This window comes from Monodelphis domestica, chromosome 2 (assembly GCF_027887165.1).
Source record: "Monodelphis domestica isolate mMonDom1 chromosome 2, mMonDom1.pri, whole genome shotgun sequence".
Lineage (NCBI taxonomy): Eukaryota > Metazoa > Chordata > Mammalia > Didelphimorphia > Didelphidae > Monodelphis > Monodelphis domestica.
Genome location: NC_077228.1, coordinates 368,179,695 through 368,251,783, shown reverse-complemented (window position 1 = coordinate 368,251,783; position 72,089 = coordinate 368,179,695). Strand labels below are relative to the sequence as shown.

General features: G+C 34.6%; 1 long non-coding RNA gene across 1 annotated transcript; it reads left to right on the top strand.

The window, feature by feature from the left end:
- Positions 1 to 17,400: 17,400 nt before the first annotated feature.
- LOC130457423 (uncharacterized) lies at positions 17,401 to 57,769 on the top strand. The gene is made up of 3 exons (XR_008916631.1): positions 17,401 to 17,789; positions 28,302 to 28,450; positions 56,481 to 57,769. It is a non-coding gene; the product is annotated as an uncharacterized LOC130457423 (long non-coding RNA).
- The last annotated feature ends 14,320 nt before the right edge of the window (positions 57,770 to 72,089 follow it).

Here is a 72,089-nt window from a genome sequence, read left to right as displayed (position 1 = left end):
CTAGTTCTAAAATTTTCCTTAATAATTCCTTGGAGTATAATGTCTAAATTATTTTTTTGATCATGACTTTCCAGTAGTTCAACAATTCTTATATTGTCTCTACTTGAATTGCTTTCTAGGTCAGTTGTTTTTGTGATAAAATATTTCATATTATCTTTTACTTTTTCATTCTTTTGATTTTGTTTTATTATTTCTTTTTTTAACATTATTTTATTTGGTCATTTCCAAACATTATTCATTGGAAACAAAGAACATTTACTTCGCCCCTCCCCTCCCATAACGCATAATTCCACTGGGTATCACATGTGTTCTTGATTCGAACCCATTTCTGTGTTGTTGGTATTTGCATTAGAGTGTTCATTTAGAGTCTCTCCTCAGTCATATCCCCTCCACCCCTGTAGTCAAGCAGTTGCTTTTCCTCGGTGTTTTTACTCCCACAGTTTATCCTCTGCTTGTGGATAGTGTTTTTTAGATCCCTGCAGATTGTTCAGGGACATTGCATTGACCCTAATGGAGAAGTCCATCACCTTCGATTGTACCACAGTGTATCAGTCTCTGTGTATAATGACTTCCTGGTTCTGCTCCTTTTGCTCTGCAATAATTCCTGGGGGTTGTTCCAGACGCCATGGAATTCCTCCACTTTATTATTCCTTTTAGCACAATAATATTCCATCACCAACACATACCACAATTTGTTCAGCCATTCCCCAATTGAATGGCATCCCCTCATTTTCCAATTTTTTGTCACCACAAAGAGTGCAGCTATGAATATTCTTGTACAAGTCTTTTTCCTTATTATCTCTTTGGGGTACAAACCCAGCAATGCTATGGCTGGATCAAAGGGCAAACAGTCTTTTATCGCCCTTTGGGCATAGTTCCAAATTGCCCTCCAGAATGCTTGGATCAATTCACAACTCCACCAGCAATGAATTAGTGTCCCTACTTTGCCACATCCCCTCCAGCATTCATTACTTTCCTTTGCTGTCATGTTAGCCAATCTGCTAGGTGTGAGGTGATACCTCAGAGTTGTTTTGATTTGCATCTCTCTGATTATAAGAGATGTAGAGCACTTTTTCATGTGCTTATTAATAGTTTTGATTTCTTTGGCTGAGAACTGCCTGTTCATGTCCCTTGCCCATTTATGAATTGGAGAATGGCTTGTTTTTTTTTTTGTACAATTGCTGTAGCTCTTTGTAAATTTGAGTAATTAAACCTTTGTCAGAGGTTTTTATAAAGATTGCTTCCCAATTTGTTGCTTTCCTTCTGATTTTAGTTACATTGGTTTTGTTTGTACAAAAACTTTTTAATTTGATGTATTCCAAATTATTTATTTTGCATTTTGTGACTCTTTCTAAGTCTTGCTTGGTTTTAAAATCTTTCTCTTCCCAAAGGTCTGACATGTATACTATTCTGTGTTCGCCTAATTTTCTTATAGTTTCCTTCTTTATGTTCAAGTCATTCACCCATTCTGAGTTTATCTTGGTGTAGGGTGTGAGGTGTTGATCTAAACCTAATCTTTCCCACACTGTCCTCCAATTTTCCCAGCAGTTTTTATGAAATAGTGGATTTTTGTCCCAAAAGCTGGGTTCTCTGGGTTTGTCGTATACTGTCCTGCTGAGGTCACTTACCCCAAGTATATTCCACTGATCTTCCTTTCTGTCTCTTAGCCAGTACCAAATTGTTTTGATGACTGCTACTTTATAATGTAGTCTGAGATTTGGGACTGCAAGGCCCCCTTCCTTTGAATTTTTTTTCATTATTTTCCTGGATATCCTTGATCCTTTGTTCTTCCAAATAAACTTTGTTATGGTTTTTTCTAATTCAGTAAAAAAAAAATTTTTTTTTGAAAATCAATGGGTATGGCACTAAATAGATAAATGAGTTTGGGTAGGATGGTCATTTTTATTATATTGGCTCATCCTACCCACGAGCAGTTAATGTTTTCCCAATTGCTCAAGTCTAGTTTTAGTTGTGTGGAGAGTTTTTTGTAGTTGTGTTCATATAGTTCCTGTGTTTGTCTCGGGAGATAGAGTCCTAAGTATTTTATTTTGTCTAAGGTGATTTTGAATGGGATTTCTCTTTCTAGTTCTTGCTGCTGAGCTGTGTTGGAAATATATAGAAATGCTGATGACTTAATGTGGGTTTATTTTGTATCCTGCAACTTTGCTAAAGTTGTTGATTATTTCGATTAGCTTTTTGGTTGAATCTCTAGGATGCTTTAAGTAGACCATTATGTCATCCTCAAAGAGTGATAACTTGGTCTCCTCCTTGCCTATTTTAATGCCTTCAATTTCTTTTTCTTCTCTAATTGTTACTGCTAGTGTTTCTAGAACAATGTCAAATAGTAGAGGTGATAATGGGCATCCTTGTTTCACTCCTGATCTTATTGGGAATGCATCTAGTTTATCCCCATTGCAGATGATATTAGTTGATGGTTTTAGATATATACTATTTATTATTTTTAGGAAAGGCCCTTCTATTCCTATGCTTTCTAGTGTTTTTAATAGGAATAGGTGTTGTATTTTATCAAAGGCTTTTTCTGCGTCTATTGAAATAATCATGTGATTTTTGTTGGTTTGCTTGTTGATGTGGTCAATTATGTGGATGGTTTTCCTAATATTGAACTAGCCCTGCATCCCTGGTATAAATCCTACTTGATCATGGTGAATGACTCTTCTGATCATTTGCAGGGGTCTTTTTGCTAGTATCCTATTTAAGATTTTTGCATCTATATTCATTAGGGAGATTGGTCTATAATTTTCTTCCTCTGTTTTTGGCCTGCCTGGCTTTGGAATCAGTACCATGTTTGTGTCATAAAAGGAATTTGATAGAACTCCCTCTTTGCTTATTATGCCAAATAGTTTGTATAGTATTGGGATTAACTGTTCTCTCAATGTTTGATAGAATTCCCTGGTGAATCCATCAGGCCCTGGGGATTTTTTCTTAGGAAGTTCTTTGATGGCCTGTTGGATTTCTTTTTCTGCTATGGGATTATTTGAGAAATCTATTCCTTCTTCTGTTAGTCTAGGCAATTTATAGTTTTGTAAATATTCATCCATATCACCTAGGTTGGTATATTTATTGCCATATAATTGGGCAAAGTAGTTTTTATTGATTGCCTTAATTTCTTCTTCAATGGAGGTGAGGTCCCCCTTTTCAACCTTGATTTTGTTAATTTGCCTTTCTTCTTTCCTTTTTTTTAATTAGATTGACCAGTACTTTGTCTATTTTGTCTGTTTTTTCAAAGTACCAGTTTCTAGTCTTGTTTATTAGCTCAATAGTTCTATCACTTTTGATTTTATTAATTTCTCCCTTAATTTTTAGGATCTCTAGTTTGGTTTTCTTCTGGGGATTTTTAATTTATTTGTTCACAAGTTTTTTGATTTGCATGTCCAATTCATTGATCTCTGCCCTCCCTAATTTGTTAATATATGCACCAAGGATAAGAATTTTCCTCTAAGTACTTCTTTGGCTGTATCCCATAAGGTTTGAAAGGATGTCTCACCATTGTTATTTTCCTCAATGAAATTATTAATTGTTTCTATGATTTCTTCTCTAACTAACCGATTTTGGAGTATCATATTATTTAATTTCCAATTAATTTTTGATTTGGCTCTCCATGTACCCTTACTGATCAATATTTTTATTGCCTTATGATCTGAAAAGGTTGCATTTATTACTTCTGCTTTTCTGCATTTGAATGCCATGTTTCTGTGACCTAGTGTATGATCTAGTTTTGTGAATGTGCCATGTGGTGCTGAGAAGACTGTGTATTCCTTTTTGTCCGTATTTATTTTTCTCCACGTGCCTATTAACTCTAATTTTTCTAAGATTTCATTCACCTCTCTTACCTCTTTCTTATTTATTTTTTGGTTTGATTTATCTAAATTTGGTAGTGGTTGGTTCAAGTCTCCCACATAATATGGTTTTACTGTCTATTTCCTCCTTCAATTCTCCTAGTTTCTCCATTAGAAATTTGGATGTTGTACCATTTGGTGCATACATGTTGATTAGTGATATTTCCTCATTGTCTATATTCCCTTTTAATAGAATATATTTACCTTCCCTATCCCATTTGATCAGGTCTATTTTTGCTTTGGCTTTGTCAGATATCATCATTGCAACTCCTGCTTTCTTTCTATCAGTTGAGGCCCCAAAGGTCTTACTCCATCCTTTAATTCTAACCTTGTGGGTATCAACCCACCTCATATGTGTTTCTTGAAGACAATATATGGTAGGGTTTTGGGTTCTAATCCAATCTGCTATTTGTCTACATTTTATGAGTGAGTTCATTCCATTCATATTCAAAGTTATGATTGTCACTTGTGGATTCCCAGTGATTTACTTTAGGTCAGTTCCCCTAGTCCCCTCCCTTGATATGCTTCCCTTTCTATCCCCTCCATTTTTATGCTCCCTTCCCCTCCCCCCTCTCCTTCCCTCCCTTTTAATACTCCCTCCCCCTCCCCCTCCTTAATTTTCCTTTCTTTCTTACCCTGTTGGATAAGATAGAATTTAGGATCCCACTGGATCTAGATGTTCTTCCCTCTCAGATTTGATTTCACTGAGAGTAAGGTTTAAGTAATACCACTTCACGCTCTCTTCCTCTCCTTCTCATATGAGAGTTCTTCCCCTCCCCTTTCCATGTGTATCTTTGTATGGGAAAGATTATTCTATTTAGTCCCCCCCCCCTATTTCTTGAAGTAAATTTTAGTATTATTGATGATTCCCCTCCTCCCTTTTTCTTACTTTGCCCCCATTTCACCAAATCTTAATGCCCAATCTTTCCCTATTTATGATTCTTCTAACTACTCTTATGATGCATACAATTTTTGAGCGTTACACAATACATTTTCCCTACATATTAATATATATAATTTGCTATACATGTAGTCCTTATAGAAGAGAGTTTGACTTAAAGAAAAAGATAAAATATATCTCCTTTTCCCTTTCTTTCATATTTGCCTTTTCATGTTTATCTTGCTTTCTGTGCTTGGATGTCAAATTTTCCACTAAGTTCTGGTCTTTTCTTAGCAAATGCTTGGAAATCTTCTATTTTGTTGAATGCCCATACTTTCCCCTGGAAGTATATAGTCAGTTTTGCTGGGTAGGTGATTCTTGGTTGGAGACCCAGCTCTCTCGCCATTCTAAATATCATGTTCTATACTTTGCGGTCTCTTAGTGTGTTAGCCGCTAAGTCATGTGTGATCCTTATGGGAGCCCCCCTATATCTGAAGCTCCTCTTGTCTTCTTGTAGGATTTTCTCCTTTTCTTGGAAGCTCTTGAATTTGGCGATTACATTCCTGGGGGTTGTCTTTTGGGGATTTAGTATAGAGGGTGGTCTATGAATCCTTTTTATTTCTATTTTGCCCCCTTGCTCCAGAACATGTGGGCAATTTTCTTCTATAATCTCCTGTAGTACAGCATCTATATTTTTGTTTATCTCTGTTTTTTTGGGCAGACCAATAATTCTCACGTTGTCTCTTCTTCCTCTGTTTTCCTGGTCTGTGACCTTTTCAGTGAGATATTTTATGTTTTCTTCTAATTTGTTAATTTTTTGGCTTTGCTTTATTAATTCTTGCTGTTTTGCAAGCTCACTGTCTTCCAGTTGCTTAATTCTGGTCGTTAGGGACTGGTTTTGCTTTTCAGCTTTGTCTGCCCTTCTATTAGATGCTTCCAGATCTTTCTCCAATTGTGAAGTCTTGTCTATCATACTGCTGATCTCTTTCTCCCTTTTTTCTTTCCAGAAGGTTTCCATGTTTTGGATAAGCTCCAATTTGAGTTCTTCCAGAGCTTGTGGATAGTTTCCATTTTGGGAGGCATGTTTTGATTTAGTTTGGATTTCATCCTCTTTCTTTTCTTTTCCTTGGGTACTCCTGCCATAAAAATTTTCAATAGTCACTTTTTTCCCTTTCTTCTTGGAGGCTTGATTTTGGGCTCTGTGAGCCATTTCTTTGGTGGTTTTATTCCCCTTTCCTTTTTGGTCTGGGGTCTGAGTGTTATGGGTGGGTTTTCTGTGAATTTAGGTTGCCTCAGACTAGTTCTTCCCAGCCTCCGAGGTTTCTTAGAATGAAGGCCACTGTGCTCATTGCAAAACCCCTGTGTTCAGCTCGGCCGCCTCTGTGCTCAGTGTGGTTGCCCTGGTGCTCAGCGCAAGCTCTCCTTTGTTTAGAGCCACCTCCCCTGTGCTCAAGTGGCCGCCCCTGTGCTCAGTGCAACAGCCCCTGTGTTCAGCGCCGTCCCCCCCTGTGCTCAGCACAGGATTCTCCTGTGAAACCGCCCTGAGAGGTCGTTTCCTAGCAGTCTTTAGATCCCAAGGACCCTGGTGTACCCCCCCAGACAGAGATGTTCCTCACTCACTTGCTATCCCAGTGAGAGCTCTGATACCTTACTCTGGTTTTGTGGGGGAGGTGGGTGGGGAAGGGAGGCTCAGTTCACATTTTTGTGCAAGCTTTTCCTCCTTCTTATAGTGTGGAAATGTTCAAACCCCACGTACCTTCCTTTCTGTGGGGTACTGGAGAGTCCCTCCATTCTTCCAAAGGTGATTTTTATCCTCTTTTGAGGTAGTCTATTTCGTTCGGTGCCTGGGAGAGGAAGAGATTCGCATCTAGATTGCAGCCATGTTTACCCAGAAGTCTCTGTTTTGTTATTTCTAATTGCCTTACAAAGTCATTAGCTTACCCTGGTCCAGTTCTAATTTCTAAATAACTTATTTTCTTTTGTGAGTTTTTGGATTTATTTCCCCCATTAGATGCCCTTTCTTTCCTAATTTCTTGATTTTCTTATTTCTTATTTTTATTTTTAAAGATTGCTCTTATTTTTTCTCCCTTATTTTCCCTTTGACTCATCTGATTTGGTTTATGAAGATTTTTTTTAAAGCTCTTCCAACTCTTTTTGGGTCTTGTGATTTTCTTTCTTTTTTTTTTAAACTCTTAGAAGTAGGTGTTTTAACTTCACTGTATGAATTTGAATCTTGGTCTTCTCTGTCCCTATCATAGCTTTGAATAGTTGGGTTCATTCTCTTTTATTTACTTAAAAAAATTAGCAGCCAGTAGGCTTAATTGTTACTTTTATGCTAGAGTCAGACTCTGTTCCCAGGGTATGGAGGGATGGATGATGTCTCAGGGTTCAGGTCTTTTTGTGATGGTTATTTCCTGGGCTGTGCTTATTTATTCCAGTTTCTATAATCCAGGGGCAGGTATAGTTCCTGCTTCTCTGACTCATACCTCAGGCTGTAATTGACCAGGTGTTCCAATTAGGGTCTCCTCACCCTACTATCCCAACCATTCTGCCACTAGAAGCAGAGAGCTCCATTTCCTGTTATGTCTATCTGTCTGTTAGCAATTGCTCCCCTCCACACCTTGAATAGAAGCCAGGTATTCTACTCTCCTGGGTGACCACAGTCATCAGGACCCTCACCCCTCAGTCATTCCACTCATTATTGAGTTCCTTCTCACTCTTCTCCTCATGAAGCCAAAGTCTGGGGCAGGGAGGGGGTCTCTGGTAAATGCACCTGGACCTTCAGAGTCCTTCCTTCCTTACCTGTCAACCCCTTGTTATGGGTGAGTAGGGGTCTCTGGAGCTGAGGTGGTAGTTGCTCTCAGGGCTCACTGCTTATTGACTCTGCTGACTTCCCCCATTGCGGTATAGGCTCTCAGACAAGGTCAGGATACTTGTCCTGCCTTTAGGGCTGATTATTTGTAGATTTCCCTCAGTACTTGCTCCCAGGTTTTTGCATTTCATATTTCAATCAGGTGAGCTGGAGGTCAAGGAGACTGGAAACCTTACACAAATGTCCCCTTTTCTTTCCTGACCCTTTTAATAAATAAAAATAAGAAAAGGGCACCATGAATAAATATAAGCCAAACAAATTGTAAGTAATAATGATTTGTTACAGTCTTCATATAACAACCATGCTGAGGAAGTAGGACCTAGCCATTTTCTTAGAAAATGATATTCCTCTTCTCTTGAGTTCCATTCCAACCTGATTGTGTGACCAGGGTGATCACTGTTCCTTTAATCAGTAAGGGTGATTTTATTTTAGGGAATGTCCTCTTAAATATATTAAGAGGTAGATGAGTTATTCTTCTTCCCCCAACAGACCCCCCCCCCACACACACACACATTCTGTAGGATATTCCAGTTGTTCCTCAGGTTACTCCTTTGGAGTTGTAGGTTTCAAAGTTAATAATCAATAACTACATATTATATTTTAAAAGTTTTATTAATAATAACTAGAGCAAAAGAACTGCCTGAATTCAGCCTGGTTGCAGGTCCAAAAAGAGCAGAAGAAGGAGGAGTTACAGCCACTTAAATACAATCATGCAAAATGTGGGGACACAGGAAAATGGAATTTTGGGAAATACTGAGAGACTTCTGGGAGATGAAGTCCAAAGACTCAACATCTCCATTTATACATAGTATCCCCCTGTGATCCTATTGGGAAACTAGTTTCCCCAAAAGGATCATGGAAACGTAATCAACTTAAAAATTGCAACAATTTGTGGATAAAAGGAAAAGAGAACAAACCCAATGATTACTAGGTTGACAAAAAGCCAATTTGGGGTCAGTCCCCTTTGGCATGAGAATATATATTCAAAACAAAGGCATTTCAACCCCCCATAGTTCAATTCACATCCCAAAGTTCATTCTGGATCTTCTGGTGCAGCATGTGATCTCTGAGGGCATCTATCTTCCTGGGGCATTCTGGATTCTGGGAGGTAGCAAGTGTCTTATCTTAAAATTGTTGAAATCTACATCAAAGTTCACAACAATAATTCCATGTATACAGAGTACAGGGGCACATTTTGAAAATAAGGGCACATACAAAGTTCAGCAATTACTATAGGCTATGCTTAGTGGTGTCCTGGTAAATGTTTAGCAATTGGTTTTCTAAAAAAAGTACATATGATATACTTTTAAATTTAATCTGCATTATTGATATTTTCCCCATCACTTTTCTAAGTTTAGACTTAGAAAACAAAACAATAAATTTAGTTCTAATCTATAGCATCTGTTGATTCTAAGGTACAAGTGTTCTCACTTAAAATTTAACAATCTGCTCTCATGAGCAATTTCAAGCTGGCTCTAGCACATGTAAGATTAGACTTAAAATAAAGACATCCCCAAAGAGAAATACTTGGTTGTAAATTTATACCTGGTATTAATCTTTGATATGCAATTCATATTCCTCTTCAGCTTCTTATGTATGTCTCATTGTTTTCCCTACATTTTTATGTCTTTGTAAAATGCAGGAAAATCTTTGTCTTTTGTCATACTAGTGTTTGTAGATCCTGCTGTGCTGAAAGATTTCTAAACAGAAAATAACAGCCAGCCAGGAAATCTGCTAAATGCGGCCAAAGAATTTAGAATGTTGGGAAAGATCATTGAAGTTTCATACTTGAGTAGTTGTCCCTGTAAGCAGGACTAATTCCCACTTTAGATTTTTCAGGTGGAGATTAGGTTATAAGGGAAAAAATACCTACAAGATAGTTTTTCTCTATCATTTCAGCCCTGACCACATTGTAATTACAGATAAAATTAAACAATCAAAGAAAGGAAAATGTCCCTGGGTTATAGAACTAATAAATAGATTCCCTTCTGACTCTGACCCCAGCTTATAGATCCCCTAGGAATCCCTCAGCTCAGAGACCCTCCCTACTCTGATCAGTTAAACACTTTCGTCTTAGATCAGGTTCCCAAATAAAGGCGCTGGACAACACCAACAACAACAACAAATGCTAGAAAAATGCCTGGAGCAGAGAGACCTGAGTTACACTCTAGTCTCAGAAATTTATTGGCTGTATGATCTTAAACAAGTTATCTATGTTTGCCTCAGTGTTCTGATGAGTAAAGAGGAAAATAATAATATACACCTTCCACGTCTGTGAGGATAAAATGATATGATTGTGAAATGCTTGGAACAGTGACTAGCAAATGTTAAGCACTATATAAATATTGACTCATTATTATTTCTGTAATTGAATGTAACTGGATACTGGGTTTTAGATGTGATTAGTATGAAATGTCAAAGGTAATAATAATAGTGATTTTCAATGTAAGAAAATTTGGAAATGCATTTGACCAAATTGATGCCATCTGACTGATTTATAAGTTTCGTTTCATGTTTTAAATACATGATATTATATATTTTATTATTGTATTTCTAAATTCTCTTATTCTGTGAAGTTTGTGAAATCATTGGCTAGTTTTAGTTTATAAGTAAAGGATAAATGAAATGTAACCAAATATTCAAGCCCTAAACTATGGTCTGTGAAACTTGAGGCAAAAACTGTATGAACTACAATTTACTATTATTTTGACTTTTGTTTACAGGGATGGTTGTCTGAATTGTCACAAAACCAATAGTAGAAAATGGCATGTGCTGAAGTCTATGAAATGCTATTATGAACTTTACATTGCTCCATCCTATTTAGTCTAACAAAAACAGGAATGTCTACACCCATACTTAAGGATTAAGTATTTAGGAGGATGGCCTATGACAGAAATGTGCTAGCAAATGACAAATCAGAAACAACTGACAGACCCCTGGACTATTCGAAGTCAATCTTAAGCTATCATTGGTACATGTAAGATGCAGGAAAGTGATGTAAAAACTGTCTATATATTTCACATCACTTCCTCTCTCCAGACTCTTTGGCAGTGGAGAGGTGGAGCGCGCTGAGGGTTTTGGTATCTTGGGTGGTGGCTGCTATTGTCCGGGTTTAGTGGTGAGTTTTCCTTGATACCAGGAAGCTGAGTAGCCTAGTTAAGCTGAGGCATCTTTACTGAGCTCTATCGGAATTTAGGCTGATTCTTTCTCCTTTACCTTCCAAACACTATCCTCTTAAGAGCCACTAATCTTCTTCAGGGACCTTGTTGTGGAGGACCTTGAACTCCCCTGGCATAGGTCAGGCAGGAGAAATCCTACACTTTTTCCTTCTCCCTTCTCCTTAATTGCTTCCCTCTATATTAATTAAACCACAATAAATTAAAAAAACTGACTTGGGTATTTCATTCGGGATATTCCCTAGTGACCAAGAATAATTTAGATTAGGTCACAAAATTATCCTTACACTATAGGGGGATGTCTATCTCTGGGAAATGTTGAGGGGATGACTTTGGCATAATCTAAGATTGAATCTTCTTGACTTAGTTTCCCCATTGTGCTATTTCCTTTGTGAACTGGAAATTTCTTCACCTAGTTAATCCTGAGTCTGGCTTTTTATAACCTATAATTACAAGATTGGCTATCAAATATGATTCATCCCTGGACTCAAACAGAACTAAGGTAGTTTTTGGAATCTTTGTTTCTTCAGTTATTTCATCTTTCCCCTACCACAAAAGAAGGCAGAAAAGATAGATTGGAGATGCCAAAGATGAACTCCACAGCTATGACCTTGAGTCAATTATAAGTATTACTGTTAGATAAATAGAACATCATTGCACTAAGCTACTTAAAGATGAAGTGCTAAGATGGTATTACAAAAACAAAAAGCAAAGTTGAAAACAAAAAGCAAGGTTGAAATTTTGAAAGCATTATGGCATTTATTCTCTCTCAGAAACACTAAATAATCTTTGGAGTTGTTCTGACTTAAATCTTGCCCTTGTGACCTTCTTTGACATAGAAAAAGAAAATTCCATTTTTTATTGAATGGATCAGGATCAATTTTTTTCCCCAAAAGAATTGATGACCTTGTGACAGGAGAAAGATACAGCTGGTTGATGTCTTATTTCCCTAGGATTTAGATGAAATCAGGAGAATGTAGCCAAGATCTTCTGCACACTGAGAGTACCCCCTGTATTAAATTTATTCAAAGGCATGGATAGGAGCCTTATAGAATGGGAAGAAATGGATAAATTGTGATTCTAACTCTTGGACCAAGCATCTACCTTAAAGAAATCACATTTTATTTAAAAAATTAAGTTGAACAGAATGATATCATGCTGACTTTGGTGGACTTCTGAAATTAAAAGAGGTTATATAATGATATCTATGATTGTTTATGCAACTGACATTAATCCACATAGGAAAATTCAAGTGGATGATAAATAGACATTACCCAAACAATTCCAGGTATTTGAACTATCAGTAAATCAAATTGATCCAGTAGTAAATTCATCTTGAACAGGCACTGAAAAATGAAGAATGATCTGGCTGTAAAACTGAATAAAAGAGAGATGGATTGCATTTAGAAAATTATATAGCACTTTCAATAATATCAGGCTACTTTTATGCCTAAAGATATCTTTTAAATGTTAGTGTTTTCCCAATGAATCTATGTGGCTTCAAATTTTAGAACAATACAAGTAAGGAAATAAACATTTATACAGTGCCTATTATGTGCTAGGTATTGTGCTAAATACTTACAGCTATTATTTCATTTGAGTCTTACAGCAATCCTGCAAGGTAGGTGCTGTTGTTATCCTCATTTTACAATGGAGAAAATTGAGGCAAACAGAGATTGAATTACTTATGCAAAGTCACACAGATAGTAAATATCTGAGGCTGGATTTGCATTCAGGTCTTCCTGACCTGTGGCCCAGTCCTCTATCATCCATTGCATCACCTATCTGCCTAGGTTCTTAAAAATCAAATTTGAATAAGACAATGAAAAGAAATATATTCAAATGTAAATATAATGTGGCATTGATGACTTGCAAGAGGTAATTTAAAAGATCATCAGGAATGGATGAAAATGACTAGAAACATTTGTATGATGAGAGGGAAATCAATCAAACAGGAAGCATTTATTAAGTGCCTACTATATTACAGGCACTGTGCTAAGATCTGGGGATACAAAAAGAGGCAAAAGTCAATCTCCATCCATAAGGAGTTTATAATCTAGTGGATTCAGGAAAATAGTCTGAATATTGATTCAGAAATTGATATGCACAAGTCCTAGAGGAAGACTACAAATATATTGAGTAGATAAACCATGAAGAATTTGTAGAAAATCATGGAAAACATTATACATGCTGAAAAGACAATGAATTATAATGTTCTGTATCAGAAGAATGGCCCCACCAATCAGAAAACATATCTATTAATATATTAAGATAATAGAAACTGGTTAAATACCTCATGTAAATATTCAGTTTAGATAATGATAAATATATCATGTTTTATCTCTATCTTTTCATCATAAGTGAAGATTTAATTTTAAAAAATTACACAAAGACTAAAAAAATTATCTCTTTGTATAGTTTTTATAGTTTACAAGTGCCTTCCTCGTAAGAAATGTTTTGAGGTAGTTTACTAGTCGATAACTTCTATTTTAAAAAATCAACATAGTCTTCAGAATATAGTGCTATTCAATTTTCAAAATTCAGTTTCAAAATATACAAAATTCAATTACTGTATAAGCTAAAATGTCTTTAAACCCTGAATGTGGAGATTGAATCTTAATAGTGATGTGGCACGTTAGGACATATTATTCACATATACATCTCTCTAGCCAAACTACCTCAGGGTTCAAGGTACTTCATGAGACATTCTCCACTCCAAAACCATTACTCATGATCCCCTGTCAGTGTTCACTTTTATGATCTATTAGATGACAAAATTCAAGTAAAAGACATTTAATGAAATAGCATAGGAAGAAAACTAGCCAGAGTGCATTTTCCTAATTCATTTTGGGTTTCATTCCCACACAAATATAGAAATCATCAGGAGGAATAATGGACATGCCTAGGGGTCATGCAATAAAGGACATTGATATAAGCAACACATATTGCCTGAGTGCAGATGTGGACAGAGGGAACAAGTATTTATTAAGCCCCCATTATGTGCCAAGTGCTGCACCAACCACTTGATTCTAACAGCAACCTCATGAGGTAGATGCTATAATGATTGCTATTTTACAGTTGAGGAAACTGAGGCAGAGGTTAAATGACTTTCACAAGGTCATACAGTTAATAAGTATCTGAGGAATGATTCAAACTCTAGTCTTCTTAAGCCCAGGCCCTATGCTATATTCACAGTACCACTTAACTGTGTGGAAGGACACATTTAATGTTTTAAGTCTGTAAATGGGGCAGTTAGGTGGTGCAATGGATAGAGTACTAGGTCTCGAGTCAAGAGACTCATCTTTTTGAGTTCAAATCTGACTTCAGAAACTCTTATTAGCTATGTTACTCTGGGCAAGTCACTTAACCCTGGTTGTCTAAGTTTTCTCATCTGTCCAAAGAGCTGGAGAAGGAAATGGCAAAGTACTCCAATGTCTTTGATAAGAAAACTCCAAATGGGGTCATAAAGAGTCATATGACTGAAAGGACTGAGGAATAAAAAAAGGTTGTTATGTCTTCCTCTGAGGTAATTATATTTTTCCTATGAGGTCTGTTCTCCTCATGCATGCTGTTAGTCTTCCTTGGGCTTTTGCTTTGGTGCTTTTTCCTATTTCCTATTAATATAATTTTTCTGCTGCTGAACAATGCTTTATAGCTTATTATTGATTACTACCATTTAAAGTGTAGTTATAGAGCTTCTTACTGATACCAACTTCTGAGTTTCAGCTAGAGTCAGCAGAGGTGCTACATCTTTCCCAAAAAAGGAGGAGGGGATTCTTTCATATCTCTTTTACTTTAGAACTGAGTGGTTTAAGATTAAACGTGAGCTGTCTCAATGGGAGAAGTAAGCCTTCACATATGCAGTCTTTAGACTTAGGTAAAAACAAAACCAAACAACCCAGCTACTTTTTCTTCATGAAAAAATCTGGCAGGTCCCAGAGTATTTGAATCCGTTTCTTACTACTCATCAGAAGCTAGAATTCTGTCCGAAACATTTATCTGAATTGGGGGTTGGGGTTGGAAAGCCTCCTTTAACTTCAAGTAATTTTTTTCCTTTCTTTCTTTTTTCTTTCTTTCTTTCTTTCCTTCTTTTTTTCTTTCTTTCTTTTCTTTCTTTCTTTCTTTCTTTCTTTCTTTCTTTCTTTCTTTCTTTCTTTCTTTCTTTCTTTCTTTCTTTCTTTCTTTCTTTCTTTCTTTCTCTCTTTCTTTCTTTCTTTCTCTCTTTCTTTCTTTCTTTCTTTCTTTCTTTCTTTCTTTCTTTCTTTCTTTCTTTCTTTCTTTCTTTCTCTCTTTCTTTCTCTCTTTCTTTCTTTCTTTCTTTCTCTCTTTCTTTCTCTCTTTCTTTCTCTCTTTCTTTCTCTCTTTCTTTCTCTCTTTCTCTCTTTCTTTCTCTCTTTCTTTCTCTCTTTCTTTCTCTCTTTCTTTCTTTCTTTCTTTCTCTCTTTCTTTCTTTCTTTCTTTCTTTCTTTCTTTCTTTCTCTCTTTCTTTCTCTTCTTTCTTTCTTTCTTTCTTTCTTTTCTTTCTTTCTTTCTTTCTTTCTTTCTTTCTTTCTTTCTTTCTTTCTTTCTTTCTTTCTTTCTTTCTTTCTTTCTTTCTTTCTTTCTTTCTTTCTTTCTTTCTTTCTTTCTTTCTTTCTTTCTTTCTCTCTTTCTCTCTTTCTTTCTTTCTCTCTCTTTCTCTCTCCCTCTCTCTCTTCATATACTTCATTTCATACAGTAATAAACCAAATTCTGTCACATTTTTTAAAAAGTGATTCATTATGTGATATTTCCTCTATTGGCACTAATCATAACCCATCTATTCTCATTCACCCTATGTGAATTTTGACCATGTTTTGCCTTAGGTCCTCTACCAACAACTCACCCAATATGCTTAAGACTTCAAGAATATCTTCCTGTGTTACTGGCTTTTCTGGGTTATTTTGGACCTTTGAGTGAGTCTACTTCCTGAGTAATAGCTAGTATATCAGGAATATCTTTTTCAAAGTGTGGGAACACTGATCAAACAGGGATACTCAAGATGCTCTGAGAGCAGAGATTCCTCCTGATCCAAACTCAGCCCACCAATGATCTCACATTCAGGGCATAATTTATATCAATGACATTGCCTCATGGTAGCTTCACTCAATCCCTGGATTGGTTCGTGGGCCATAGTAAAACAAATTGGAATGGTGCAGTCTTCTGAGAGAAAAGCAGTTCTTTGAGTTGTGGGGGTTAGACCTGGTTAGGTCCAGAGAGTCAGAAGGAAGCAGTGGTTTCATGATCGTCCCCAGAGCATCAGCACCCAGGGTACTATGGGTATTTAGTATTTCAAATGAATCCTGAAAGAAGCTAGGTTAATAAAATGTTTGCTACTAATATTAGCAATTCATATAAGGATGACATTGGGAAGAGAAGTTCAGATTTGGTCTTAAAGGCACTTCTTATTTTCCTTCTCTTTGGGAAATCAAAGAACAGTTTTTTTTTTCTTTGAAAATGACTACTTCAATCACAGAAGCTCCTTTGTGCATGTTCAAAGTTTGAACCCTGGAACACGAGTGACTGAGAGTTCCAAAGGATTAAGTCAAGGTACATTCTAGATCAAAGTAAAGTTCAAACTAGAAGCTAAGTTAAGTTAGAATTCAAACTAGAATTTATACCACTTTGTATGGTAAATCATCCAAGTTGACACTCACACACACCCATGTACACATAGAGTGATTTTCAGGTCCATCATATAATCCTTTTTGCTCAAGTTAAGCTAGAATTCACACAAAGCTTATTTATTCAGGTTAAGTGAGAATTTATAAGTTCAGGCCTATTTACACAGGTTGTTGAAGCAAAGAACTGATTTAGACAGGATCAGGATGACAGCATGCCTCTCCCTTGCTTTCATAGGATTTAATGTAACAACCTGGCTGCCTATTTTTTATCATTTGTAGTCACCATATGACTAGCCTATCTTTCCTGATTTTATGTTTTCTTATTGAAAAAGCATACATGGGTGCAGCTGGGTAGTTCAGTAGATAGAGAATCAGGCTCAGAGACAGAAGTTCCTGGGGTCAAATCTGGCCTCAGACACTTCCTAGCTGTGTGACTCTGGGCAAGCCACTTAACACCATTTGCATAGCTCTTATTGCTCGTGTGCTTTAGAACCAATCTTAATATCAGTTCTAAGAAGATAAGGGTTAAAAATAAAAAAAAATAACCAACATGAAGTACCTTCTGTGTGCCAAGCACTATGCCAGGAACTAGAGATACAAAATACTAAGGATACTGAAAAAGTAAAATCATCCTTGTTCTCAGGAGTTTACTCTCTAATTGGGGAGACAACAAAAATAGAAGAGTTGAGCTCAAATGGATAAAAAGACTCAAGTCCTAAAATTCCAAAGGCAGACTGGATACAAAGGGCTAGGAGTCCTTAGGATACATTATTAAGTCAGAAGGCATTGTCCAGGAGTCTATAACAAGGTAGATGGTTAAGGCCTGGAGGACAATGATAGGCACAGTTTCAGAAAAGATGGTAAAGCCTTGTAATCTGACATCTCATCAACAATTTTAGTTGGTGACTACCAAATACTACAAATGGTTTGAGAAGTCACGCTCAGTTTCAGACTGGCCAAAATGGATGGTGTTTGGGGGATCCAGGAACAGGGAAAGGGGTAAATGGAAGGAATTCCTCTTATGCAGGTAATCATTGGAAATATGCTACAACTTATATGTTTTCACTGTTTATTGGTATTGTAGGAAATATTAACCTTTTGCTGCAAAGCAGGAGATCCTACAGACCAACATTCTGGAACTCTGAAAAGAGTTTTCTTCTCTGGAGGAGAGTGGCAGTTGGTTGAGTTGATCTTTGGAGACTGAGATCTTTCTTCAATCAAGTCATCTTAAGGAAGTGGTAGAGACAGTGGCTAACATTACACCAGTGGATGGTGCATGTGTTAAACCATCACACCCCTTCTGATCCTGGGTGGTCCTGTCTGTTGCTGATATCCACTGGGACTTCTGACAGATCCAAGAGGGTATCAGTTGTGAGACTTCTTTGGCCTTGTTCCTGGTCATACAAGCCCTTCCCTAATCTTAAGTAGTAATTAAGGAATTAATTAGAATAGTATAGAAAGTTGTTAGTGGGTTTAATACACTGACTTTGGGGTTTAAGATTGGCTCTTCCAATTCCCTTCCTTTCCTTCCCTTAGTTTAAATAAACAGTTCGTTTGATATAATTACTTGTTCTTCCTAGTATTTTAAGATAGTTATTTCACCAGGACCTTTGGGTCAACCTGTAAGTTTGACTCTTGGAAGACTGCACTGTTCTTTTTTGTTTGTTTGCTTGTATTTATCTTGTTTTTCCAGATTCCACATTAGTACAATTTTTCAATAATTTTCCAACATTTTTGATCCATATTCTCTCCTTCCCTCTCACTCCTTCCTCTTCCCCAAGACAGCAGGTAATATAAGTTGTACATGTGTTTTTTTTTTCCAGTTGATATTTCCATGTTCATCATGTTGTGAATGATGGCACATATCACTTACATTAGAGAAAAATTCATGGAGGAAATAAAGTGAAGAATGGCATGCTTCAGTCTGTATTTAGACTTCATCAGTTCCTTTTATAACAATGGATGGTCTTTTTCTCCATGAGTCCTTGAAGTTGTTCTGGATCCTTGCGTTGCTGATAATAGTTAAATCAATCACAATTGATCATTTCTATTTTATTGCTATTACCATGTACAGCATTCTCCAAGATTGCATTAGTATAAGATTTTTGACCATATAACGTCACTGGAAGAACATTTGTTTAAAAAAGATTGTGGAGGGTCTTTATGGGTGAGAGAGAGACAGACAGACAGCAGAGAGGCAGAGAGACAAATAGAGAGAAAACCACAATGTTTAAAGCACTGAAAATATTCACCAATACAGCCCTACCATCCTTTTCCTAATTAATTTTGGTTCAATTCTTGTTCATCTGCTATATCAGTCTCAGATATGTATGTGTATTCTTAATGGCCCACATAGCAATAGAAATTATACTTATGCCCCTGGCGCCTTCTGAATCTCTCTCCTGAACAGAACTCTGATTGGGAGATTAAACCTAACCTGCTCTGATTAATGTCTTAACAATTTCCAAAAATGACAATGAGAATTTATGGGACATGCTTTAAAATTTTTCAGCATGATTATTTGATCCAAGGAATATGATCTTCATCAGAAAGGAAAAGCTCTGAGATAAGTTTAATATTTTATTGTAAAGTAAACCTTTGATAAATTATATTCCTAGATATTTTGTAATATGAAATGTTAACAAAAACTTAAAAAAACCTTCTTTTGAGATTTCCATTTAAAATAATTAGTGATGAAGGAAGGAAACAAATATTGATTAAGTTCCTATTGTGTACCAGATTCTCTGCTAAGTGCTTTTATAAGTATTGTCTCATTTGATCCTGACAAGTTTGCAAGAAAAGTGTTGTTATTCCCATTTATAGTGGAGGATATCGAGGCAGATCAAAGTTCAGTGACTTGCCCTGAGTCACATAGCCAGTAAATTTCTAAGGATGGATTTCAATTCAAGTCTTCCTAACTCTAGACCCAGGGTTATATCCATTGAGTCACCTTCCCTGCCTTTAAAAACCAGTGATATCATGGTGGCATGAGAAGAGGATCCAGTTGATGCTAAGGAGACCTATGTGCTAGTCCTAGCTCTGTTACATAAGGACATGGGTGACCTTGGGGAAGTCATTTAGCCTTATTATAATATATAACATATATAAAATATAATTAAAAATTAAGGGGTTGGTAGTATGTCTGACAGGAGCTTTAGTCAGAATTAATGATGGAAGTAGAGTTGGATCCTTCCTATGGTCCAGTCACAGGTAAGAATATAGCAATGTTGAGTGCCTTCAACTTTGACTGGGGCAAGTGTGGAATTCTCTTAACTTTATGGGAATTAGGAAATAGGTACAGGAATCCCCATTGTCAAGGAGAGAAGTGGGGCAAAGTGGAGTAGCAGGAGTCTGTGCTTTTTTGTTCCTCTAGCAACATACAGCTTTAATCAGGCTTAAGGAAAAAGGAGCACAGGACTAAGTCAGAGACTTCCATAGCAGCTCTAGCTCACATGATGGCTTTCTTTGCTAGAGCTGCGCCATCTTTAAGTCTCATGAAAAGTGGGTTGTAACTTTTAAAAATGGGAACAGACTAGACTATGTAGTAAAATCCATTAAATTGTGAGCTTCTCTAGTGCAAGGGCTATCTTTTATGTCATTTTTTTGTCCTTATCACTTAATAGTGCTTGAGACATAGTAAACATTTTATAAATATTTATTAATTGATTAAAATATTTGAGATAAAATTCTTTCAACAAGTCAACAAACAATTGATTTCTTATAACTATATAACAATTGTATAATCTATATAATAATTTATATAATTATATAATAATAATTATTTATAATTATTCATTACTTTCTATGCATCAGGCATTATACTAAGTACTGGGGAGAAAAAGGAGAGCAAAGAAAAAAATTCCCTGCCTTTTTAGGAGATCACTGCTAATAGGGAAGACAATATGCAAACAATTATGTACAAACACGGTAGATTTGGGATAAATTGGGGAAAATTTCATATGTCAAGCACTAGTATTAAGGAACATTATAAAGGGCTTCTTATGGAAGGTAGGATTTGAGTTGAGACTTGAAGGAAATCAAGAGGAAGAGATGAGGGAGGAATGTACCCAGGGATCCTGTACATATGTGTGAGTGGGGAGGTGAATTGTCCTTTATAAGGAACAGCAAAGAGCCTGGTATTCCTGGATAATAGTATGTGGAGGTGAGTAAAATGTCAGAAGATTGGAAAGGTAGGAAAGATCCAGACTGTGAAGGGCTTTGAAAGTTAAACAATATTTTATGTTTCAACTTGGAGGCAATAGGAAGCTGCTGGAATTTATTAATACGGTTTAATTTGTGCTTTGTGGGAAGATCATTTTGGCAGTGGAATGGAAGGCAAGTTAGAGATGGGAGAGACTTGAGATAAAGAGGCAAACCATAAAGATATTGCAGTAGTGCAGGTATGATGTGATGACGTTCAAACTGAGGAATCAGTGAATAGGAAGAAAGAACTATCAAAAGATGAATTGAATGTATGATAACTATATACAAAGCATTAAAGGAATGCTTCAATTCAGAAACATACATACAAAATACACACACACAAAGGAAGAGATGAAGAAACAGTAGATAAATTGAAAAATGACATCCAAGATGTGAAATAATGATTGGAAGTTTACACATGAAAGAATAAATAAAGCAGTACAAAGATCAAATAGATGATAATTAAAGAAAAAACCAAGATATAAAATTTGAAAACAAAAATCAGTTAATGTCTATTTAGGTTTAGGAATAGAATTAGTGAATAAGGCAAGAAAAACAAATATTAGGTTAATTAGGATCCCAGAAGATATTTAAAAGTTAAACAATGCTATCAGGGGTCTAATTAGAGAACTATATTCAGTGTGGCCAACATTAGGCAATATATTGTAAGAATAGAAAATAAACAGGACCTTAGTAGGCAGAAATCCCTTCTTTGATTTACCAGGGCATATAATTACAGATTAGCAGCAAAAGTACAAAGTATTGGGAAGAAATAAAATAAAATGCATTAAAATCTAATTAGAGAAACACTAAATTTTTGAAAACAAAGGAAATAATTCAGAGCTGAACAAAATATCTTTAAAAGTAGGATTAAACAGCCATATGCATATCCTGTAAACATGATTACATTTTTTAAAAAATTAAAGAACTTAAAATACAATTAAGAGTTGAAAGATTTTATCAGTACAAATATGCAAGTAGTCAGGCAAGGAGTAGGGGCTGGAAGAAGAAATCAAAATACACTGAATGATAGCAAAATTTGAATGTTTCAAATGTGTTACTATCTTTATGAATACACAAACACTACTATACAAACACATTTATATCTAAGAATAAGATATATAATATTTTCCAAAAATAACAGAAAAAGTCTGTGTTCAAAATGTATATTATAATTAAGGTAAAAAGTAAAGAAAACATAAACATCTACTTTAAAAAAATTTTTAAGAAGCATTTAAAACAGTTGAGAAAGTTATAACAAAATGATGAGGATGCATCAATGCAGTGAGCAATTCTAAAGACAAAATTTCAATTTCTAATAAGAAGTTAAACTTCAGACAAGTATATGAATTAATATAATATTATATTATAATACAATATATATAATAATAAAATAAATAATAATAATAAAAAAATATAAAACATTTTATGTAATTAGCTGTTTTTATTAGAGATATAAGTTATATCTTGTTCCTGCCAGGCTAAATAAATATAAATAAAATATTAGAAAACAAATCAAAATAGTTACAACAAAAATATAAATTCTCTGATTTCACCAATTAAAAGAGCAAAATATAAAAATGAATCAAACTCCAAAGCCCATTAACATGCCTCTTAAATATATTAAATGCAAAAAAGACAAATATATATTTCATGTACAAAGGAGGCCTAAAATATATTATAGTTGTGCATTTGATGACTGATAAAAGTGAAATTCAAATTAGAAATCATTGAAAGAGACAAATGTGAATATTCATTCCATAATGGGAAAAGGAAAAATGAAGAATAAATATACAATTCTCAACTTCCTTGTACTTTACAATTTCATGGTGAAATTAAAAAGAGAAAATAGACACAAAAAAAGAAAAAAAAGGTGATGCAATATTATATTCTCAGAATAAGACCAGTTGAATATTTCTTTATAAAATTAAAAATTATTGCTATATTTTATTGCACCTTAAGGTTTTTTAAAGGCTTAAAATGTTATAACTATGAAATAATTACTGTAGATATTGCAATACTCTATTGATGAGAAACAGTATAGCAATTAAAATTTTAGTTTCTCTGATAGAAGTATTATATTTTATGAGGTTTATTAAAGATTAAGAATTAAAGAAAATACAAGTAAGAAAGCACGTGCCTAGGAGAGTCGAAAGGCCCATTCAATTTCACTTACATCATGAGAGACTTGTCTGCTTGGAAGCAGAAGTAGAAAGAGTTCAGTAGGCTTTTACAGCCAGTTAAATAGAAATTTTGATCTCCCCCAGGTGGAAATCTCAGTGAGATTAGAGGGCATCTCTGGAACTAGAGCAAGGACTTCTGGGGATTGAAGTTTGGGGTTCAAATCTCCATTTTTACAACAGCCTTGTAAGAGTTAAGTGATTTGCTTGCTTAAGGTTCTAAAGCAAGAAATCATTTAAAGTGAGATTTAGATTCAGTTCTCAACAACTCTAAAATCCACTGCTAATCTTAACTGTTTACTTAATAAATTGGATTTTACTTGATGAGACATGTGACAAGAACCAAAGAGGAGATACTCAGGATATACATTCTTTTCAAGGCCAAATGGAAAGTTCATAAAAGTTTATCAGATTTTAGCTAATGGAAAAACTATAAATAAGCCCCCAAATTTCATTATTTTCATTTTCTAGTACAGTAATATCAGAGTAAAATGTCAATAATTAACAAAAGTTATAAAACTATGGAAACTAAAAAACAAGAAACCTAATCTATTAAACAGTGACAGAGAATGAAAAGGATGGTGACTCTTAGGACCTGGAAGAGTGGGTTTAATATTTGTCTCTTAAGAACTTATTGAGTGTGTGACCACTGGTGAGTCACTCTAATTCTGGCTCTAGGCAACTCTCCAAGATTTTAAGTTTTACAGAAAGCATGACCTGAATTGGTAGGAATTTTCTCATTTAGGGGCTCTCTGTCCCAATGGTGTCATAGGTCTTTTTCCAAACCTTAGCCTAAAACAATGTGCTAATGGAAGGAATAGGAAAATGGCTAAAAGAATATTTTTGAAAAGACAAACATAATCTATAGGATGCAGTCAAAGTGATTCTTTGAGCTCAGTTTCTTTTATTGAAGCCTACATTAATAGGAGAAAGGAAGAAGGAAGGGATAAAGGAAAAAAAAGCACTGATTCGATAACACACAAAAAATGCTTAAAAATTTTGGGCTAGGAGGGACATTATTTTGAAGTTCACAAAGCCAATAAGGACTTTGTTCAGAGGGAATGAAGTCAGACTGCCTTGGGCATCTTCCGAAAAAGGAAGGCTACAGGAAGAACTCACAGTTGGGAGAAAGAGATGTCTTCTAGAGGGATGTTCCAGAAACAGGTTGCATGACTGGTAGGAAGTTCAGGATAAGAAGGCCCCATGCATGGAGAGAAGTTCCAGGAGAAGACAGCAGTAGAAACATGATTTTGAAGTTTTGAGGTTCAAGAACAGGCCTGGAAGGGAGAAAAGGAAATTTTGGTGCCAGTTGTTTCAGCTGAGTGATGAAGTTTCAAAAGAAACAAACAAACAAAAAAAAGGTTTAATAGGAGCATCACTGATATAAGATGGAACCAGTAGGGGTGATTGAAAGGGTCATCTGCTGGAGAAGATGGGAGAGGCAGATCACAGATCCTGGTAGAGGGGTTGGCCTTGGTGAGAATGGTCAGAGACAGAAATAAAGGAGAGAACGAGGAATGATATCAAGGGAAACAAAAAAAGAGGAGGAAAGGGTGCTTATAACAAATGGTCTCTATTTTTTTTTTCAGTAAACTCTAAGATATTTCAGCTGTGAGGATAGTATAGGAGGCTTAAAGAGAGAAAAAGAGGTTTGGATTAGGAGAGTGGGATAAAGAATCAGTTGAAGTCCCAGTTGAGATAGAATAACATAAATTTGTATTTTAATCATACAAACACAAAATAAATCAAACACATTATTAGGGAGTGTGACTGTAAAGAGTCTATTCTAACACATTATAGAATTTAAATGAGATGAAGATTATCTAAAATATGTAAATTACTCAAATTGGCACAACAGGAAATCAATCTTTTCAACAGACCAATCTTGGTGAAAGAAATCAGGCAAATTATCAAAGAATTATCTTACAAAAAATCCACATAGATCATACTAATGATAGGTCATTTTCTCCCAAATATTATAAGAAAAAAATAATTCCTATGTTACATGGATTGGCAGTAAATATAGGGAAAGATAGATCAACATCCAATACCAATTTGAAGTTGATTTTATAATCTGGTATTTATAATTTAAAAAATTTCTTTGGCCTGGGCTATTGCAATAAATTCCCAATTGAACTCCCTGTCTCTATTTTCCTCCCTTTTCCAAGACATCTTCCAAGTTGTCATTCCTAAAATACAAATCTGACCATGATACTCCTCTGTTCAAGCTCTGATTACTTCTTCTTGGCAAATACTTTTGATCTGGCTTTGGTCTATCTTTACAAGTTTACTGCACATTACTTTCTTGCACTCTACATTTTAATTAACTTGGCCTACTTACTATAACCTGAAACTGTAGTGTGCTACAGCCAGCTCAAATCAGCTGCAGAAAGCTGATTGTTAAAATTTCAGTGCTTTCATTAATACCTTGGAAATCAGCAAACACTGCCAATCAGGGATTGAATGATTGTTTTGTTTAGTTTATTGTCTAGACTTAAAAAAGGTGATGAGAAAATGCCAGTAATGTAGATTAAACTTAAAAGTGTAGTGTCCACTTTCTCGAGTTCAAATTATTTTTAATTTTTAAAATTAAAATGAATTTATTTGTTTATAACATTAAAATACCTGGTTAAATCCTTCCCTCTCTTTCTATGCATTAGAGAAGGCATCATTTCATACACACACACACACACACACACACAAATGTATATATATGTATGTATATATTATATATAACTGTGCCATTTCTATTTGTCAGTTCTTCCTCTCATATACAATTCATTCTTTCAACAATATTTCTGTTGTTGTATATAATGTTCTCTTGGGTCTGCTTGTTTCATTTTTCATAATTTCATGGAGGTTTTTCCCAAAATAAGCCTGTTTTTGTCATTTCTTATCGTGGAGTAATATTCCATTACAATCATATGCCATAGCTTGTTTAGTCAGTCCCCAGTTGATGGGCATCTTTTCAATTTCCATTTCCTTGGCTCCACAAAGAGCTGCTATAAATATTTTAGAACATAGAAGTTCTTTTCCTTTTCTCCTGATCATCTCAGGAAATAAACCTAATAGTGGTATTGAACCAGTTGTAAACATTTCCCAGCACACCCCTGCCTACCAACAAAATTCTGTTTTCCATTTTCATGCCTTTGTGCACACTATCCTCCAAGTCTAGATCAAATTTGTTCCTTAACTTTACCTTAGAGAATTCTTAGCTTCCTTCAAGTCTCAAATCAATTGCCACTCCTTAATGAGACCTAAATGGATTCCCCCACTTGACACTGCTGTACTCTATAAAATTACTTTGTAAATATTTTGTGTAGTTAGGAATTAACCTAACTAGAAATACAGATGATTTTTATATAGGCAACTATAAAACTATAATGGCAACTATAAAACTATAGGGAGAGACATAAATAATTAGAAGGCTAGCCAATGTTCCTATATAGCTCATATTAGTACAGTAAAATGACAACACGCCCAAAATTAATTTACATATTTAATGTAATACCAACCAACAGACTGAGAGATTTCTTCATAGAATTAGATAAAATCATAATTGAATTTATATGAAAAAAACAGGTTAAGAATATCAACAGACATGCTAAAATAAATGACAGATGAAAGTGGCTATGAATTTCCAGATTTTAAAACATTACAGAATGGTGGACATAATTTCAAATAATGATACTGGACACAAAAGTGAGATAACCAGATTAAAAAAAGGAATAGAGATTCTAGTTTGCCAAATAAATAGGTATCAAGAGAAATGATTGATAATTTTAGCTAGTCACATGCATATTCATTTAGAAAGGAAGAGTTAAACCCAGATTAAATTGCTTACTATCTCCAGGAAGGGGGATGGAAAGGAGGGAGGGAGACAATTTGGAATATATAACTTCAGTAAACTTATTTGAAAAAGTGTTATTACATATAATTGGTAAAATGGAATATCTTTTCAAAATAAGATAAAACAAAGCATATGCTTTAAAAAAGGGGGGAAATAGAAAGGAAGGTTTGTAATCAGGGAAGAGGAAAGCAATGACCTTGACTTCTAGGCTTATTTTTGTTTCAGTGCCTTTTTCCCTTCTATTCATTTGCCTGGGAGAATAAAGGAGTTTTGGAATTGAGAGAATCTGGCTCTAGAATGTGGAGAGCCCTAGGCAGTTTGTTGGAAAGGGATATGTTAAACAAAACACTGAAAAGTTGAACATCTTTGAAAGCCTTAGAAACTCTAATCAGCACAAAGGAACCAATCACAGTTCTAGGGGATTTAGGTTGAAACCTGCTATACTTTTAGATTCAGAGGTGATGGATTCAGAGAAATGAGGCACATTTTTGTTTTGGACATGGCTAATGGGGGAATATATTTTTCTTGAATATACATATTTATAATGGATTTTGTTTTTCTTGCTTTCTCAACGGAAGGGGGAAAAGAAAATGAGAGGGAAAGAATTCAGAGCTGAAAATAAAATAAAATTGAATACAAAAAAATCAATGAATGTCAACTGAGATCAGTTTAATAATTAGCAAATAGGAAGTCACAGTGAATTTCTTATTCTAAGTTAGAGGATGTCCTCTAATAGAGTATAGCTCTCAATGACCAATAAACCCAGTTAAAAAAAATATTTAAACTTGTGCTATCCAGTCATGTCCCACTCTTTGTGATCCTAGCTGTGGTTTTCTTGGCAATGATATTGGAGTGGTTTACAATTTATTTCTCCAGATCATTTTATAGATGGGAAACTAGAGCAACAGTGGTAAGTGATTTGTCAAGAGTTACACACCTAGTAAGTGTCTGAGGCTGGATTTGAACTCAGGAATAAGAGACATCCTGATTCCAAGCTCTATTTATTTTGTCATCCGGCTACCCACATAAACTTGTAGACATTCGCTAACTGGAATGGCTCTTGCTTTGTGTTCCAAAGAACTTTTCTTGGGGTTAGGGGTTTCTTTCTAGAGAAGACATACACATTCCAGTATGGCTAGAGAAACAGACTCATTTTGGAAGGTATTTCTGAACATAATTCTTTTCTAAGAGACATGTAGGAAAAAAAAATTACTGGAAGTGCCAGAGTCTACTCTACTTCCTTTGAAGAAGAGGTAGCATCTTAACTAAGGACTCTAACTTAAGTTAGAATCTGGAAGTAAAGAAGCACTCTGTTGTGGCCAGAGTAAATATGTTTGCCAGTGACTGTGGGATCAGCAAAGCAATGATCAAGAGCAGCCACTTGGACCCAGTGGGAAACAATGCCTGGAAGAGATTATATACAATACTCACATATTTGGTAGAAAGAATACTCTCCCTTGAGATTGGATGCCCAATAGCACATGCCATGTGGGACCAATGAGAAACAGAAGACACAAGAAGGGAAGGTATCAACAAACCTGAATGGACAGAGTCACGAACTGACTATAAGTGTGTCCTGGCTAGAGGTTACCTATGTATGTGTCTCTTCAAGTGCATGAATTGGGCATGTTTGTTATTCAGTTATTTTTCAGTCACATCTGACTCTGTGACCATACTTGGAGTTTCCTTGGCAAGGATACTGGAGTGGTCTGCCATTTTCTTCTCCAGCTAATTTTGCAGATGAGGAAACTGAGGGCATATACTCCTTAAATGTGATCCTACCATTGATGGTGAGTATAACCCAGATTTATAGAAAAAATGTCTTCATGCTACTTTTCCTGCTATTCTCAGGGGACAGAAACTGCCTTATTTTTTTCTTTGTATCTCTAAAATCTATTATAATGCTAGGCACATTGTTTTTACTTAATTAATGCTTGTTGATTAATTGATTTGCCTTTGATTTGAATGAACTGTGATCCTTTGGCTCACTAGCAAACAATGAAGAGAACTCATGAACTATGGTTTTGAAAGAAGGAAATGTGTTATATGGAGAAATTACATATAGAAACTGGAGAAATGATTAATTATTTTTAAATGTCCTGGAAAAAATAGTTAGCATTTTACTGGGAAATAGATGTATACCATTTCACATCATGTGAATGAATCCTATGAATCCTAGCTATTTGATAGACACACTATATTGAAAGTAGAAGAAAACAGAATAAAGCATTTACATCAATTATAGAAGGGAGGATGATTTTTTCCATGAAAAGGAAAGAGTTTGAAGGCAATATATATTATGCATATGATTACTTTAAAATTCTATGAATAAAATAATGAATAAAAATAAAATAAAATAAAATAATAGAATCAAAAGAAAAAGAAATTGGGAAATATTTATGTTAAAGATGACAGATAAAAATATCAGTACTATATAAAGAATTATTATACATTTTCAAAGGTCTATTTAAAAGGTTCATGATTTCCAATTTAAAGACTTCTGGAAGGGGAAAAGGGCCACAGGGCAAAAAGGGAAGTGAAATCAAGTCAAGAAAAAAAAATTTTTTTGATTGAGAAGACCTGAGTATATCTGTAACAGAATTGAACACTCAAGAGACTGAAGATGAATGAGAGGGGTTGAATGCAGGGGCAAAATCCAGTAGGAGAAAAGAGGGCATAGGATCTAGTCTACCAGTAAATGTATTGGAGTAGAGAATGAGAGAACTAGTGGTAACATTGAGAAAGTTTCAGAAACGAAGGATCCAAAGAGAAAAAATTATATTATGTCCTCTCATTCTCATCATAGAGAAGCAGGAGGTTCCATCATCCTATATGTTGGAAATGGGGATGTATTTGATATAAAAACATGCAAAAATTTGAAAACTTCTAATATCCAGTTAATTATCAAACCTGTCAATTTCTTGCCTATAAAGGTTTAGAAAGAAATTTAAGAATTGAATAGGGACTTTCTTAATTTATTTAGAGGTAAAAATCTAGGTTTTATTATGCTCAAGCATAGATTTGGGATTCATAAAAATAATCTTGAACTCCCAACTGGGGTTTGGACTAAGTTACTTATGGGGGGGGGAATTATGTCAGAGAAACAGGGAAATAATATTTTAACACATCACCTTCTTTATAACCTAAGCCATAAAGGCCAAATAGGCCTAGTCAAACATTATTTCATGCTTAAATTAAGGCTGAACAAACTATATTAGGACAACTTAGATTAAGTTGTAGATTTAAATCCTGAGTTTGCAAAATCTTATAATTATAAAACTACAAAGGAAACATTTAAAAAAAGTAATAATGGCCTAATTTCAAGGAAGGGAATTACATGTCTCTAAGATAACCAAAGATTCAGAAACAGAGGGATCCTTCTACAAATAGAATTAGTGAAATTACTGTGGGAAGGTTTTAAAGAATATATAAATTCTATATTCCTTCTTCCTCTTCTCTTGGCTTCTTATTTCAGGGATATAATATTCTTCTCTTAATACTATCATTCTGTGACTTTCTGTTCCTTTTGTGGCTGTGGATATTCCTTTTTTTTTTGTCTTAAGTCTTTTGGAGTTGTCCTGAATGTCTTGTTGATAATCGTTAAGTCATCCCAAGTTGATCATCACACATTATTGATGTCACAGTGTATAGTCTTTGCCTTTTGGACTTGGTTCTAAATTGCTCTCCAGAATGCTTGTATCAGTTCACAACCCCATCAGCATTGTATTTAATATACCATTTTTTCCATGTCCTCTCCAAAATTTGTCATTTTCATTTTTGGTGTGAGATGGTACCCCAGAGTTTTTTTTTAATTCACATATCTCTAATCAATAGTGACTTGAAGCATTTTTTCATAAGACTAAAGCTAGTTTTTTTTTTAAGTGTCTTGTCCAGGATCACATAACTAGGAAGTGTCTGAATTCAGATTTGATACACCTAAACTACCTTCCTTCATATTTTTTTTCATTAATTCTCTTGATGTTTTGGGTCTTTTGTTCTTCAAAATGAATTTAGTTATTATTTTTTTCTAGCTTTATGAGATAATTTTTGGGTAGTTTGTTTGGAATGGCATTGAATAAGTACATTTATTTAGGAATAATTGTCATTTGTGTTATATTGGCTCAGCCTACCCAGGAGTAATTAATATTTTTCCAAATGTTCAGATCTAACATCTAACTTTATTTGTGTGAAAAATGTTTTGTAGTTGTAAATAGATAATTTATTTAAAGGAGGAATTGTTGAGTAGCAATAAGGGCCCATCATAGATTATATACCAGAAATTTGAATCAGTGAATTCATCTTTCCTTTGCAACTTTCTACAAATAACACTCAATAGTTCTATCGCAGAATGAAGATGTTCATTAGTGGGTTTGACTAGAAATGAGGTTTCCCTGATGAGACATGGAATCAGATCAGGGTGCAGAGAGAGCAGAGATTCTTCATTTTTTCTGATGTAGACCTCTGTGACAGTCTGCTAAGAACTATGAACCCTATCTCTGAATGTCTTCAAATGTATAAAACAAAATACAAAGGATTACAAAAAAACAAAGTATATGGAAATAGTTATAAAAAATTAAAAAGCAAGTTCATGTTTGGGAATTCCTGGGTCTTAACTAGTGAAAAATGAAAGAATCAACCTATGAATTGTTGAGAAACTAACACCCATACCTTGACTTCTTTTCCAGAAGGTGCTTGCTATAGAGCAGTAAGACTAACCAGAGGTTCTCCCAAGCATGTGGACTCTTCAACTTCTACTTTAGAATTTGTTTGCGAGCTAAAAAGTCTCAAAGAATTTGCATCAAGCCTGCTTATTTTTGTCACTTTTGAGATGAACAAGCAGGGTTTAAATCGTGCTGGGCTAGTGCCTTCTTCTTTTGGCTGGCAATCACTGAAGACTCTCATTGCTTTCATGCATAAACATTTCATTTTTACTGTAACATGCATTGATTCATGCAAGCATAAAGTCCTCAGGCAACATTCCCAAGATCAAATTGTGATTAACTTTGATTTTTGTTAAGATTGATAAATGGCATCAGTGTTGTGCTTGTTGTGTTTGATTTATGCATTTTCAAGTATTGTCCTGCTCATCAAAGATGGATTACTAGCAGTTTAACATGGGTAGGTCAAGAAGCATTTTTGCTCCAAAAGATACAGTTAGAACACTCTAAATTAAAACACAGATAGGTGAAAACCCAGGCTAATAAATTCAAGAAAATATATAGGAAATTGTCCATAACAATCTCCAAAAGAGATTAGTACTTTATTTATATGTATAGATATATAAAATCTCATCCTTTAGAAATGCGAGAGCAAAAAAAGCGTAATGAGCATTTCACCATTATATCTTTCCCCCACAATCTAGCGGTTAGCAGTTGATTAAAAGGACAATGGTGGACTGAAGCTAAGTCACTAAGTCATGGATGCTCCAATTTCAGGGTTTAAGGAGTTTCTGAATAAAAGATTACTCACCAAATAGCTGGGAGAAAAATTAGAAAGTTTCCTAAACCCAACTCAGTACTTTTCCAAGAGGCTAAAAGAATACTACTTCAACAGAAGGTAAGGTACCTTTGGACAAGAATTGTTAAGATTTTTGTCTTCTTATCCCCAGTGTATAGTACTGTGCCTGGCACTACTTACTAAATACTTGTTGATGGATTGATTTAGTCAGGAATCATAATGGTGGACTCAAAAGAATATTGGAAGATCCAAGTTCCATATTATACTGTTTAATGATCTTGAGGCCCTAATTAGTGTCTTCTAGCTACGGTGATCAGTTTCAAAAAAAAAGGACAATCAAATTGGAAACTTAGGACACGATTATAAACCCCAAATAACCATTGAAAGAAGTGAGCTAACAATTTAAAAAGAAAGTTCATACATAAAAAATAATTTCAAAATGTAGAATGATAAAATAATGACAACAATCATTATCATATATATAGTATGTAAGCATATTCAAAATGTCAGGTGGATAGGAGACAGGAGGAAGACAAATCTGTTGCTAACCATCTGATTTAAAGAATTAACCCTCAAAACTTTCACTGAGGTTAAGCTTGGGATTGAACACAATTATCAGTTTAAAGGAAAGGAAGTATACCCCATTTTCTCCTATGTTGAGAATATAAATGCCAGGGGAAAGGGAAAAAGTAGTTTACTGGTATAAAAATAAAAGGACTAGAGAAGGAAAGGTACCACAAAATCAGTAGTAGTAGTAGTAGTACTCATACCAGAGTCATAGAGTAGGCAAAGGAAGAAGTTGCTGAAAAAAAGCTAGTCCTCTTTAAGTTTTTCTGCTTGGGACAAAGTTGAGGAATCCCCATCCTTGTCATAGCTCTGATTTGGTTACTCCATCTATATTATTTTTATAGCTTAATAAATGCTAATATTAAATAACAATAACAGATGATGATAACAACAATTATATTGGCTTGATCCATTACTTAACCTCATTACTATAGGTAGAAACCTAAATATTGGTAGCATGTTGAATCAAGAGGTAAGTCACAGAAGTTAAGGCATTGGTTAGTGGCTCTGTTCAAGACAAAAGGATTAGGAGGAACTCCCAAAATTTATTTATATATTTATATCCATAAATATGTATCTGAGAACCACTGGGATGTCATATTAAAATTGAGTCAACTTAAATTGGAGTGAGGAACTGAAGAAAGGAACTGGATTTATGCCATATTCTGAAATTGAAGTCATTCTGTTTTTGTGACCTTCAGCACAGCAGTTCACCTTTTTATTTTTAATCTTTCTTTATTCATTATCCATATCATATCCAGATAAGAACTTTTGTTTTGTGGAGTAACATATTTGACCTTGAATTTTGCTATATTTATGCATATGTACATAGTTGTACATATAATATCTATGTATATATCTATATGCATGTACATATACATAAAAATACACAATACATATATGTATGCCTATACCTACTGTTCTTTATTGGCGGGTTTTCACTATATTGGGGATTTCGCAGGTGAATACTGTATTTATTATCCTTGTTTGGGGCTGATAAATACAAGCAAATACTTTCCAAGCATAATTACATATGCATATAGGTAAATACATATTTTTATGCATTAGGGGTGACATTTCCCCTTCTGTTTCTGACATAAAAAATGGAGTGCACTTGGAAAAAAAAGACATGGATTTCATATTTTTTTTCCTTATCTCTCTCATTTTGTGCTTTCTGAAACATCTCTGAATTTAGACTAATTCTATATAAATGTGTATATACAGAGAGGCAGACAGACATGTGTGTGTGAGAGAGAGAGGGAGACAGAGACAGATAGAGATAGAGACAGAGAGAGATTCAACTAATGTCTCTCAGAGAAGTTCATCAGGTATAGACAGCTCTTTTCTCTCCATAACCACCCCCACTCCCCTGCAACTTAGCAGTAAAAGAGGTATATTGACAAGTATATGAAAAGAACCTAGAAGCAAGAGAGATAGTTTGTTGTAGAGGATACATAGTCTGAGGCAAAAAGGATTACAATAAACCATTTGTTATTATTTTTCAGTTGGATCTAAGTCTTCATAATCCCATTTGGGGTTTTCTTGTCAAAGATACAGTGGTTCACTTATTGGGGCTTCACTGTATTGTGAGGTTTTAAAAAAATCTAATTCTTTATTGGCGGGTTTTCACTATATTGGGGATTTTGCGGGTGAATACTGTATTGTACACAATGGAAATGTGGTACACCTCTACTGCTTGCACGAGTTTGCCAAGGTGAGATTGTACGTGACACACTATTGGTTGATGGAATGAAAGGTGACCAACCACAGCACTGTCTTCTGTATCCTGGGCTCTGATTGGCTCAGTGACTGTAGCATTGGTTTGCTTACTCTCCCACACTGTGCCCATACATTCAGCATCTCTTCTTGTTCACTTCAGAGCAAGTTCTGATCACTGTGCATAGTGTTGCTCTGAGGTGCTGTGTTTTTGTGAAGTTTTTGTAAAAAGTTTGAATTTATTTCAAGTCCTATGCCACCCAAACATCCTGCTCCTTCTAAGGGTTTATAGGAGAGTGGGAAGGATTTATAAAGCCTTTATATATATATATAGGTAGGAACTTAAATATCAGTAGCATATTGAATCATGGAGGTCATGGAAGTTAAATAAAGCATTGGCTGATGGAAATACACCACCAAGGACAGCATCCATAGGAAATATAACACCACATGAACCACTAAAATTTTCGTTTTTCTCCTTGTGAAGTCTTTCAAATCAACTCTCCATTTCCTCATCTCTGCAGCCCAGCCTTCTACCTAGATTGTTTTTTTTTCAAGGACATATATTAATTTTTACCCTGTAGGAAAACAGAACAGAATCTTTTGTTTAATAATCCCTGCTCACTCCCGGTTGTATTTGAATCCATGGCAGATGATAATAATAAAGAAATGATGCTTGGCACTTTTCATCTCTCTTCAATACTAGAGAAGGTAAATGCTGTAATCATTTTTTTTTTTGCATGACAACTTAAAGAGGCTAGTATTTGCTGCTGATGGACAGCTTTCTGCAGAATATAATGCGATTGCCGAAATGCTGTTTGTCTTCATGTCTTTTCATTACTATCATTTTCAGTTCAATTCCACTGCTTTTTACTAGCTTTCATTTTATTTCTCCATCCATAGAGGGGCTCAGGTATATGAGCTTTCTACTAAGATCCATTTGGTGGTGAGAGGTATACATCCACAGTAATGACACTAAGGGAACCACAGAATTGCAAGACATATCCCTCTTTATATTAAAATCTAAAAGTAGGATAATGTGATCCACTAATTTTGGTTGTATGATTTGGGAGATAGATTATAAAGTGAAGTGATTAGTAACTGAAATAGGAGAATTGTTTTTGGCAGAATTATTTCAAAACAACAATAAAGGCATTTTTTGAATAAATATCTTCCAGAGGGTTTATTTTCCTTTAATTTTAAGGTTTTATTGATGTATTTTGTTTTTTACATGACATTTCCAGATTGCCCTTACAATGCAAAAGCTCTCTTGTAACAAGAACAAAAAAATCCTCTGATTTTTCTCTTCTGCTTTTCCTGATGTCTTTAATTTTGTTCAATTTTAGAATCTTTACCCTTCCTGATAACCAGCAAGAGGGGAATGTCAGAGTTGCAAATTTTGGGAAGGGGGAAGGTTTGATGAGAGATTAAATTTCTTTTTGACTTATATGCAAGCATGCCCTTTTGTGATATGACTGAATTTTCAGATTCACAGTGATGCTGGTCAAGAAATCTCTCTCTTAACCTTTCCAACCTTATGTAACATTAAAACATATAGTAACTGCTTAATATACACTTGTTGATTGATTGAATGATACAATATTCATTTAATGCACATTGAAAAATTAGGGGCTCCCTGTCCTTGGCCTGATCTTTCCCACCCCTTAAGGGATACCATTCTTAGGACATATCTCCTCCTCATCTTTCTTTTTGGAATCCTTCTCTCTCTTCATTGCCCAGATTATATATAATACCCTCCATGAAGCCTACCTCCTTTGATTCTCCTAATGGAACTATATTTTCCTCTTCCAATTATCTTGCCTGTATCTGCCTTTTGCCCCCTCATATTTTTTAGCATATTTATCTGTGGGTATATTATATTCCTCCTGTGTAGAGATGAGTTTGAAGCCTGAAAGACCAAGAATATAGGTAGTTAGGAGACACAATAGCCTTGCCTCTGGAATTCCCTTGTTGTTGTTGTTGTTCTTGATGAAAGCTTGGGCTAATTTGTGGAGATGTTGCAAAGCAATGCTCAGTTCCCAAAGGTGTGCAGGGGATGAGACCTACATATCTTTGTGGGGTTTCTATATCAAAGTGTTCTTCAAATGAGTCTGAGGACATAAGATCCTCTACAGGTAGTTAAATTAGGTTCCAGAAGAAACTGTTAACTCTTTAACAGGGAGGAGTATTGGATGGAAAATTAAACCCCAGAAATGATGATTCAAAGAATAAAATTTAGCCTTTTAAGCTGGATAAGCTCCCTATATTGTCTTCTAAAGACCTTGCAGCCTTGAGAAAAAGTTCTCCTTCTGGGAGATGGAAGGTTCTTCTAGTCAAGTTTATGAAAGAAAAAGACAGAATGCTAAGAAGATTTTCCCTGGGGTGATGACTGCATATATTGGAGTTTTCTGTCTTTTTCTCCAAACAGTGCAGGGGGAGAATGCTACTAAGCTTTAAATGGAAAAAGACCAGTCTTCCTATAGAGACAGCATTCAGCTAGTTATTCCAAGTCAGTGACTGGAAGCACAGAAAAGCTACATCCTTTGCCCAGTGGAGCCACACTTGGCAAGGGCCAGCAGTAACCACAAGACTAGTGAAGCGGGGCAGAGCAGCAGCCAAGAGAGATCAGTAAGGAACAATGCTCAGAGGAGATTATAAACTTAGTGAGAAACATGCGTCCAGAGGGAGAAAACATGTCTAGTAAGGCTTCCTTCATCTTGTAGAAGGCCAGAAAAGAACAAAAGGCATCATCAGAAGATGTAGGCAGCTTTAGGGTACTGCATAGGAGTTGCCCTTGTACACACGGCTCTCATTTTCTCTACATGTACATTTTCATGAGTGTTCCTTATATGTGCCCATTCTTTCCACTGATGATGCATGTTTTTGTGAGTGTGCCTCAATATTTATGGGGGAAATATTTTATTGCTACTCTTATCACTATGCTATTTCATTTAATATTTTTTTTAAATTGTGTCCTTTGGTAGACTAGTAAAGATGAAAACATCCATGGGAGTTTGTGAACTGTAGTTTTTTATGGACCCTGGTGGAGCCTTATGAGTTAAAGGGATGTCCTCAGCTATTCCTTTGTCATTCCTGGATACTTGAGGGTGGAGACTGTGTTGTTCATCTCTGTACCAGAAGTATTTGGAATGGTGTCTGGCACATATTTAACAAGTGTTTGTTGAAATGAATCAAAGGACACAATTCCAAAAGGATTGAGAAATGGATGAGAAGAGTGGCTCTTCTGTCTAATTCTAAAGAGCAAGGAACTGATTGTTGAAGTAGAAATGATGAGACCTTAATGTAGGAGGTGAAGTGACCACTCTCTTATTTATTATCCTTAGCGAGTAAAGAAAAGAAAATAGTGTATGGTGTGACTCACCAAAGGTTTGGGAGAACCGATTTCAAAGCATTCAGAGAAAGTAATATGGACAAACAGAAAGGCTAAAATTCTATAGGTAAAGTCAGCCCAGAAAAGATTCCTTAAATTCCTTAAAATGAAATACTAAAGATGCAAAAAGATGCAGTGCCATTTAGCAGGAAATGAAGGAGTGATTGGAAAGGAACAATAAGAATTCACAAGATATTCATCCATCAATTTAGGAATTTTAGAAAGAGTATGTGAGAGATAAAAGGTGGGGAGAGGAGACTGAATACTCAAAACTCCTCAAACCTTCCCCCACCCAAAAACTCCAAATCACACCCAGCAATCTGGCATGTTCCTACTAGAATTGTGTCAGGAATTATAAAAAGAATGAGCTGAGATAGGTGAGGAATTCCAAGAATGACAAAAGGACATTTTGTAGGCTTTTTGAGGGAATGAGGAAGATCAAAGAAGGGATAAGGTTACTGTTTGGCTACTTCAGACTATCAGAATAGACAGCAGAGAGAAGACAGAACTATTCATGTCTTATGTTACTTCACTTTGCTTTGCCAAAGGGAATGATCTTTGAACTTAAAGAGACTGACTAAAAGTGACTAATAGGGAGCTGAAACCCAAGACAAATAAGCTGATAGTGAGATCACTTAGTTACTTTCAATGAGTTCAGTTCATTAGGTGCAAGTAAACTAAATACCTAGTGGATGTGATTGATAACATCACCATCTCTGAAATACTATGGAACCTGGAGGGGTGCTGCAGGACTAGAGAAGGGCAAAAAGTGTCCTTTTAGGTAAAACTCTTTCTTGTACTTTAAAAGTCAGTGCCTTTGTAGGATCCATATTCCATTTTTCTCTATCAATAGATGTGATGATTTCCGAAGCTGTCACTATTCTCAGCTAAGTGTCTTTCTAGATCCATCTGTAAGAGCTTCCTCTGTTTTTGACCACTACCATTCCAGCAGTGACTGTTACTGGCTTCAGTGGATTCTACTACCAGTTCTTCCACCTGGAAACTGGGCCAGGAGCTTAATTTTTCTCTACCCTTCTTATCCTATGAAATTGGTGGTATTAAAGGTTCTAATTATCTTCATGGTGCTCTCTTTGTTTCGGTTCATTGTGACCTTATTGTTGTCATTTTTAGTCACATTTAACTCATCATGATCCCATTTTGGATTTTATTGGCAAAGATACTAGAATGTTTCACTATTTTCTTTTCTAACTTTTTTTACAGATGAGGAAACTGAGGCAAACAGCATTAAATGGCTCTCCCTGGGTCCCATAGCTAGTATCTAAGGCCAAACTTGATCTAAGGAAGATAAATCTTGCAGACTTCTGGCTAAGCACTCTATCTACTGTGCCACTTTGTTGCATCATAAAACAAAATATCTAATTATTTTATGAAGTGGTTTCCTTGTTATCATTCAATATATGATGAAGACAAATGCCATCTTCTTTATTCACCTCTTTGTTGAAATGTACTATAAGAATGGTACAAGCAAAATGCTCTAGGTACACAGAAGAAAATAACTTCTATCTGAAGGTATCTGAAAAAGGATTATAAAGGAAGTCTCAGTTAAGTTAGGCCATGGAGGAGAGTTAGAACCTTATTGGTGGAGATGAGCATAGAGTTTGAGAGAAACTAGGCAGAGAAGCTAGCATGAGCAACAGTGCAGTCAGTAAAGAGAAAGCTGAATTTATGGAATGGCAAATAGTTCCTTTGGGTTCAAATTTTGGTCTAATTAATTGGGAAAGAAAAGAAAAACTTCATACAAAAGAGGTCTATGGAATATTTAAATTCCATTCTCTCTATTTTCACTGTCTTCTGTTAAAATATGCTTCTGTCATGCTCTGAGATCAATTTACCTATTCAAGTCATTGAGTCATTTCAGCTCAGTTCAATTCCTTTCAATAATGTTTAGGAAGAGTTAAGAAGAACTACATGAATTGCTTATTAAGATACAAAGATCAGGGTGATCAATTCTTTTCCTCATGAGCTTTATAATTTACTAGGGAATATGCTACATCTATACAAATAACTATGAAAAAGGAAATAAAGTCCAAGGAAGGACGGATCATTTTTATCTTTGGAAATCAGGCAAGTACTTATGGAAGAGAAGATGTTTAGCTGGGTCTTGAAGACTTAAGACATTCAACAGATGGTCATGAGTTACAGAATTTTATGTGTAAGGTACAGCGTTAACAAAGGAATGGAGATAAGGCAGTATAAGCCCTATCTAGAGGACTGCAATTAGACTAATTTTCCTGCAGCATAAAACGTAAAGTTAGGAGTAATCTAAGACAATATTGTGAAGCTAGGTTGTTTCCTAATTGTGAATGCCCTTAAAAACCAAGCCAAAGACTTTATACTTTAGCTAGTCCACAATTGAGAACTGCTAAATGGTTTTCTTTTGAGGATCAATGCAGGGGAAAAATTAATCTGGTATACAAGTGTTTAAATAAAAAAATTAAAATAAATTTTAATTGATATATTGATTTCATAGTGTTTAATTTCTCCTTTGTATTCCTCTTTTCCCTTCTCCTTGAAATCCATCCCATATAATATTGAAGGACTTTATTATGAAAAAAAGCAAAGGAAAAACAAGGAAAAAGTAAGAAAAACTTATAAATAAATTGAAAAAGTCTGACATTATAGATAATATTCTTTAAACCTTGGTCACCTTTAAAAAGCAGTAGGCAGAACTTTCTTCTCATATTTTTTCTCAGGAGATTAGGAATCTGTAATTTTATGATAATGATTTTGATTATTTTATGATTTTTTTCTGTTTACATTATATATATATATATAGGCAAACATCTATGGGTAATGTAAAACACACAACAGCAATAATGTATATAAATATATATATATATATATATACACACACACACACATATATATGTACGCACACACACACTTTGACTCCTTTACTTTCCATCACCTTATGTAAGTCCACATTTTTCTATAGTCATCATTTCTTATAATAATGTTCTATTATTTATGTACCACAATTTGTTTAACAATTCCCTAATTGATGGACAATTACTTTGCTTTTAATTTTTGCTTCCATAAAAATTGCTACAATATTGGGGCACATGAAGGTTACTGAATGTTACCGTGTGGTAGAAAGGTTGGATATGATGAATACAGAGAAATATGAAAGATCTGCATGAACTCATGTTGAGTGAAGTAAATAGAGCCAAAAAACAATATGCACATTGACAACCTTAATGTAAATGAAAAGAGCAGCCACAAAATAATGGGAAGCAAATGATACTACCTTAAAAGAACTAGTATGACTCTAGAGAAGAAATATGAGGAGACTGAAGGTTCACTGATGTGAACATAATTTTTTCAGATTATTTTGTTGTTTTAATCAGTTTTGCAGATTTTTCTTCTTAATAATTTATTCAATGGAGCTGTACTTGGCAATGGTTCACAGTAAATACTTTAAAATAATCTTTGGGTTCACTTTCTGGGAGGTGGGAAGAGAAAACTGGAAGAAATTTTGGCAATATATGAAAAAAGTATCAATTAAAATATGTTTTTCAAAGTGCTGATATAAAATATTTGCATGTATTGGGATAACCTTTTTTAGTTGAATTATTGACATAATTCCAAATTGCTTTCCAGGATGATTATAACAAGTCACATATTCACCAATAATCAATTAGTATGCCTATCTTTTTGCTCTTCCAGCATTGACTATTCCAATTTTTTATCTTTCTCAATTTGCTAGATGTAATTTAAAGTTACCAACAAGCATTTATTAAGTATCCACCATGTGCTAGACATTATGCTAAGTGTTAGAACCTAAGGGTTGCTATGATTTACATTCTTCTAATTAGCGATGACTCAAAATATGATTGTTAACAATGTGCAATTCTTCCTTTGAGACAACTGTGGTTTTGCATGTTTTCTTTTTTTAGAAAAGTTATTTTGATTATTTATCTAATGTTGAACAGTTCCAGAAAACCTGCTGTTATTTCAACTTAGAACTAATGGATGGCTTTTAAAAAATAAAGTGCCAAGGTCTTTCTGCCAAGATTAAAAAAAATTTTTTTGAGTTGATGTTCAGTATTGACTTTCAGTTATAGTTCTCTTTTTGAATCTATCCTCTTGTTTAGCTGTTAGCATCCTATTTGTCCATTAAAATAATGTTAGTAGAATGCTCTTTCATAGTTTTTGAAAATAATTTATTTTTATGTTCATTAAGAATTAATTTTTATTATAATAATATTAATATTATAATTATATGATACTTGATCCAATTTTCATGTATACTCTAGAGCTTTTCTTTAGTAGTTCTTTTCTACTTCCTTTTTTTGAAAGTACATTATTTTGTATATTTATTTTATCTCTTTTTAGCTTGGATGTGTTCCACTTTTGAATGTATCCCTCTCTTTTGTGTTCTGAGTTTTCTTTGCATATAACTCTATATGGTAGGTTTTGATGTTTCTTTTTTATTTATTCTGGTTTTATCATAATTTTATCTTGTTCATTTACTATTTTGTTGATTTTATTTTTTCTTCTCTTTTTAAAAAATTATTTATTTACTTAAAAATATTTTCCCATTTTTAAATGATTCATTCCCCCCCCTTCCCTTCCTCCTCTCAGAGTTAACAAGCAATTCCACTGACAACCTATTGATACCTATTTCCATATTATTCATTTTTGTTATAGAGTAATCTTTTAAAGCCCAAACTCCAATTCATATACCCATATATATAAGTAATAACTCATATGTTTTCTCTTGTATTTCTATTCCTATAGTTCTTTCTCTCAATGTGGATAGCATTCGTTCACATACATCCTTTAGGGTCCTGGATTATTGCATTGCTACTTGTAGTAAAGTCCTTTGCATTGGATAGTTCCATAATGTTTCACTTTCTGTGTACAATGGTCTCCTGGTTCTGTTCATTTCACTCTGCATCAGTTCATTGAGGTTCTTCCAGTTAGTATAGAAATCCTTCAGATCATCATTCCTTACAACACACTAGTATTCCATTGCTACCCTATGCCGCAATTTGTTCAGTCATTCCCCAATCAAGGGCCACGCCCTCATTCTCCATTTTTTTAGCACTACAAAGAGTGAGACTATGAATATTTTTGTACAAATATTTTTCATTATTATATCTCTGGAGTACAAACTCAGTAGTGATATTGATGAATGAAAGGGCACACAATCTTTTAAAGCTCTTCGGGCATAATTCCAAATTATTTTCCAGAATGGTTGTATTAATTCACAACTCCACCAGCAATGCATTAGTGTCCAAATTTTGCCACATCCCCTCCAACATTTATTAATTTCCTTTACTGTCATATTGGCTAATCTACTAGCTGTGAGGTGGTACCTCGGAATTATTTTGATTATTCCTTTAGGAGGAATTTAGAATATTTTTTCATGTGGTTATTTTTAGTTTTGATTTCTTATTCTGAAAACTGCCTATTCATGTCCCTTGACCATTTGTCAATTAGAGAATGGCTTGATTTCTTGTATAGTTGATTTAATTCCTTATAAATTTGAGAAATTAGACCTTTGTCAGAGCTTTTCATTATAAATTTCCCCAATTTGTTGCTTCCCTTCTAATTTTGGTTGCATTGGTTTTGTTTGTACAAAAACTTTATTTACTATAATAAAATTATTAATTTTTCATTTTGTAATGGTCTTTAACTCTTACTTGACCTTAAATTCCTTCCTTTCCTACTGATCTGACAGGTATACTATTCTATGTTCACCTAATTTGTTTATAATTTCCCTCTTTATATTTAAGTCACTTATCTATTTTGAATTTATCTTGGTACAAGGTGTGAGATGTTGATCTAAACCTAGACTCCCAAACTGTTTTCCAATTATCTCAGAAGGTTTTGTCAAAAAATAGGTTCTTATCCCCAAATATGGGATCTTTGGGTTTATGGAACACGATCTTGGTTTTGTCATTTACTCCAAGTCTATTTCATTGATGCACCATTCTATCGCTTTGCCAGTACCATATTGTTAGATAATCACGGCTTTATAATATAGTTTAAGATGTGGTACTGCTAGGCCTCCAATCCTCACATTTATTTTTCACTAGTTCCATTGAAATTCTTGATATTTTGTTCTTCAAGATGAACTTTGTAATAATCTTTTCTAATTCTATGAAAAGTTTTCTGGTAGTTTGATAGGTATAGCACTGAATAAGTAAAGTAATTTAGATAGGATTTCCATTTTTATTATATTAGCTTGTCCTACCCACGAACAATTGAAGTTTTCCCAATTATTTTGATCTAGTTTTATTTGTGTGAAAATTGTTTTATAGTTATGTTCCTATAATGCCTGAATTTATCTTGGCAAGTAGATTCCCAGTTATTTTATATTGTCTACAGTGATTTTAAATTGAGTTTATCTTTCTAACTTTTGCTGCTGATTTTGTCCTTTTTCTAAAAATAATTTGGGTAAAGGTTTATATCTTTTATTAGTATTTTCAAAGGAGCCATTTTTACTCTGTGTCTTATGTGTATAACATTTTCTTTCCTAATTTATTTATTTCTCTTTTGTGACTATTTCTATTTTGCTTATTTATTGGGTTTCTAGTTTTTAAAAAATACAGATCCAGGTCATTCAATATTTCCTTTTCTAATTTGTTAGCACACAGTTTTAGGGATGCAATTTCCCCCATAAATATTGCTTTAGTTGCATTTCAATAATCTTGATATGCTGTTTTCAATATCATTCTCTTTTTATAGTTATTGTTTCTATGATTTTTTCTTTGACCTTATTTCTTTATTGTTTCAATTTAGGTCTGCATGTCTTATTTGTGTTTTTTGAATTGATTACTATTTTACTAAATTATGGTATATAAAAGATGCATTAAATATTTCTGCTTCTTTAGCATTTATTAGTAATATCTTTGCTTTAACATATAGCCAATTAAATTTTTTATAAAGTGATAAGCAACATATATATTCTTAAGTAGCTACATTAAGAAAGTGCTCAAAAAATTTATCTCTAATTTCTCCAAAAAATTTGTTCAATTTTATATTTAGCTTTGACAAAGATTTGTCTGTTTAATAGTAAAATAATAGTTTCCTACATTTTTGTTACTCTCCATCTTTTTCTGTTATTCAGATAATTTTTCTTTTATGAATTCAGATTCTATGGCATTTGGACGATATTATTTTAATACTGATATCAGTTTGTTGTCTATAGTTATTTTCATATAAGATAATTTACTCTGAAAATCTGTGGTAATTTGGCAATTTTTGGTTGTGCTTCATATAATAGCATGCTTGCATTGCTTGCATTTCTAGATTCACTAGAATTAATATTATTTTGGCCTGTCTTATTTTATTCTGTATTCATCTGTGTTTGAGCTATGTTTCTTATGAAAAAAATTATAAAAGATTGTGAGATCTTTTTTTATATTCAGTTCATCACTCTTTCATTTTTGGGGGTTGTTTAATCTGTTTACATTCATAGTTTTGAGTCAATTTTATATTTTCAATTTATTTTTCTAGTATTGTCTTTTTCTTAATTATTATTTTCTTGTTCGTTTCCATTCCTAAATTAAGACATTACTTTGTCAATTTCCCACAAGCTTTTTCTGCTGACCCTCAAACCTCCTTTTATTTGTCCAATCTTTCCCTAGTTTTGCCACTTTACTAAATTTATTTTAAAATAATCTAATTATTCCTCTTTTCTCCTTTCTCCCCCATTTAGCTAATGGTTAATTCAGCATCTCCCTTCCTCTCCTACCCTATAACATCTCTTATTTGTAAGGTTCTTATTTTTTAGTTCTTTGAGTACCTTTTTCATAAAAAGAACTTCTTTAAATTGTTCTCTTCACTAATTCCTTTCCTTTTCAATCTATTATAAACCTTTATTCTTTGTTTCATGTTCTTTAAACTTATTTATTCCTTTTCTATTTCTTTTGTGTTCCTCATGAGATTAAAGGTACCAATTAAATGTACTATGCTTGATTTTCCTCTTCTAAACAAGTTTCTGTGTTACTGCTTGGTAGATCTTGCTTCCTCACCCCTTTTTCTCTTGCATCTCATTCTTAGAAGCATCAATTCCAAAAAGATATAAAGATATAAGCATTGCTCGTTGGTAGAAATTTCCTTGTATCCCAAATCTGCCTTCCTCATAATTATGTTCTTTCACATTTACCACTGAATCTTCTTTCTGAGTCTTTGACTTGCCACACTTCTAATTTCTCCCAGGAGCATTTCTCCTGAGGCAGGATACTTTTTATAGAGGTACAACTCTTAGAGAAAGTTGGAATGTTATAGTCTTTCATTAAAAATATCAGTCTCTACTAATGTCAGTATTCTTTAGTCTCCTCATCTTCCACTTTCTGTCTCAACTTTTAAAGCACAATACTGTTCTATAATTTAGTTTAACAAATCATCAGGGCTCCTGTAAGGAGAGTTGTCTTATTTAGTCTAGAATATTTTATGCCTTTTCCTCTACTATAACTTCTTTTTCTTTAAATTTCAATTTTATTCTGGGAAGATTTGCATGAACCAATAAAGTTAACAGAACAAGCAGAATAATTTCTACAATAACATGATAAAGATAACTTTGAAAACTTTCAAAACAGACCTTCTTGCATAATTACAATAGTTAATCTCTATACATCCTGTCTTTGAAATCCATGTGCTTGCTTACATAGAGATTATATTTTCTTTCCATTGTTTTCTTTTTCTTCTTAAAGCCTGTCCTTCACTTCATATATTTATATTTCCAAGTAGTAGTTCTCTTTTCTGTTTTTTTTTTTTTGGTAGAGACTTACCACTTTGGATATTCTTTTCACCCCACTCATTATTCCTTTGGAGTAGGCCACAAAATTTGTTATTTATTCCATTTAAATTCTTTTCTCGAGCTTTAGATTCCTTTCTCAAGCCATAATGGAATAGCTTGCCATGTTCATATACTGATCCATTGGGCTTCATGTTTTGTCAGGTACTTGTATTAGAATATTTGTTTTCAGAAATTCAATCTTTTAGAGATACTGTTATTCATCATCTGTTTTTAGTAATCTTCATATTAATTTATCTGCTTATGGTCTAAGATTTTTACTGAATTTTCTTCCTTCTTAAATCGCTGGTGATTTTATTCTTTTTTTTCCTCTTTTTATTCCTCTATTCTCACTTTCTGACTCTTTCCATCTGATGGGGGCTTAGTACTGGTTCAGGATCTCAAAAAAAAAAAAACCTCTTCCTTTAATGTTGTGGAATTCACTTCTCCCTGGCCTTGTCTCATACTCCAAATAACTTCTAATTGATTTAAGTTCAGCTTCCTTCAGGTAGAGGGCAATTACTTACCCATTTTCTCAGTTCTTTTATTTTCTGGTGGTGCTAATTCAATTCCCTGATTTTTGCAATCTTTAGGGAGGGTTCACTGGATGTTTTGAGCTTATTTCTGTCTTCTTTGGATTCTCTTATCTAAAGGATGCCCTAGGCTGAGGTTTGTCACTCTAAGAAGAGTCTTTCTATGCCTCCCTTTCCTCTACATGGCATAGTTCAGACTATTTGATTATTACATCTGTAAGTTGAAATAAGGGCAGGACCTACACACTAACCATAGACATTTTGGCAGTAGTCACAGGGACATTGCTGAGGGTGTCTCAGTGTATTAGCTGGATGCAATTAATGGGTGAGGTCCTGAGTTCCTAATAAATATTTACTGAGTTCCTACCATATGTGGCTCTTGAAACACGACAATTTCTGAAAAGTTAAAGATGTGGGTAACCTAAAAGGCTATGAAGAGACATGTTGTGGGTCCAGGTAGTCTCTGGCATATTTCCAATAATAGCCTAGATCACATAACTTAATTTGTTATTGGAAGAAAAGAAACAAAAGCAGGATTCCTACAGTTACGAGGAGTAAACTATGATTCTAGAACTGAATCTCTATACCATGATGGGAGTATAGGAGATGTAATTTATGAAGATGTCCATCCAATTCCATTTATGATCTGATGATGAAGTGGCATAAAGAATGTCACTGTCAAAATTTTGATCAGAAAAGGAGGGCTAGTAAAGGAGATGGATATCAGATAGACGACCCATAATACTGCTTTTATAACCATGAGATTTAAAAAGACTAGGAGGATCTAATGAGCAATACTTACAAAGGATGAGAAAACACAGATGGATTGAGATGTACAGCATTGGAAGGATGGTGTATTGCCAAAATGAGTGGTAGAAACAGAAAGTGCTAAAGGAATTCCAGGGAAGAGGAGCCTGCTAGAATGATTAGGGGAAAATAATGGAGGAGATAGGTTTTATGTTTTTAGATAAAGGGAATTTTATTTATTTATTTAATTGAAAATTTTTATTTAATGAATTAATTTAGAACGTTTTTCCATGGTTACATGATCCATGTTCTTTCCCTTCCCTCCTCCTAATAAAGGGAAATTTAAAAATAACATTTTCTCCTATGTGTTGTAGAATAGAAAGAACAACAAACTTTCACTGATTTTTTTTCATATTAGTTTATGCCAAAATCAGTTTTTAATACAATAATGTAATTTCAATTTTAACAGAAAAAAATGATCTGGTAAGGACCAAAGTCCTTACAAAATAAAAAGTTTAAAATATAGTTTTTCCTCTTAGCAATTTGATATGTTTGAAAAAAAATTCTTGATTGAGTTCAACTGGCTGACACTTTATTATTCTGAGGGGACTGCCATTTTTATTAAGTAATTAGAAGTAAAGATCTTGAAACTTATAACAGCTGCCAACCCCTCCACATGTTGTAGTTTCATGCCAATCTTCCCACTTTCTCTTTCAGATATAATAAAACAATTTATTTTCAATGAATTAAACAATTTTTAAAAGTTTTTTTTTCCTTGTGGGAGTTCTATGTTTTATTTAGGTTTGCATATACCTAGTGAATGAAGGTTTTACATTAAATTTGCATCAAATCTATCTTTTACCAATTTATTTTTAATTGAAGCTGTCAGTTCCTATGTTGCTTATGATTAAATTTGCTTCCTTAAGTTAAGTACTTGGAGCATTACAAAGAGTCTAGAGAATATTGCAAAGTCTAAATCTGTACTTGAGGACACTATGTCTTAGGGGAAAAAAGGAGTCTGGAAAATGAGGTGGTTTTCTTGAAGTAGACTTTGTGAGCTGTGGAAAAAGATCAGTTTTTGCTAGTAAGAGAAGTTCATACTTAAAACAAACAAACAAACAACCCTTACCTTCTGTCTTAGAATCAATACTACATTCCAAGTCAGAAGAGCAAGGGTTAGGCAATGGGGGTTAGGTGACTTACCCAGGGTCACATAGCTGGGAAGTGTCTGAGGTCAGATTTGAATCTAGGACCTTTTGTCTCTAGATCTGGCTCTCAATCTACTGAGCCATCCAGCTGCCCCCTATACTTTGTTAGAAAATACATTAAGCAACTATTTGCAATAAACAGCTCATTCCATAAAATATTGAAAGCCTGATATAATTATAATAGTTATATATTTTATATATATATAATGATATGTAGTCACCAACATGATGCATGTCAGCAGCAAGAACCCCTTGCCCAACTACCTTCAAATAGCTTTTACTGTGTGCCATATTTCAGAATTAGAGATATTTACGTTGCTTGAGTTTTTGCCCATTGCTAAAATTTGTCCTGTCCTTATTGCTTTTTGATCTCTATTTCTGTATTGATGAGTAGATATTTGTAAAGGAGAGGAATTGGTTTCAGTACATAGAAATGCAAAAAAAATCCTAATCCAAAAGTACCAGACTTTCTACTGTGGGAACTTGACCCAAATGAGAATGAATAATATGGATGTATTGATAACTTTATAAGCTGATCAATAGCAAGGAAGATTAAATTTTATGCATAGATACCATTAATTTCAGGCAACACCTGAGCCATGAACAAAGCAAGTTTAATTGGTGGAAGGAGGCTTGATGAGTAAGATGCAAATTCTTCTAGCTTCTAGCAAATTCTCTCCCTACATTATCATCTTCTGGTCAATTTAAAGGACTCCATCTGCTCATGAGTAAGAGGTAGAGTGAAGGCTTCATTAAGACCTCAAGGAATATTCTGAGGGGTCAAGCTGGAAAAGAGTGACTCTGCCACCATTAAGGAGGAAGTCAGTCAAGAGGGAGTAGATAGTATTTTTCTAACCAAAATGTTTTAATCACTAGAAAATAGCATTAATCCCCAGGATTCTGTTCTGCCTTTTTCTGAACTATTTCCCTTTAAAGACTGATTTAAATTGATTTCACTGGTATGAAAATTATGAGGGATGGGGCATGTCACATTATCGGGATTGGTATGGAGCTCCAAACCTCACTTAGGAACAAATTGCTTGGGCAGATATGAATTTTAAACTTCAACTTGGGTCAGTGGTAATATATTAAAAAAATGGTGGCAAAAATGGGCTTTCTTAAAAGGGTTGCTCTAGGAAAGGAGTAGCTTTTAGAAGTAGTGCAGGTAATTTACCCTTAGATAGGCAATTTATCTCAAGCCCTAACTTGGGATAAACTATAACCCTTGAAACCCCTGTGAGGTTAAATGGATAGAGCTTGTCCATTGTAACAGGAAGAGCAAAAAATGGAAAAAAATTAATCACATAAAAATCAATCAAAAAGACTTCATTCACATAATGGCATGAGTGTGCGATTTAGACTCCAACTAGATAACAAAGAGAATGACTATGACCATTTAGAAATGTAGCTGGGAAATCTTTATTGGTATGGTAACTCTGCATTCTAATTTTTTCCCCCATCATACTTAAGGTGGTTTAATCTTCAAATCTTGGATATTTTCCAACTGCCTACAATGTGTAGTGATAACTTCCTACAGCTCTACTTAAAATCGTATTTCCCTTGGGCAAATCAAACCATGGGCATTTGTTTGTGGTTTAATGCTACATTAGAGTGTGGAAATAGCTCAACATTTTGAGCATGTTCTCCTTCACTCCATAATGATAAAAAACAAACTGCTCTAGGAAAGTCAGGCCAATACCTGAAAGGCAGTTTTGTTTATAGGGAAGAACCTGCCATGAATTTCTTTTTAATGCTTCCAGTGTTTTCCATTTCTCATGTCTGCTTCCTCATTTATGGCACTGAAGTCTTTTGACAGCTTATTGATTTGTAAATTCTTTCTTTCCATCAGACAAAGAAGACTCTTGCCTAAGTGTGGCTCATGTTCCCTGCATGCCTGATACCTGATTGGGGGTAAGGGTGCTGCACTGCTATGGGAAGTTAATTACTGACAATTCAGCTAAGAAAACATTATTAAACAACTACTACATAATATTGTGATAGATGCTTAAATTCTTTGGAGATCTGTATCTATGAGCATTATTTTTGTGGTTTTTCAACCTCAAAAAATGAAGACAGAAGAGAGACAGTATGGTATAATCTATAGAGTGCTGAATGTGGCAGCAGGATGATTTAAGATGAAAATACTACCTCTAAATTCACTAGATATGTGGCCATGGGCAAATCACTTAACCTCACTGTGCCTCATGTTTGCTCACATTTAAAATAGGAAGTTTGGACTAGATGGCCTCTGAGGTCCCTTCCAGCTCTAAGTCTATGATCCTCTTTTTATTGTCTTTTATTTTTTTCTTCATTGTTGCCTCTTCCCCATTTCAGATATCCAGTGTCTTCCTTCTATCTAACCTCTTTCTGATATTAAAATAGGAAAAGATCTATGGCATATAATCTAGTCATTGAATTTTTGATTACACTTTATTGTGTATGTGCTAGTTAATTCATTTTCCAACTCAATCCATTTGCATTTTGAATCTTTAACCTCTCCCTGTAAAATGAAAGGCTTTCCCCAATCAAAACCACATTTAACAACAACAAACAGGGGAATAATAACATTTTCATTTGTGGATTCCTTCCTATCATACTGCTGTAAGGCCAGTCCTGAAGCTAAAGTTAATAGAGGCTTTTTAGGAAGGAAGGAAGGAAAGAAGCAAATATATAGTAGGTATCAACTGTGTATTAGTCACTATGCACTTTACAAATATTATCTCATTTAATCCTCACAGCTATCCTGGAAGTTAGGAGCTATTGTTTTCTTTATTTTACATTTGAGAGAACTGAGTCAGACAGTCACTTACCCAGTATCACAAAAGCTATTAAGTATCTCAGGTCAGATTTAAATTTAGGTCTTCCTGACTCCAAGCCCAGGACTTTATCCACTGTGCTACCTTGCTGCCTTTTAGAGTGACTAGGAATCGTTTATCCCTTGGAGAAAATGTCTTCACTGGCTATAAGCTGAGAAGGTTGACTCTTTATTTCTTTTTGGATTTTGTATAATTTTCATAAAATCCAAGATTTAAAATTTTTTGAGAAAAAATTTTCAGGAAAAGAAACTTGCTAACTCCTCAAATCAAGAAAATGAACTGTTCAGAAAAAGTGTCATAAAGAAACATCAACTGCATCAGAATATCCTAAATGAATTTGGAGATGTATTTGATTGAAATGAAGGATGTTGAACACAGTTATTCTGAATATAAACTCTTATGCCAAAGGGGACTGTCCCCTAATTGGCTTTTTGTCAATGCATCTAGGAAACATTGGTTTTGCTTTCTCTCTTCTTCTATGTCCCTCTTATATCTAACTATTATAGTTTCCTCTTAGAAAAATGCAATATTGTATGCACCTGTAACTAGAAGATCTTTAGAGGTATAAGTTGGTTATGTTAAATGATTCATTGGAGAGAATAGTCTCCCAAAGGACCACAGGAGGGCTTGTGAAGAGTGAATAAAACTTTCTTTGTCTATCAATCAGCAATTTTAAAATTAATCAACCAAAAGCTTAAACATTCCTAATTAACACTAAGTAAGACAGTTCCTAAGTCATTTACTAAAGGTCGGTGACAACCCCAGAGGCAAAGACCATATCCCCAGGCAGTGCTAGGCAAATTTAAAGATTGCAATTGGTTCCTGTAAAGTGGAGGAAGGGATAGGAAGTGATGTGGAAAAAGGACTATAAAAATTTCTGAACTTCTAGTCCAAGGCATTTTCTGCTTGAATCTTTGGCTTGGAGCTTTGGCTGGTGACTTGCCACTTTGAGGTGGCTTTGGACTTGGACCTCATCTTTTTTTTGGGACCTTGGCTCTTGGAGTGCTACTTGGAGGATTGCTCCTGGATCTTCTCATTTGGACTTCATCTTGGGTGAGTGAGTAGCTGGTCTTCCCATTCTGACTTCTGGAGACATTAATTCCAGAGATGCCTCCTTCTCCTGGAGAAGATTGCCTTGCTGGAACCTTTACATAAGACACCACATGGTCCTCTGACTAAGGGTTAATGAGCCCTGCTAAGGCTGAGCTGGACACCAGAACAACATTTAGTGTGATAGGCTAGACATTTTCTCTACTCTGATCTTACATTTCTCTACTTTCACTCCACCTCTTTGTAAATAAAAGCTACTAAAAGTCACTTGACTTGAGCTATACTATTTTTTAATCAGTGACCACAGTATTACTTAGAATTCTCCTATTTTAGTCAAACTCCTAAATTTAAATTCTTACAGTTTGAAACCTTTTCTATTCTAATGCAGGTCTGCCCTGAAAGTACCTTACTCTATGACCTCTTACCTTCCACATTTTCTGCTTGGAAACAGGCAGAGTGTTAATACTTTTTTCCTCCCTTCAGAGATTCCTAGATGTTTATTTGATATTTTTGTTTTTAAGTTAGCATTTAATGAAATTTTTGTATGCATCTATTTTCTCTAATGTGTTGGAGTTTATCCAAGGATACCTGATAGAGATTCCCAGTAGCAATGACAAAATGTGTTAATAAATCATCCTGTCTTTCAGAGTCCCAGTATTTCAGAGATGGAAGGGACCTCAGTCTCCATCAATCACACAACTGATCAATCAATCAAAAGCACTAATTAAACATTTAACACTGGAGTTACAAAAAAAGACAGAAAGAATTCTTGTGCTTGAGGAGTTTAAATTCTAATGGAAAGACAACCTATAAGTAAAAAGATAGGTGTAATATATATGTAAATATAATATATGTAATATATTTGTACATAGCTATATATAATAGATGGAAGGGGTGTGAGTGTATACACACACACACATACACACACACACAGACACACACAGAGTAGATGGAAGGTAATACCAGAGGGGAAGATGCTAGTAATTGGGGAGACAGAAAAAGTCCTACTGAAGAAGGTAAAATTCGAATTGAGACTTTAAAGATGGAGGAAATTAGAGGTAGAGAGGAGGAAAGAGGAAAGGAAAGTCCATTCCTTAATGTCTCACTTTCTCTTTCCCCACCATATCCAATCATTTACCAAGTCCAGTCATTTCTATCTTTGAAAAATTAATTATAAATGACAGATATGTGTATTTCTCTTCTGACATTGTCATCACCATTGTGAAGGCCCTTAAAACCTTAAATCTGTACTATTATCCTTCTGATTGATCTCCTGCCTCAACTACCTTCCGTCTCCAGCTGTCAAAATAATCTTCCTTCTCTGTGGATCTGACCATGTCACTCCACTCCCCAATAAACTCTACTAGCTCCTTAATAATTTCAGGACAAAATATGTAATCCTCTGGCTTTTAAAGTCCTCATAAACCTGACCACTTTCTTCCTATCTGATCTTCTTACATCTTATCCCTTTCTAACCCATGATGCATATGAAATCACATCTCCTGACTGAGTATTTTTCACTGACTTTCCCCCATGCCTGGAATTTTCACACCTCTCATCTCCGCTTCTTTGTCTCTCTGTCTTTTTTTAGTATCAATTAAAATCCAATCTTCTGCAAGAAACCTTTCCTAGTCCTCTGAGATTATCTCCAATTTATCCAGTATTGAATTTATTTTAATTTAGTTTACATTTTATAATTTCTTTTAGACTATGAGTTCCTTTTTGTTTCCTCAGTGCTTAACACAGTGTCTGGGACATAGCAGGTGATTAATAACTGTTTGTTGACTGACTGAAAAAAAATAGTAACCCCAAAGGTGCAGTTGATTTGTAGAATGTGTATGGAGGAGACTATGCCTGAAAAGAATCATCTCTACTATGTATCCTACAGTTCATTCAGCCATTGACTGAAGACTTCCTATGAGAGGGGACCCACTAATTCCAGAGAGAGCTCATTTTTGAGTTCTTTCTTACATCAAATTTAGGAGTGCGACTTTGCGTTTTCCATCCATTCTAGTTCTTTACTCTGGGGCCAACCAAAAAAAAAATTGAATTCTCCTCCTTAGGAGAATCCCTTAAACATTTGAATACTTAAATACTTGAAGATAGCTATCACGCCTCTCTCCCCACCTCTTCCCAAAGTCTTCTCTTTTCCCAATATATGTAAATTTCTATAAGGAGTTCCTTGACATATTTTTTAAGAAAAATCTGGTAGTATACAACCAGAATCATAAAAGACCAGTAATGATCTTTTGTATGTCCTAGTAATCTGATTGCTAGGAGTATACTCCAAAGATTTAATTACAGGAAAAAAGAAGTGCTATCTGTTTAAGAATATTTAGAAATGAGCTAATTGTAATGGAAGCAAAATGAAAAAAATTGCTCACCATTTGGAGAATGGTTAAAGCATTAATGCTTTGGAAATGCAATGGAAAATGATATCATCATTAGGAAAAACAAATATCAGAAAAAGAAAAATCAAAAGGCATATAAAATAGTGATATGTGGGAAAGTAGAACTAGTATAATATACCTACTGATTATAATTACCTAAACTGTAAATGTATGAATATGTAAATGACCAATTAATGAGTTAGGAAGAGGATATAGATAATTGTTACTCAGTTTTTCATATTAGTATGTTTTTATTTTAAATAGTTTGGAATACAGCGTTTGACTTATATTTAAGTGTAAAATTAAATTTGCATAAAGCTTATTTTTTCAAAAATATAACCTTTATTTCAGTTCATTTGTATTTCTAACATTTGTGGCAAATATGGTGAATGAGTTTACTTTTTCTGCTTCTCTGATCATTTAATGATGCTAAATGACAATATCTTTTCCAATTGTGTTTTATCTCTTAGATCATCTCCAATTTATCTTATATCCCTAGATAAAAAAAAAATTGAATTTGTTTTCTATGGCATTGCTTCTCCCTGATTGCTTTAAAACTCACAAAGTAATGAAAAATACCAGTTCAAATAGAAAAAAGCCTATTTTGTATTCTTGATGTTCTTTTGTTCCTGATAAGCTTGGTCAATGTGGTTTAAGGTTTATAGAGTTTTAGATTAAGAGTTAGGGGAACAGGGGCACCTAGATGCTTCTGTGGATAAAGAGACAGGAGGTCCTGGATTCAAATATGACCTTAGACACTTTATAGCTGTGTAACTCTGGGCAAGTCACTTAACCCAATTGCTTGGTCTTATTGCTTTTCTGCCTTGGAACCAATACTTAGTACTGATTCCAAGACAGACATTAATGTTTAACAAAGAGTTAGGGGAACAAAGTTCTAGTCCCAGGCCTTCTATAAACTGCTGTGCAATTCTGGGCTGATCTCTTAACTTCTAGAGAACTTCTTATTTTCTTATCCCAAAAATGGAGGGTCAGGAGCCAATGATCTCTTAAAGCTCCTCACAGCTCTTTAAATGATCTAATATATGATTCTAATACTCTGTTCAGATAATTTATTGATTAATCAAACTAATCCTGCAAGTTAAAAAGACTGGGAAGAAACCTTGAGTGAACAGAAAAATGGTTAATTATATAGACACTGCTTTTATTTTTTATAGACTACTGGGTTCCTTGGAAGTCCTTCAAAGTTTGGAGTAAAGAGAACTAGATCATGTGCTGCTGACTTTCCAGGAAGAACTTCAAAGGCACTGAATTGGAAGTCAGAAGACCTCTATTCAAATCTTGACCCTGCCACTTAGTTTCTTCATTTGTAAAGGAAGGGGATTAGACTAGAACACTTCTAATGTTTCTTTTACCTCTAAGTCTGTGATGCTAAATAATGTAATTTTTGCCACTCTGTCTTTCCTCTTTTTCTGCCTTCAACTATCTCTGCTGAATTCATATTATCTGAATATAAAGTCATATATTCCCATCTTTTCTGTTTGCCATTCTGTTTTCCTCTAGAATTCCTTCTACACCAGGGATTATTAATCTTTTTTTTTTTTATCATGGACCCCTTTGGCAATCTATTGACACCTATAGATCCCTTGTTAGAATGATATTTTTAAATTCATAAAATAAAATACTTAGGATTACACAGAAATCAAAAGTTTGCCAAAAATAAAGATGCATTTTTCCCACATTTAAGTTTATAGGCCTTCTGAAATCTAACTATGGAACAGCTTAAGGAAATGTGGAGCCCAAGATAAGAATCCTTCCCTTTCAATTTGGAACTATGCCCAAAGGGTGCTAAAAGACTGTCTGCCCTCTGATTCATCCATAGCACTGCTGGGTTTGTACTCCAAAGAGATAATGAGGAAAAAGACTTGTACAAGAATATTCATAGCTGCACTCTTTGTGGTGGCAAAAAATTGGAAAATGAGGGGATGCCCTTCGATTGGGGAATGGCTGAACAAATTGTGGTATATGTTGGTGATGGAATACTATTGTGCTAAAAGGAATAATGAACTGGAGGAATTCCATGGGAACTGGATTGACTTCCAGGAATTGATGCAGAGTGAGAGGAGCAGAACCAGGAAAACATTGTACACAGAGACCGATACACTGAGGTAAAATCAAACATAATGGACTTCTTTACTAGCAGCAATGCAATGACCCAGGACAGTCCAGAGGAACTTGTGAAAAAGAATGCTATCCACATCCAGAGAAAGAACTGTGAGAACAGAAACACAGAAGAAAAACAACTGCTTGATCATGTGGTTTGATTGGGATAGGTTTGGGAATGTAGCTGCTAAATGATCATTCTTGTGCAAATATTAACAATATGGAAATAGGTCTTGATCAATGACACATGCAAAACCCAGTTGAATTGCTTGTTGGCTACAGGAGGGGGTAGGAAGGAGTGGAAAGGAGTGAGGAGGGGAGGGAAAGAATACAAATCATGTAACCATGGGAAAATATTCTAAATTAATTAATTAATCAAATAAATAAACAAATAAACGAATGAATGAATGAACAAATAAATAAATAAAAATAATCAGTAAATAAATAAATAAAAGAATCCTTCCTTTTTACCTTCACATGCACAGACTTTAAGGCCATTTGGTAGATATCTAGTCTAGCTTTCCATGTCAATATTCTGAATATCTATGATAATTCAGATGTAATTTCTGAACAGGCTTGCCATCTTTGATTTCTATTCTAATTCTTCTTCTGACTTTTTGCATATGGTCACCACACCTTAGCTCTCATCTCATCCTGGATAGTGTGAAAGCAAGGAGAAGGGAGGTATTATCATATAAGTATTATGTGTGGTGTTATGATTATAAAGGGAGATAGATGGGGAGGAGCAGGGATGGAGGAGGTGAAGGGATAGGAGGGTTGGTGTGGAAAGGAGAGAGAACTGCTGGAGCTGATAGAAGGTCTGTGTAACACTCCCTCTCCCTCACACTTTAAACACACCAGGGGTACCCCTGAGCAGATGTTATGGCAAGGATGAACAGAAGTTGTATCTCAATAAATAGACTTCTGTGGGATTATAATATTGACTTGTCCTCAGGATTTGGCTGGTGCCCGAGGCCCAAGAAGCCCCTTTGGATACACAGTCTTGTCAGGCAGGCTGAACATCCTTGTTTGCTCTTTCCTTGTTTAGCCAATACTAAATGGCCAGCCTGCCCCAACACCCTCCTTTCCTCCTTCTAACTCTCTTCCTTAACTTCTGTAATGATTTAGGCCTGACTGCGGTTTTCTTCAGAACAAGAATGGTTTAATAGTTCAAGAAAGAAGGGAGGGGATAGGAAACCCTACAAGACTAAACAATCATGTTGTCACTTCCTTCTTCAGGCTAGCCAAATGGCTCAGGTTTCAGCATTTCTTCCCCTCCTTCCTCTCAAATCAGTTTACTATCTTACTCTAAACAGGTCACTAGCATCCTTCTTGGGCAGGCAATGGGATGGGACAGATTTTCGGGGTGACCCCCCCACCCCCCGTGAGGTTCAAGGGATCAGCACCCCTCAGCAGCATTTGCTGTTCTCTTTGCTTCTTTGACCACTACCCAAAAATATAAGGGATCTTCTGTCTTCAGGGCAAGGGAAAATGGAGGCAAGGCTCTGGCATCACAGGTTTGGGGTCCTAAGCTCCCGTCCTTAGCTCCTGTCTTTCATAAGTTCATAGGGTAAAAGACCTCTTTCCAAGCTCTCAATTCCACAAGCCCTTTCTGCTCCTCCAACTGCCACTCTCCTTCCTGCCAACATTGTAAAATGGTTCCTCAGTCTCAGTTTTCCTTTCCACATTGGAGAATAGGAAGTAGTGTGGAGTACAGAATGTGTGGAGGGAAAAATTCATAAGAAACTTGAAAGGAGAAGAGAATAGAATGTAAAGAGTTTTAAATAGTAATTAGCAAATTTTATATTTGATTTAGTAGGTAATAAAGAATTAATGAACTTTATTGAGTAGGGTAGTGGAGAAAGCATCATATTATCACTTTGGGATAATCATTCTGTTTGAGTTGGAGGATATATTGGAATGAAAAAATATTTGAAGAGAAAAGAATTTGTAAGTTATTGTCATAGTCCAATGAAGGAGTAATAAGGACTTAATCTGGAAGCGTATTTCGGTGAATATAAATAAAGAGACAAATGGGGGAGAAGTAACGGGAAACATGACACTTATCTTGAAGTTTTGTAAGGAATATTGTGTATAAAAAGGAATCTGATGTGCTCTATGTGACCTCAGGATCACAGCATCTTAGAGTTGGAATAGACTTTAGAGGTCATTTTGTTCAAGAATTCCATCAATGACATCACAAATAAGTCTTCTACTTTGGCTTAAAGACCTCCAGTTAGGAAGAATCTTTCTATCCATCCATCCATCCATCCATCCATCCATCCATCCATCCATCCATCCATCCATCCATCCTTTTTCTTTCTTTCTTTCTTTCTTTCTTTCTTTCTTTCTTTCTTTCTTTCTTTCTTTCTTTCTTTCTTTCTTTCTTTCTTTCTTTCTTTCTTTCTTTCTTTCTTTCTTTCTTTCTTTCTTTCTTTCTTTCTTTCTTTCTTTCTTTCTTTCTTTCTTTCTTTCTTTCTTTCTTTCTTTCTTTCTTTCTTTCTTTCTTTCTTTCTTTCTTTCTTTCTCTGTCTGTTTAATGTAACTTCACTTTCTTGTCCCCCTTCTTTATTCTGGATCCTAGTACTTCCTTAATATAGCCCAAGTCTGTGTTAGCTTTGTTTTAGGAAGCATTTTCACCTTTGACTCATATTGACTCTTTTATCCACTAACCTCATTCCTTGCCTTCATTCTTTCTTTAGGAATTGTTGAGCTGGTCTGCCACTCTTATCCTATGTTGATTTTTGGAAATCAAGTACAGAATTTTACATGTCCCTAATGCACTTTATTTTATCAGACAGCCCACAATTCTTACCTACAAAAATCTTTTTTTTTTGTTTCTCTGCAAAAATCTTTGTTTTTTTTTTTTAGGAGAACTAGTCCACCTATTTCTGCTCAAGAGATACCCCTTTTTCCTTAAGGGTACTCCTAACCTGCCCTTTTCTTCTTAGGCCCTCATAGCTGTAATTTTTCTTGCTGGAAATTTTCAGTTTCTAACTTATTGGTATGAACTATCTGTGCCATTAGGGATGGGAAACCAATCAGATATAGTGGTTGAAATCTTGTCTTTCTCTACAATTTATGTGGCTTTCTTCTGCACTGCCTCATGACCCTTCTGCATTTCCTCATCAAGTTGACCCCTGATGTTACCTCTACTGCTGAGATTCTGTGACTGATGATAATAAGAAATAACACTTGTAAGTTTATGATTAGCCACTTCTATAAAATTCTCAGGACAAACTTTGAAAGAAAACACTTGTGATAGCAATGACATTTACTCAGGTTTTATAGTTGTAGTTTTTTTTTTTTGCTTTCAGGCATAGATTTTCAAGAATTTTTGGATGAAAATCAGTTTTGTTTTATGAAAAACAAGCAAGGTTTATTTCTCTTAAATTGGAAATGTAATAGAAGTCTAAAAATGGTGCCTGGTGACAAAAAGCATATTTTGGGTACAGAAGGATTATCTGTATTCAGATTATGTTATCCATAGTCTACATATTAGAATGCAGGATGTAAAACAGGAATCAGATCTTGCATTGGACTCTGTTGGTTGTATTTGACCACAGGCTTTACTTTCATCGAAACCATATAAGCCTAAGGAAAATGAACACTTAGAAAACTGCAAGCTTAAAAGATTAAAAACTCAGTTTTCCTGACTGAATCTTATTTATTTTTCCTTTTACTGATTTCAGGTTAGATGGATTTCCTATATTCAATTGAAAATAATTAAAATAATGAAGTAAAAAAGGAATCAGATTTTTAGCTTTGGAAGGGAGCCTAGTGGCCATCAAGTCTAACTTATGCCTGAGAATGAATCACCACTGAAACAGATGGTTATCCAGGCTCCAATTAGAGATTTCTAATTCTATCTTCAATTAGGGATTTCCAGGGATGTGGAACTCACTACCTCCTTAAGACTGTCTATTTCTCTGTAGGATAGCCTTCATTGTTAGGAAGATACAGAAAGTCTAAACTTGCTTCTTTGTAATTTCCACTTTCTTTTTCTGCCTTTTGAGATCAAACAGAAAAAGTCTAGCTCCTTTTCCAAATGACAGTTTTCATCTACTTTGGGATAGTTATCATGTGCTTCCTAAGTCCTCTCTTCTATAGGTCAAACATTTTTTTCCTCTGCCTTCACATAATATGGATGTTTAGTCCTTTGACTGTCTGGTTGCTTTCTTATGGACACTTTCTAATTTATCAATGTCTTTCCTAAACTATACTTCCCAGAAATGAACACAGTACAGCATGTCTGGTATGCCTGGGGCAGATCAGAGCAGGAAAATCACTTCTTTTTTTCTTACAAACTATGTCTCCCTTGTTGCATTCTAAAATGGTATTAGCTTTTTTTGGCTGCCATGGTGCACTGTTGACTCATTAAAATTTCAGGTCATGAAAATCCCTAGATCTTTTTTTCAGACAAATTGTTGTCTGTATAGTCATACCTTCCCAATGTTTTACTTGTGAAATTGATGTTTTGAATACAAATTAGGATATTACATTTATTTTTATTAAGTTTCATTTTATTTACTATAGCTCCTGGAATGCCTGCTCCATAATTAACAAAGTTATTTTCAAACTAAACATTTTCTTTTCCTAATCCTTCCATTTTCTATTGAAATGTGGCTCCTTTTTAATGACACTGCACCTCTGGTCATACTTGTAAGGACTGGTTGGACTTTTAAAGCCCACAACACCAGAATATTTCTAGTTTTCCATTGCCACTTCTGGAATCTTCCTCTACCCCACATTCAGCAATGTTTTCTTTGAGGTTCATGTTCCACAAAAATGTTATTCAAAATGTTATTCAGTCAACATTTGTTGGACATCTTTTGACCTCAGAGCTTCTCTTTCTTTCTTCAGTGATTTCAGTGACTGGTACAGGGTTTTTCTCTCTATCAAAACGTCTGTGATGATACTAGGGAACTTCAGTCAATGTATTCATGCTCTCTCAAAACTAATTTCTTGGTTGGCCATTCTAATCAATTACCACCACATACTCCTCAATTATACTTCATCCAAGCACAGAGATGGTTATATTTTTGATCTTGCCATCACTAAAAACTGTTCTACTTCCATGTGCATAATTTCTGAGAGTCCTTTATTTAATCACAACCCCTTTTAATCCTTCCCCCCTCATACCTAATAGTGTCTATCCCTATTATTTGTCCTAACAATTATCTCTGTCCTTCCTACCTCCTCTTTCTCCATGACTCATTTCCATGTATTACTTTCCCACTAGACACACTCTCTTCTCTTGCCAATCTTGGGTTTCTTGATGAATCAGTTCTATTTTACACTTTACTCTTGAATCCCTTACTCCCTTACTCTATAAATTATGCCTTGCCAAATTCTACTATTCCATTCCTTTTTTCTTCTTCATTCACTGCTCAATGGAGCTGGATAAAAACATGAAACCACACTGAATGCATCCACTGCAAATTTATATTGCAAAATCTCAATGAACCCTTACTGAAGGAAGACAATTCTTTTATACTTTCCTAAGTGATGCATTATCTCACTCAGAAAAGCTTCTATTCTTTTTCACCTCTCTTAAAGCGTCCTACCATATCCCTTTTCCCCACCCTTTTAGTTGGTGACTTTGCTTCAAAGTGAATTAAAAAATTGAAGTCATTGTTTAAGAGTTCTCTTTCTCAACTCACATTAAATGCATTTCCCCCATTATTTTCTCCTTAATGTCTACCTTTAGTTAAGACAAGCCTTTCACCTTGTCAAAACACACTTTCACATGAACCCTTGATCACCTATTTTATTCTTTAGCAGATTTCTTCTACTATTTCTTTGAACTTCCATCTTTTTTATCTACTGACTCCTTCCCTCCTGCTTACAAATGTGCCCATGTCTCCTCTACCCTTATAACACCCCTGACACAATAATTCATCATCCCTGTAAGTATTATCTGACATTTCTCTTACCTTTCTTAGCTAAAATCTTTGAGAAAACAATCTATACTTGGTGCCTCCAATTTTTCCCTCTCATTCACTTTTAAACCCTTTCTATTCTGACTTTTGATCTCATTATTAAACTGAAATTGTCTTCTCCAAAGTTGCAAATGATTACTTAATTGTTGAATCTCATGACCTTTTCTCAGTCAGTCATCTTTCATGACCTTGACATTGCTGGTCACCATCTTTTTTCTAGATACTCTTCCCTGTTAAAGTTTTATGACATTGTTCTCTGCTAGTCTCCTGATACCTGTCTGACTACTCCTTCTCAGTCTCCTTTGATGGGTATTCACTCAGATCACTGCTAGACAGAATTCTTTCTTTGTTGACATGTTATATAAAACATTATGTGAACAATATACTGTGACATAGTACATCAACCAGCACTAAGAACTTCCAATGGTTATCTGAAAGAACACTTAATTTATTGTGTATTTTAGAAAACTAGTTGCTTCTATTAAAATAGGGACAGGACCATTCAGTTTATCAAGGGATAACCTTGAAGAAAGGAAGAACTAGGTTTAAATTCTTTCTCTGACATATACTACCTGTGTGACGCTGGCAAGTCACCTAATCTCTCAATGTCTTCAGGAAAATCTAAAAGTTTGAGAGACTGATCATTGGAGTTTCCATGCCAGGATTTTCTCCTGTTGGTGAAATAATGGATCTGGATTTCTAAAACAATTTTTATGGGAAATTAGAATCCTATTTTGTGCAATGAATATTCAAAATGAAAACATGGAACAGTTGGTTATTATTGACACAACTCCATTTCTCAGATGATTGAATCATAATATTTGAAAATATATTTATGCTTCAATACATCAATGGATTTGCGAACTCATCAATGTGTTACTCCCTTCAAATGGTACAGATTACAAACCATCTGTGTCCTCTCATTCTTTGTAATTCTCATCCATATTTTCACAAAAATCTCCACCAAGCCATCCTCTAGATATTATGAAAGTGTCATTATGACACACATTTAAAAATAAAATTAGAAGTTAATATAACTTAATGGCAAAATTATTTTTCCCTGTGTAGAATTCAATTTTATTTCTTATTTATAAGTTACATCTTCCTATCAGAAAATGAGCCATAGAATCAGAAATCTAGTTTATAGTATGAGGGGATTTAAGAGGTCATCCAAATTCTATATTGATATTTTTATAAGAAAAATTAAAATGAATGAGCCAGAAAATAGTCTGATTCCCCCCACCCCCCCATAGGATTTTACTCCAGTCTCTCATTTTTTCTTGACTAAAAGGGGCATCATCTCTGCTAGAAAAACTAGAAATTAAAAAAAAAAAGTTACTGTCTCCTATATTAAACATTGCTTTGATTTTTTTTAAGGTTTCTTTGAGTTGCTGTAATTGAAGAAAACTGATGTTGAAAGGTATTATTAGGATATAAACTTTCTAAAAGACTAGCTTAAATTTGTTTTATGCTTCAAGAAGCAGCTTTATATCTTGTGACTAGGACAGTCCATCAGAAGACCTAAGCAAAAAAAATACTAATAAATAAATTAAAAGAAAAAACAGAACAGAAACTAGAATTATATAATTTGATACTGGTTAAAGTATTTTTCAAGTTGTCTGTCATTGAGTTTATTTTTTATTATTTATTTTTAGCATTCATTAAAAACTTGAATTCTAAATTCTACTCCAATTATTCTTTTACTCATTGCGAAGTCAATAAATTTATATCAATTATATACATGAAATCATGCAAAATATATTTCCATATTAAAGAAGTTGCAAAAAAAGAAGAAAATAAAGTGAAAAAATTATGTTTTAATCTTCATTCAGATTCCATCAGTTCTTTCTCTGGAGGTGGATAGCATTTTTCATCATAAGTCCTTCAGATTATCATAATAATCTGAAAATCTATGTCATTTACAGATGATCATCATATAATGTTGCTATTATTGTGTACAATATTCTCTTGGTTCTGCTCACTTTATTTTGCATCATTTCATGTCTTCCTAGGTTTTTCTGCAACCATCTTTCTCTTCTGATTCAAGTTCTAATGCCAAGAATGAGAGAGGCCTTAGGAAGGGACTATATAACAATGCAACAAATATTTAAACGCCAAATATGAATTAATTTTTCCCTCTTCATTCTGATCTAGGAGGATAAGGAATCCTCTTCCTTCACAGAGCTATCTCCATCTATTCTTATTGAATTGCTACCCTAATAATACAAATAAAAATTTAAATTTGTATGCTGTCAGCATTGATTAATTTTTTAAAAGAATTATCTATTCATCAGATCCTCTTATTTCCTGTTATCTTCTCCTGGACTTTATTTCATTGATTGTACTAACTTCAGTTTCTTTCTCTTAACTACAGTCTCCGACTACAATATATCACAAGGATTATTTCCCATGACAAGATGGGATTTTTACCAGGAATATAAGGATGGTTCAATATTAGGAAAACCATCCACATAATTGACCATATCAATACTCAAACTAAAGGAAATCACATGCCTATCTCAATAGATGCAAAAAAGCCTTTGGCAAAATACAACAACCATTCCTATTGAAAACTCTTGAAATTCTTTTTTTTTTTTAATCAAGGGCAATGATGCCTTTCCAGTCTTCCAGATTTTCAACTTTTGAGCTTTTTACAACCCCTCTCTTCTCCCTCATCTCACATATCTAGTCAGTTACCACATCTTGTCATTTTTACCTGCACAACATCTCTTGCATATATTCCCATATATCCTGATGAGCTGCCAAATCTTTCTGTTTCTAGCTTCACAAGATTTTAGATCCAACCCCCTTCTCTCTTCTCACACATTATCGTCTCTATTTTAATTTAGGTTCTCAATTACTTCATGCTTGGATGATTGTACTAGCCTTCTTATTGGATTCCTTGATTCAAATCTCTCCTCATTCCAGTTCATTCTTCATGGTATTGTCAAAGTGTTTTTTCTAAACCACAGATCTGACTAAGTCACTATTCTAATCAATAAACTCCAATGGCTCATTCTTTTCTTTTTAAATCTTACCTTCTGTCTTAGAATTGATATTAAGTATTGGTTCCAAGGCAGAAAAGGAGCAAGGTGATTGGGGTTAAGTGATTTGTCCAGGGTCATCTAGCTAGGGAATGTCTGAGGTCAAATTTGAACCCAGAATCTCCTGTCTCCAGGCCTGACTCTATCCACTGACCAACTTAGCTGCCCTGGCCCATTATTTTCTCTAACATAAAATATAAACTCCTTTTTGTGAGTTTTATATCCCTTTACAACCTAGGCTTAACCTAACCTTTCAGCATATTTATTTATTATTCCCCTTTCTGCAATCCATGCTCAGCCACTCAGATAATAAGTATTTATTAATCACCTAAGACATGCCAGACACTGCACTAAGCCTTGGGGATACACTGAAAGGCAAAAATATTATCCCCTCCTTTTTTTGGGAGGAGCTCACAATCTAATGTGACTGACAAATAGTTATTACAAAATTATTTATCTATATCTATGTTTATATTTAATGACTTAGAGGTAACCTCAGCAGGAAGGTGCTAGCATTAAGTAGGGCATGTAGGGAGAGTGGGAAAAGTTTCTTGTCAAAGGTAAGATTTTCGCTGAGACTTGAAGGGAACTAGAGAATTCAAGATGCAGAGAGGAGGCGGGAAGAACATTTCAGCCTTGGGGAATAAATAGTTAGAGATACTGCAGAGGTAGAATTTATGGCACTTGGAAAAACTGTGTTCTTGCTAATGTTTGTTTTATTGTATTTTTTATGCTGAAAATTTTTTTTCACATTTTTTTAAGATGAAAAATTACTTCACATAATCAGTATTTTAAATTCATACAATTTCTTATTTAATATTTTAGAAGAATATGCATATATAACATTACAATTTCTTGTAAAAACATTTTATTTTCCCCCTTTACATATAAAAATAATTTTAAACATTTATTTTTAGAAGTTTTGAGTGAAAGAAATAAAAAAACAATTATAGATGTTTATTTATATATTTCAATTTTCAAACATTTTTTCTTATTTTTTTCCATCTTCCTCTCTCCAAAAGAAAAAGGAAATATAAAAATTCCCAAACATTGCCACTAGTAAAATGATCAAAGCTTTGTGTTTTAGGAGAATTTTAGTGACTGAATAGAAGATGTTTTGGAGTGGGGTGAGACTTGAGGCAAGCTGATTCACTAGCATAGTATTGCAATAGTCTAAGCCTGAGGGGATGAGGGCTAACAGTAGGAATTGGAAGAGAGAAGGGGAATATTCAAGAATATTTCTCAATTTCTATGCAAATTCTACTTTTCCCATAGTTCTTTTTTGCATTTCATATTTAATTTATTATTGAGTTGATCTAAAAATATAACAAAAAGAAATAATTGATGATGAAAATTATTCTGACAAATAGATGTTTTAAAAAAACTCTTCATGTAATCTGATGTTTTCACACTAACAGCCTTATTCTAAACTTAAATGGGATTTGGTAATGTTAATGAATTTGGAAACATGCATGGACATCATACCTAATACCATTGTGACTCACTCTTGAATATTTGAAGAAAACAGAAAACAAAACTAGGAAAAACCCAAGCAAAGAGCTGTATACTATTTAACCCTATGTTGGTGAACCTATGCTATGTGTGTCTGAGAGTGCTGGAGGGGGCTACTCTGTTCCCCCTCTCCATGGGCCTGAAGGTGTTTCCCACATGACCTGCTCCTCTTTGCATCAGACCAAGGGGAATGCTTCCTCCTTCCTCTGTCTGGGGTGAAGGGGGAGGCTCACATGAGGCATGAGGTTGCAGTTTGGGCACTCAGTCTCTAAAAGGTTCACCATCACTGATCTAGCCTATAGTCCAGATCAGGTAGTATATGTATGTTCATTCATCTTGCCACTCTGGAACTACTTATACTGGGTCCCTGAGAGGAATCCTGTTACTATAAATGGAATTCTTTGTTTTCTTTTTAAAATAATATTTAATTTTCCCCATTATATGTAAAAACAATTTTTAACATTTGCTTTTTAAAAATTTGAGTTCTTTTCCCCCTATTCTTTCTCTTGAGACAGTAAACAATTTGATATAGATATACATGTGGAATAATTTCCTTGTTTTCTTTTGTATAATTCCTTATTTTCTGAGGTGGCATCCTCTATATAAATTAATCAATTAATAATCTGGTCATCTACCAAATGCTAGATAATGCACTACGTGTTGGGGATATGAATATAATGGAAGAAACTATCCCTAAGCTCAAGAAGCATATATTCTCATGGGTGGATAACAATTACATTTATATATATTGTATATAATATGTTACATATAATAATAATAAAGAAAATACATACAAATAAAAACAGTTTAATAAAGGGTATATTGGGAGAGAGAGCAATTGGGGTGATCAGGAAGTTTAGAAGTTAATATTTGTACTCAAGCTTGAAGTAAGAGAAAAATTCTATGAATGTGATTTGAGGTAGAGTATTCTAAACATGTCAGAGAATTAGTATACAGACTGAAGGTGGAGGAGAGAGTATGAACAGTGAAAATCATTAAGAAGGTAAATATGGTAGAATGTGGGAGAATCTGTGATGTATACTTGGGATAATAGCTTGGGTCAGAGATTTTTAGGTCCTTAAAAGTTTAATAAAAAACTTATATTTTTATTTTAGAGGTAATTGACAGCTAGTGAAATTTATTGAGTGACATGGCTAAATATGTGTTTAAGGAAAGCCATTTTGGCAGTAGTGTGGATGACTGGGGAGAAACTGGATTGAGAATTTATAGTTGCAATGTGGAGGCTCTTGATGCACAAGGGAAATCTAAAAGTGTGTGTGTGTGTGTGTGTGTGTGTGTGTGTGTGTGTGTGTGCATGTGTTTACACATGCATTGGCCAAGTGCTATTGAGGCAGAAAAGACATATAATGGATTGTTTGCTGAACCTATCAAGAAGATCTGAGTTTAAATCCTTCCTCAGACAATTATTCCCTCTGTGACTCTGGGCAAGTTACTTAATTTCTTTCAGCCTTAGCTTCCTTTTTGGTAATTGGAAATAATAATAGCATTTACCTCCAAAGGTTTACTGATAATTATATAACATTTTCTCCAAAAACACATATCATGTTTTAAAGTTTAATCTGTATTAACATTTTATCAATTACTTTCTTAAGTCTAGATATCAATAAAACAAATAAATATATAGAGCCTTGATTTACAAATTTGCCAATTTCTGAGGTGCAAATTAATTTCAAACTCATAATTAAACAATTACCCAGTGAGACCTGGCTCCAGTATACCCTTGCATCTCCTAGGGATGACATGAAGATCAAATAAAATAATACATGTAAAACTTTTTTCCAAATCTTAAAGTACTCTATAAATACTGTTGTTGCTATTGTTAAGAGTTGTAGCTAGGCAGAAAAAGCCAATGCTATCCTAATAGAAGCCAGAGTTTTGGTGAGAAGAGTCAGAGATAATAAACTGAGTGGTTGTTGATTGACTGATCAATTAAGAGATATTTTTCAAATATCATAGAGTGATAGATAGAGTCCTTGACTAATATGCAAGAGTTATGAGTTCCAGTCCTCATTCTCCCATTTACCTTGCTTCTATGTATCTATGTATCTATCTATGTATCTATGCATCTATGTATCTATCTATGTATCTATGTATCTGTCTGTCTGTCTGTCTGTCTCTGTTTATTTGTCTGTCTATATATCTTTGCTTTTGTCTATGTGTTTATGTATTTATTTCTCTCTTACTTCTTCCTTCCTTCCTTCCTTCCTTCCTTCCTTCCTTCCTTCCTTCCTTCCTTCCTTCCTTCCTTCCTTCCTTCCTTCCTTCCTTCCTTCCTTCCTTCCTTCCTTCCTTCCTTCCTTCCTTTCTTCCTTTCTTTCTTTCTTTCTTTCTTTCTTTCTTTCTTTCTTTCTTTCTTTCTTTCTTTCTTTCTTTCTTTCTTTCTTTCTTTCTTTCTTTCTTTCTTTCTTTCTTTCTTTCTTTCTTTCTTTCTTTCTTTCTTTCTTTCTTTCTTTCTTTCTTTCTTTCTTTCTTTCTTTCTTTCTTTCTTTCTTCTTTTTTCTCTCTGTTTATATACCTTTGTGTTTATCTATGTGTCTGTCTGTCTGTCTGTCTGTCTATCTATCTGTCTGTCTGTCTGTCTCTGTCTATTTATGAATCTTTAAAGATACCTACTTAATCTCTTAGAATTACTGTACTTATTTTTAAAATGGTAAAAATAATGTGAGCCTTTAAGGGTTATTATAAGGATCAAAAAATTGGTGTGAGTGAATAATGCCTGTTGGTAAGAAGCCAACATTACAACCATAAAGCTAGGATGCTATGATCATTGGCTCCTAGAGGTGAGGAGAATGTGCTCAGCAGAAGGACATTCTTATTGCAGTTTAAACAGTCCCACTAATATATGGAAGAGAAGAAGGCAAGAACATAGCATGAACACAAATCATGTAAAAGCAGATGACCAAAAGAGACTTATCAAAGCAGGTGCAGGAACAGCAGCAGTAGAGCATTTGAACCATCTGAATCCTTACTTTATTTTTCTGTCTACAGGATGTGCTACAAGGCTGCAAATTGTAATAGGAAAGCAAGGAAAAAAGGTGAAAAAAAATGGATTATGGAGCAGAAAAGAAGGATAAAAAGGGACAGAAGAAAAGGAAAAACCCTGATATTGCTGCTTTATTTATTTTATCTTCTTTTATAAAGACTTTTAGAGAAGAGAATAAAAGAACCTGTGGAACCTCATTCACTTCACATCATTTCACTTTATTAAGTATTTTTGAAGTGCCTGCTATCTGTACCTCACTCTGCCAGACTTGAGGATACAAAGATGAAAATCAAAGACAGGCCCTACTCTCAGGGATCTTATATTCTAATGGGTCATAGTAACTCAGTTTCCTTATCTATAAAGGCAGAGTTTGGGCAAGTCACTTAGTGCTGTTTGCCTCATTTTCTTTATCTGTAATGAGCTGGAAAAGGAAATGGAAAACCACATCAGTTTCTTTGCCCTAGAGGAGGTTATGAAGACTTTGACATGACTGAAAAATGACTCACTAAGGACAACAAAGAGGAGAGTATTGGACTAGATGGCCTCTGAGGTTCTTTCCAACCCTAGACCTATGATCTATATTTCACTATATCACAAGTAAATACAAGATAATTTAAAGAGAGAGAGAGAGAGAGAGAGAGAGAGAGAGAGAGAGAGAGAGAGAGAGAGAGAGAGAGAGAGAACTAACTACTGGGTTTTCAAAAAAGGCTTTGGAGAGGTGGTGTCTCACTTTGGAGGAAACTAAAGATTCTAAGAGACAGGGGTGAGGGAAGGACCTTTTTTATTATAAGAATCTACTTCAAGAGGGAAGGAAAGCAGCTGCTCTGCCAGAGATTATGTGGTGGGGATCTTGATTATTATTCAAGTAGGATAAACTCAAGGGACGTATTTACAATAATTAAAATCCCAGGACGTTAGGCATTTGGTGAGGGTTAGCAATAAGCAAAGATTTAGTATTTCTCTGAAAGAATGTATTGGGAGAGAAAAGCATATTGAAGAGATTTATGGTGATTCTACTTAAAAGACCAAGGTCAAAGAGAGGGCTTATTTTATTCTGGAGTGACACAGTGGCAATTGTAGATATAATTTAAGGAGAGATGATGTGAATAAAGCCATGATTTGGAAGCCAGAAAGACGTGATTTCAAATCTCACCTCTGAAA